Genomic DNA, 72089 nt, shown 5'->3' with positions numbered 1-72089 from the left:
TCTTCCATCATGTACAACATATCTATCATATTTCCAAGGTCTATTCAACAAAATATGACAACAATCCATGGGCATAATATCACACAAAACTTCATCAAAGTAATGTCCAATTTTAAACTTCACAAGGCATTGCTCACTTACCAATATCTTATGCTCATCTTTGATCCATGAAGCATGATAGGGTTTGGGATGTTTCAACCTTTGCGATTGCAACTTTGTAACTAGCTCTTCTAATGCCAAATTTGTAGAACTTCCACTATCAATGATCACTTTGCAGCATTTTCCACCCATCTTACATCTTGTCTTGAATAAACTTCTTCTTAAAACAGGTTCCTCATCACTTCCTTCATTACATAAGGTTCTTCTCACCATTAGATTTTCTCTAGCCTCAGGTCCACTTGGTGAACCCTCATCATCATCTTGAATCACAAAATTTGTGTTACCTTGCCTACTTTTAGAGGACCTACATTCAAAAGATCCATGTCCCTCTTTACCACATCTAAAACAATTACCATGAAATCCACCTCTAGAATAAAAATTACTTCTTCATCAGTAAGAAGTAGTGCCTCCTCGGTAAGAATTACCACTTTTCCATTTGGTCTTGCCTTTTTCATCATTATTCCATTTAGATTTACCTTTATCTTGCACAAAACTTTCAGATCTGTCACCTTCACCATAAGATCTACCTCTGCCTCTCTAGAATCTGCCACCTCTACCTATTTGTCTTTGTTCATGCTTCTTTGTCAAGATCTCCTCAGCCTTCAAGGCATATTGGTATGATTCTTCCACACTCTCCAACTTCACAAAAATTATTTCATCTTGTATTCTAGATCTCAATCCATTTATGTACCTTGCAATTTTCTCAACATCATCATCCACATGTCCAGATCTGATGTCCAGTCTATAGAATTCCTCAGTATACTCTTTCCCAGTCATATCTTTTTGCTTCAAATTTTGCATCTTTCTCAACAAGCTAACTTGGTAATCAACAGGAAGGAATTTTTCTTTACCTTGTTCACCATCTTTGGCCAAGTTCTTATCTTCTACTTTCCTCTCCTTTTTCTATTAGTTTGCAAGTGTTCCCACCATAGTGATGCATGACCTTTCAACCTAGTGATTGCAATCTTCACCTTTCTATTATCAGGAGTGTTTTCATACTCAAAGAACTTCTCCATATTAGAGATCCAATCCAACATAGCATTGGTATCCAATTTTCCATCATAGGGAACAACTTCTATAGTAGGCTTTAGTTTTCCCTAATCAACACTAGCAACAATCTTTCCTCATCTTGATCTTCTTTAGGTTCTGGATTATGGTTTGGTGTTGTTGCTTCATCATCACTCACATCTTCCAAATGTGCTCCTCTCCTCTGGGCTATCTCTATAGCATCTAATCTAGTTGCAATTTGTCTCAACTGATCCAATATAGCATTATCAACATTATTTCCTCTACCACAAACCATCTTTGCAAATCAGGTTCCTACAAGATCGTAACCCTCTGCAAGTTATAGGTCAAATCCATAGATCTACCACCCTACAACCAAATCTAAATTAGGGTTCTACATGATCTAGTATCCACAAGGATGAACCTAGCTCTAATACCAACTGACATAGGAAATAGATGAATAACTAGGGCCAAAGGCTCACCCAACTATCCAAACCACCCTGCAAGAGTTAACACAACAGAAGCAAACACAAGGAACAACAACCAAAGGAGGATGAAGAGAATACTTTTATTGATTCATCAAAATATCTTCATACATGCCCATCTGTAAGGTCTTCTGGGTTATGGTCAGTTACAATACATGTAAGGCCTTTCGTTCTATTCTAAAATCATCTTCACTAAAACTTACCTAACTCTAAGCCAAAACACTTAATATATATTTGCCAAAATGGCTTACAAATCATTCTAGAATCATTACATAAGAGGAAGGCTAACCCAAAAATGGTCTGGACTCATCCCAAAGATCTTAACATAAATGTCGCGAATGAAATAAATCCTGCAAGTCATCTTGTAGAATCACATTCAAATACTGACGCTTAGCATACACTGGGTAATTTGGCACATGAAGAAACACTTTGCATACACTAAGTAATTCAACACATGAAGAAACACTTGGCATACTCTAAGTAACTCGGCACATGAAGAGTCACTCGGCATACACTTGGTAACTTGGCACATGAATGAATTGCTAAAATAACTAGGCACATGAAGGAATTGCTATAGTAACTCAGCACATGAAGGAATCAGAATTGCTAGGCACATGAAGGAAATTGCACTACTAGGCACATGAAGGAAACTACACTGCTAGACACATGAAGTAAAGTAGATTGCTAGGCACATGAAGGAAATTAGATTGCTAGGCACATGAAGGAACTACTAGGGACATGAAGGAACTACTAGGCATATGAAGGAACTACTAGGCACATGACGGACTGCTAGGCACATGAAGGAGCTGCTAGGTGCATGAAGGAACTACTAGGCACATGAAGGACTGCTAAGCACATGAATGAACTACTAGGCACATGAAGGACTACTAGGCACATGAAGGAACTACTAGGCACATGAAGGAACGACTAGGCACATGAAGGACTGCAAAATGAACAAAATGAGTAGGATAACAAGGCAACCTAGGATGCTCCTACATTAGGAATTCTAGTCTATGAGCTCAGGATAGGTGAGTGAAAGAGATGTGGTAGGTTTGATTACATTCATAGTATAATCATTAAATGCTTGGACAAGAAATTTGATACCTAGAGTGGCTTCATCCACAAGTGTGTTTGAATGCCTTTGAGCACTAACATCATTAATCAAAAACTCGAGGACACTAGTTGGATAGGACTCATCCTACCCAACCCCAAATGATTCACCTACTTTGAGGAGGTTTTCATAGACATGAACTTAATCTATGACTTTGTCTGTAGTTTCATCTGAGAGAGAGTTGAATTCATACTCTTGAGAATCTATACTACATGGAGACAAACTGTAGAATTCCCCAACAATGATGGGAACAAACTCTCCTTCATCATCTAGATTTTTACAAAGGTACTCAATGCATAAAGCATACCTTGACTCTCCTTTTTCTTGTTGGGTATGATGTGAATTAGTACTATCTTCAAAAGAATCACTATCACCATCCATGGTACTGACATGTGGTACAAAGTCCTCTAGTTCCACAAAGAATTTAGCCAAATCATCAGAAATTGGATAAAGATAAGGATCCTCATCGTCATCATTGTCTTCATAGTCATCAAACTCAGCTTGTGACTCATGTTCAAATGAACTCTCAGGTTCTAGTATGAATTTGTTAATCCTTAGATGGATGGGAATCTTCTTGAAGCCTAGACCAGATGTATCTCAATTTCTTCTAGCTATCACTTTAACAAGATCAATCAGACCATTCTTGTTGCATCTGATAGGACCAGTTCCCTTGTAGCCAAAGTGTTTCATGAGTTTAAGACCTAGACCATACTTATTAGGAGTAATTTCATGAGACTATTTTGTGAGGTTAACTTGAATTTCCTCTTTTTAGATCCATGTAGCAATATCTCTTTTTTTAGCTTCCTCCTCAAAAGGTATAGTAGCTTTCACAAAGGTACCATCGTACTTAGTTTGAGCTGTCAATACAAATGGTCTCTTCACTTTCGATGGTCTCCCATAATGATGGGGAGACCTAGGAAGAGATGTCAAAGATAGAACTAGTTCTATGTGATATTCACCCATTACAATTTCGTTGAACTTAAGTGGTTGCTCAATTTGCTTTAGCTTGTTATCATGATAGTATGTAGATTCCCTATTAGCAGGTACAAAGTTTTTAGTAGATTTAAGGATGTTACAGGTATAGCTAGTACTTGTAGGAATGGTGACTTTAGAGCCATGAAATGAGAATTTTATGCATTGATGGTAAGTGGAAGGCATAGCTTGCATCTCATGTATCCATGGTCATCCAAGAAAATTATTGTAAGCTAATGGAATGTCAATGACCTAACAAGTGGCATCTCTTTCTATAGGACCAATGTGGAGAGGCAACACCACAAGATGTAAATATTTTCACTCAACTTCGTCATATGCTTTGATAGTTATCTTGCAATGAGGTTCAATGGACTCTTCAGAATAGTCTAGTTGTCTAAGCAAAGCAACAGAGACAATGTCTAAAATAGCTCCATTATCAATAAGCACCCGACAAACATGTTTCTAGTGTATCATGACCTCAATGTGTAGAGGTTGATTATGTGGATGACTCAATAAATTGTCATCCTCCTTAGAGAAGGAAATATAGTAAGATGAGGTCAGATGACCTACCATAGATTAGAACCTCTCAAGATCAAGATCTTGAGGTACATTTGCCTCGGTGAGGGCTTTGTCAAGAATCTTCCTATGAGTAGGCAAGATTTTGAGTAATTCAAAGATCATGATTTGAGCATTAGTTCACTGTAACTGATTGAGGATATTATAGCTAGTAGTCATAGAAGTTGTTACAAGTTTTATTCCTTTGCTAGATGGACCAACAAGAGGTTTGTCTTTGTGTTGTTCTAGATTAGGAGTAGAAAGTGTAGGGCCTTTGAGTACCAACTTAGCATGAGAACATGTAATAGCATTGGCACAAGATTGTGATGGTTCATTGCCAAATGTATTAGAAGTAGGGCCCCTTAAGATAACTGGTGTCTTACGTTTAGTTTTGTCTTGTTTTCCCTTGATGGTGATAATGTCACAATACTCAACATCCATGGGTTCAACCATGTGGACTATCTCATCATCATCATTAGAGTATGTATAGTTGATCTTGTTATGAGATTTCTATTTTGATTTTTCTCCTTTTTCATAATATTGGAATGGCTCCTTGCAAGCCTTGTGATATATGTTCTTGTTATACCCATCCAAAATAGTGTCACCATCGTCAATCAGGTCTTGGACTTTGTGACACAAGTTGATGCAATTATTGGTTTTTTGACCTTTGTTCTAGTGATATTCACAAAATGTGGTTTTGTTCCACCATGGTGGTTGTGGTTGTGGATCATAATGATGAGAGTTATCCAATGGAGAAATGAGCTTGTTTTGTAGCAAGGTCTTGTAGACCACATCCAAAGGTTTGCCAAGAGGTGTATATTCTCATTTTGGGTATGTAAACCAAGATGAGTTCTTAGGTTTGTTTCCAAATTTCTTGTTGTTAGAAGAAGGTTTCTCAACATTCTTGGATGCCTTCAGATTGTCTGTAAGATTGAAGGTTGCCTTGGTAGGTTTAGGAGTAATATTGTCAACAACTCCATCATGCACAACCTCTCAGTTTTTGTTCACATGCTTGGATTTGTCATTATTTTAGGTGGATCCTTGTTTAGTGTCCTTTTGAAGGGTTAGTTCACCCCTTTTGACCATACATTCCCATATCCAAAAGCTTGTGTAACCATGTCTTTGAAGGTGCATGGACCTTGAAGTTGGACTCTATACCCAAATTTTGGTAAAAGATTATCAGTAAAGATGTCAAGCTTTTCCACTTCAAGAATATTTCATGAATATTTGGTGTAAAGTTGTTTCCATCTCTGAAGAAATGCAAGGAAAGGTTCCCCAACTTTTTGTTTAAGGTCACACAAGTCTTGAATGTTAGCTTGGTGTTGTATGTTGTGGGAGTACTTTTGGACAAACAAGTTAGCAATCTCATCGAATGTTTTGATGCTAGTAAGCAAGCATGAAAACTGCTCCATAGCCTAACCACCTAGACTTCTTGGGAATAGATGCACGAGATATGTTTGGTTATGCATAAATTCCATAGAAAAGGCACCAAATTCTTGCAAATGATCTTGGGGATTAGTAGTTCCAAATTATTTATCATACTTAGGTAACTCAACTCTTGGAAAAGGAGGCATTTCTATACTCTTGTCAAATGAAAATGGACAAAGAGTGTCTAGGGTGTATGTTTTTGTAGGTTTGTCTTTATTATGCATCATTTGGGCTAATTGTTCTTGCATGATCTTCAATTTTTTTTGCAACTTAGATGTTTCATTTTCCTCTTCATGTGTAATGATAGTTTCAACATTAAAGTGATGAGGTAGCTTAGCTCCGTCTTGGGCAAGTTTGAGAAAGTATTTCTCTTTCTCTTCATTAAGTAGGATTTGCATGACTTTTTGGAATTGTTTGTCCTTAGAAGATTTTTTGATATGTTCAGGAAGTATTTCTACTTCTTCCTCATTCTCATCAGTAAAAGGTTCCTTATGTCATTCATTCCTATGTTGATCTTGGTCTCTACTGTGTTCCCCATGTTCTAGTGTATGTTGGTTGAAAGGTTGCCTGAATAAGAACTCAACTATGTTGTTTGGAGATGTATGACCTTTGCTAGTTTTAAGATCCTCTTGGTACAAGGGGTTCCTAGTTTGTTGTAAGTTTATGGAGAATGTTCTTCAAACATGAGGTGATCTGACAGATGAAGGAGATCGTGAAGACTCTTCACTAGATGAACTAGAGATAGACTGTGTATAGACTGGGAAGCAACCTCTGCTATGATTATGACCCCTAGCTCTACCTCATCTAATTCTAGGGGGATAAAACACATTTTTTCTTCTTGTTTCCATAGTCATAGACAAGGACAAAAAGGAAAAACCTAGACAAGGACCACACTAGAACATAGTCTCAAAAAGAAAGATAAGGGTATTGTATACTAAGGTATAAGTCATCTGAGCAATGGCTAGAACAACCAAGGATTATGACTATTGTGACATGAAGTATGAAAAACACAAAAAGACAAGGACAATATAGACAAGTAATGAGACTAGTTTGTGTGTAGGTCACAAGTTGTTAGCTAAGCAAGAAGCTACTATTTCACATTATTTGCAGACAAAAAAGTGGTAAAATATTGTAGATACAAACTAGACTTAGAGCACAGATAGCTTTGATAGAATAATTCAATAGTTTTAGGACAAGACCCCATGTGAAGATTCTCAAGAAACCACGCAAGGAAACCCAAAGGACACAAAGATTTAGAACAACAAATTTTGACCAAGTTTCTCGTGCAAGGACTTGTACAGAGTCATATGAGGATTTGACAAACTAATAAAAGGACAAGATTTCGACATAAAATATGGTATTTGCAAGATCTTGTGTGGAGATTTGCAAGGAGTCATGCAAAGAATTGCATAGAGCTACGCGAGGAAATGCTGATAAAAAAAGATCTCACATGAAATTTTGCAAAAATTGGGTATGAGAAAGGGAACTAGACTGATAACTAAGACTCAATTTGAAGAGATTTTTGCAAGTTTTCAGATAGTTCTAGATAGTTGATTGATTGTGTTTATAGATTTTCAAATAGGTAGCAAGATATTTTTCAAGTTTTTGGACAACGTTGTAGTTTTTCAAAAAGACTATTTTTAAAAAGACACGGGAAGCAAGTTGTAGTCGCAAACAATCCAACCAAGGACAAAGAAACTCGGGGGGATGGGGGAAGTTTTGACCTTTTGTTTTTTTGATAGGTTTGGACAAGTTTAAGACTTGAAAAAGACATGCTCTATCTATAAAACCAAAAATGGTAGAGAAGGAAAAACCTTTTTCTCACAACTTATGTGCATGTGTTCACCTCACACAACCATGTCACCCCACAAGAGGGCACCTATATTTTTGGTGTATTCTATGGGCTCAATAACATATACACTGAATGAACACCCTTGTAGTAGGGGTCAAGCACATATACCACCTTCCAACACCAAGGTACATGTCTATGGTGAGTATCTACATAAGAGATTATTTCCCCTCCTTGCACAAAGATTATGCCCCCTTTTGGAGGTGAACCAGGTAGCAACTAACTAAAAGGTTTTTACTTGGCTTCCATTTACATTAACCCCCATTGGCTTCACAAGAGAAGTTGAGGCCAACAGCCCACACTAGCATCTATAAGTGCACATACTTGACTAGCAAGACTGGGGTCGATGCCGACCAGTGCAAGATAAAGAGCCTCTTCTTGATATGTGATATCAGAATGAAGAAAAGGAAATTAATATGGCTTTGGAGTCTTTCACTCTACAAATCTTCTTTACTATAGTGAGTTGGAATCTTAGGCGAAAGGAGTGTGCTCACTTGGGTCATTCCCAGAAGTTGGAACGCTCTGGCAAGCCCTCTAAGGGTTGACTTGGACTGGAGTTTCAGATCTAAGGGTTTGAGTTTCTAATTTCCCTCAAGTTAAAGAGCATACTCCTCTACCTAATCACCTTGCCCAAACACACAAGACATGTTAATCACTAAGTTAGCTTAATCAATCCAAACTTGCCCTTTCTCAAGATTTTGATTCCCTAAAAGGAAATCATCATCCCTTCATAAAAAAGATGCATACTTTAGAACCACTAACTTGCTTGCCTCCCTTGGATGTTTTCTTTCAGAGGCTTCTAAGTTTCTAATTTACTCTTGGGCATCACTTCCAAGTAGTAAAGAGCATACTCCCCTATTCCCCTATCTTGCATCGTACGAAGTTCACAAGCCCTAATTATACTATGTATGGAAAGCAATAAAAGAAGACATGATGTTTAAGTGGGCTTAAAATGAGTCTTCGACATGTATATCTTTGACAAGCATCTTGCAATCACACAGTCAATACATGTTTAAAGTGTTTTGATAAAGGTGTCTTCAACGAGCATCCTGCAAACCACTGTCAAGCTACCTAAAAAATAGAAATCAGAATGAAAATTCTTTAGAGAACACTATTACTCAAAAAAATAATGATAAAAACTAAATCTTGAAAACTACTTTTTTCACGTGTTGATGCAAAATTTCATGGAAATCGTGCACAAGACCACGCGAGAAAATGATGTGCACCATGTGAGAAATTGTACATTTATGCACTTTTTTGCATGAGGAAGTGCAATGAAAGGGGTGAAATCTTCAATTCTTCATGGGAAAATGAGATTTCTCGTGCAAAAATCTGGAAAATTGTATAGATGTTAGTGACAGAGTAACAATGTAGAAAATAGAGTAGGTGAGACCAGAAAATTAGATTTCTCAGCCCCATAGTGGACACCAAAAATGTATATGTGAAATGTGGGCCTCAGATCCTCACATACACTTCAAAATGGTCATTGTATATGAATTCATCCCATAATGAACATTGAGTTGTTCATCTGAAATAGCTTAGAAAATCAACCTATTGCCTTCTAACTAGATGGATTTTGCCTTTGCTCTCAAAATAGAAGCAGGCAACCAGACCCCTAGTACAAAGGATTTATGAAGCTATATGAGAGTGAAATTACTCTAAATGAAATGCATTTGAATCTACTAACAAAGAAAAACAAATTACGCTAGCATTTTAAATTCTAGATGATATTAATACTAGGCAGTTATGAAAGCTATGAAAGTATTAAGCGAGTAACTATTTTGACATTAATTTTATGCAATTCCATTCAACCTCCTTGATGAGGAATTTAAGGCCTCTTAAATAGAATTCTCGAAATCAATCAATGGTTGAGATAAATTGGAATGAACAGTCAAGATTGAAGATGGTATTTTGTCAGGATGGAAGATTCCCTATGTAGGTGAGGTTAACTAACTCAAATCCTAAGTGTGATGTAGAGTTATCTGGGTTTCACCTAAGTGTGAGAAAAGTTGATTAGGTCAATTCCAATTTGAGAGATAGATCACTTAGAATTCCCATGGGTGAAAGAACAAACCTATGTCACGGTTTGTGATATCCAACAGGGTTATGGCCAATAGGGTTCTGGCCATAACCGTTTCAATCGAAACATGTACGGCCCTCCAAGTGTGGAACTCTTCTATGCTGATGTGGTAGGGGGGATTACAACTAAAACCCTTTCAGCTAAAAGGGTGTAAGGTCAAGTTGTGATTTCAAAGTGTGAAATGTAAGAGATGATGATGTGATTGAAGATCTAATGATGAGTAGAGGAAGTGAATTTGAAGGATAAGCAGAATATCCTTGTCGAGCAACAAAGATATATTCAATCAAGAAGGATCAAGGACAAGCTAGAACAAATATTTGTAATTAGAAAATTAGTTGCATTCAAATCAGGTCATCTCATTGTTACTCTCTAACCATTGTAGCAATGATCTAAATCTCCTGACAAAGTTGGCTTAACAGCTATTTGTAAATCCTCTAACAAGGTGGAAATTCCATTGAATTGTTCTCAAGACCTCTAACAAGGCCACTCCTAATAGGGTGATTAAATCCTTTAACAGGATCACACCTAACAATGTGCTTTGTAACCTTTAATAGGGTTGGCTCCTAACAGGGCTCACTTTAGAAGAGTGAAAAATAGTAACTAGTTGCAATTGGTAATTTTTTTCAAATTGGCTTTCCATGTTAAATCCTGGTGTCAAATGTGTTCAAGCTATTTTATTTTATGTGTTTGCAACTAAGTTGAAGTAATGGTAATCATAGATAACATCTAAAGGTTTATTTATTAATCATTTCCAAGAAAATCTAGTTATTTGTTATTTAGCATTATTTAGTTATTTGTTTGCATTTTGTACTAACATCTAAGGGATCTAAGATTTAATTTTTTAGTAACTAATTTACCCCTCCCCTCTCAGTTACTTCTCTTATATTTCCAACAATTGGTATCAAAGTTTTTGGTGCTTGCAAAGAAGGTTTCAAGGACCTAGGCTAAAGATCAGGACGTCTTACAAAAGAGAGATTCACAAGCTGAACAGAGATAATTTTGCAGCATGGCAAGGATTTATGAGGTTACATCTAGCTACCATTAGTGATTTAGGTTGCAAGTATCTTGATGCTGAACACAAGACTCCCACTAGAACTTTATCAGTTGAAGACATTGTTGAAATAAAGAACCATAATATCATGATGATTGATATTACATCTACTCTCAGTTACGTTGAATTTGATGAGGTAAAGGATTGCAAAACTGCTTTTGAAATGTGGAACAATCTGAAAGATATCTATGGAGGAAATCCTTAGAGGAAAATTTGATCAAATAAGAATGAGAGAAGATGAAAACATTGCAAAATATGTGGAAAGGATCAAGGCTAGTGTAAGTGCAACCAAAGCATCTAGAGGAGACATTAAGGAGGAAACTATTGTAAGTAAAGTGCTCAGAACTCTTCTTCCTATTTATACAATTAGAGTATCTACTATTCAAGAAAAGAGATGTGATCCAAATTTAAAAATATGCTTGGATGCTCTAGTTGGAAGATTGACAACTTTTGAATTAGACAATTATGATAACTATGTTCCTACTTCAAAGGATATTTAACTTGCATTTAAAGCTAAACTCTCACTCAAAGAAAAGGGAAAAAGGTAAAAATCCATTCAATCAAGAAGTGAAGAAGATGGAACATCAAAAGAAAGTTCAAACAGTGATCTTGAAGTTGTTGAGGCCCTACTTGCAAGGAAGTATTCCAAAGGCAGAGAAAAATACAAAGGTAAAGTTACTATGATCTGCTTTTCTCATAAAGAACTTGGTCACATTGCTACTAGGTGTCCAAACAAGGAAATCAAGGATGAGAAGAAAAGAAACAAGAACAAAGGCAAGGAGGACTCCAAGAACTACAAGAACTTCAAAGACAAAGGTAAGAAATCTTGTTTTATAGCTAAAGATTCTAATAACAGTGAAGATGAAATGATATATATTGATGTGAAAGATGAATCTGATGATGAAGGAGATAAGATGGAACTTATCTCTCATGTTAGCAAAAATGATATATGAATTATTAATAGTGGCTGCTCACATCATATGACTAGTGACAAAAAAAAAATTGAGCATATGGAATATTATGATGGAGGTAGTGTAAGATTTGGAAATAATGAACCTTCTAACATAAAAGGAAAAGGATGTATCTTGTTGACTAAAGAACTTGTATGTGACAATACTTATTGGGTTGAAGGACTAAAGCATAATCTACTAAGTGTGGCACAACTAAATAACATTGTATTTAAGGTGGAATTCATGAATGGACAGGCCAAACTGTTGGATGGAAAAGGAAATCTGGTTGGATCTGGCAAGCAAACAAAAGGTAATCTATTTTATCTTGATCTCAGTGATTTTTCATGTTTTATTGCTCAAGTAGAGGAAAGCTAGCTATGGCACAAAAGGCTATCTCATGTGAATTTTGATAATCTGGTCAAGATAAGAAAACATAGAAGAGTAAGAGGTATTCCTAGTTTGAAGAAACCTGACATGGGTCTATGCAAGAATTGCCAAATTGGTAAGATGGGAAAGACAAGATTCAAAACAAAAGACTATTAGTTAGAAGAAGTCTTGGAAATTGTTCATAAAAATTATGTGGACCTATTGGAATAGAAAGCTATGGTGGACAAAAAAAAAATCATTCTTTTTGTTGATGACTATTCTAGAATGATGACAGTAATGTATCTAAAAGATAAATCAAAAGCCTTTCAAAAATTCAAGTGGTATCTGGCAAGAGTAGAAAAATAAACTGGAAAGAAGTTGAAATGCTTAAGATTAGATAGAGGTGGTGAATTCATCTCCCATGAATTCAATAATTTCAACATTGAAAGAGGAATCAAAAGACAAGTATCAACCCTTGGTACACCACAACAAAATGGTATAGCAGAAAGAAGAAACAGATCTATCATAGATTGTGCAAGAACCCTAATGATTGAAAAGAATGTTGCTCTCAAACACTAGAAGGAAGCTATTAGCACTGTAGTTCATACCTTGAATAGAGTTCAATTGAAGAAAGATTCAAATAAGACACCTTATCATCTATGGTATGGCTACAAACCTAATGTAAGTTACTTGAAAGTATTTGGTAGCAAATGTTATATATTGAAAGAATCTAGAAAAGGAAAATTTGATGTAAAAGCTGATGAAGGCATATTTCTAAGATACTCCTATAGAAGTAAAGCATACAGATGTTTGAATTTTTCTACTCACAAAATTATAAAAAGTGCACATGTCAGAATTGATGAATTTGCAAAAAAGAGTGAAGAAGAAAGCAAAAAGAAACTTGAAGATTACAGAAGACTTGTTTGCAATGAACTTGATACCTTGCCAAATCTATCTAAGAGAAGAGAAGCTTCATCTCTTAAGTCCCTAGAAATTCCTATAGTTATCGAGTTGCAGATATTGCAAATTGAGCTACAAGAACCAGAGTTGCAATCAGAGGCTATTGAGCTAATTCAAACTGAGCCTGATGGACCCGATTCAGAGACATAAAAACCCAAGCGCCAAATTGAAATTCAAGAAGAAAATGTTGGAACTCATTCAAAGACCAAAGAGCCTATATTGGCAAGATATGTCAAAAGACATCATGCACTTGATTAGATCATTAGAGATAAATTAGATGGAACAATGACAAGAAGAAAATTAAAAGGTACATGTTTACTTGCTAAATTTGAACCTAGAAGTGTTAAAGATGCTCTAGAAAATTAAATTTGTATTGAAGCAATGAATGTAAAAATAGAACAAATAGAAAAGAAAAAAACTTGGACTCTTGTTCCTAGACCCAAGGACAAAAATGTAATTGGTACAAAGTGGGTATTTAGAAATAAGTTGAATGAAGATGGAAAAGTTTCAAGAAACAAAGCAAGATTGGTGTGCAAAGGTTATTCTCAAGAAGAAGTATTGACTATGGTGAAACTTTTTCTCCTGTGGCAAGATTAGAAGGTGTTAGAACTTTACTAGCATATACAGCACATAGAGGATTTAAAGTATATCAAATGGATGTCAAATCTACATTCTTGAATGGAATTCTTGATGAGGAAGTCTACATTGAGCATCTAGAAGGTTTTGTGGATCCTAGCAAAAGAGACATGGTTTGCAAACTACACAAAGTATTATATGGTCTCAAACAAGCCCCCAGAGCTTGGTATGAAAGACTACATAATTACTTGGTACAAATTGGTTTTCAAAGAATAAATGATAATAGTAGTATGTATATCAAAGAAGGACCAGATAAAAAGATTGTGTTGGTAGAGATATTTGTTGATGATACTCTATTTATAGGAAATGATGACTTATTGCAAAGCATTCTTAAAAGAAATGAGTAAAGAATTTGAGATGTCCATGTTTGGTGAAATAAAATTCTTTGTTGGATTGCAAATATAGTAGAACAAGAATGGTATCTACATCACTCAATCTAAGTATATCAAGGAGATACTAAAGAAATTTTGAATAGAAGATTCAAGACCAGTTGAAACAACTATGTCTACTAGACATAAGCTTTCCAAAAATGTTTATTCGAAAGAAGTAGATAAGACCACTTATAGATCAATGATTGGAAAATTGTAGTATGTAGTACACACAAGGCCTGATATTGCATTAGCAATTGGAATAGTGGCAAGATTCTTAGCAAATCCCAAGGAAAATCACATGATGGCAATCAAAAGAATCATGAGGTATCTAAAAGGTACTGAAGACTATGGTTTATGGTACAAACTTGGAGGCAATTTGGACTTGAAATTATTTACTAATGCTGATTGGGTAGGAAGTCTTGATGACATAAAGAGCACTAGTGGTGGAGCATTCTTTCTTGGTAAAAGACTAGTATCTTGGACAAGCAAGAAGCAAAATTGTACATCTCAATCTATAGCAAAGGTAGAATATGTAGCAGCAGTAGTCAATTGTTCTAATATTGTTTGGTTAAAACAATCAATGATCCAATTGTCATATATTGTGATAACACCAATGCAATCAACATATCAAAGAATCCAGTAATGCATTCCAAAACAAAGCATATTGTTATAAAATATCACTTCTTGAGAGAGTTAGTGCAAGATAAAGAAGTCAGATTGGAATATGTGAATACAAAAGAATAGATTGCAGACATATTCACAAATCCATTACCTAAGGATGCATTTTTGTATCTAAGAGGTAAGCTAGGGGTCATTCCCCTATCTGAAATTCACTAAATGAAGTATATTGAATGCATCAACTAGAACCTATTGAATATCAATTAGTTAGTGCATAATTAGCAAGGGCATATTGCAAATGAATCAATACTTAAGGTACATTGGTATTTACAAAATTATTGTGTTTGGCATGTGTTGTCAAAGAGGGAGAAGTTTACTATCATATCTCTGAGAAATTTTTAGAACCAAAATAAAATAAGGAACCAGAGAGGGAGAAGTTTTCAAAGAATAAGTTTGCTGAAAGAGGGAGAATGTTCTGAATGAACTTGGTAACAGCTATTGCAAACAAAATCCAGTGAAAGGAAGAGCTCATATTGACAACTCGACAGATCTCAAATCTAAAATCCAAAATTTCATTGTGCTATGACATGTTGTGTTGCCATCAATACCAAAGAGGGAGATTTTTGGATACAATTTATTAATTGTGTGTTGGCTTTGATGTTACATAGATGTCATATCATTACCAATTAGTATATACCGAGCCCACTTGGGTAGTGAAGATAGTTTTGTGTCTGCCGAGCATTCCTGTGTTTGCCTTGTTTAGAAAGCAGTGTCTACCGAGTTCACTTGGGTGTCAAAGGAAAAGTTGCAAAAAGTGAGTGTTAACCAAGATCACTCGGGTAATGAAGGAAAGTTGGATGGAACCAGTGCTAACTGAGCTCACTCGGTTGTCAAAGGATTTTTCATAAGTTTGCAGTGTTAATTGAGCTTCCATTGGTTAACAAAGGAAATCATTTTTGAGCCAATTTCTATTGAGCTGGAATAGCTAACAAAGAATTTTCTTATTTTATTGTATTAAGCTTAATTGATTTATCTATTGATTCCAGCTGACTAACATGATGAATATTGATTATTCTAAGTTGTATTTGAGTCGACTTGACAAAGTGGAAGATATAAGTATAAGGTCAAGTTTTGATTTCAAAGTGTGAAATGTAAGAGATGATGATGTGATTGAAGATCTAATGATGAGTAGAGGAAGCGAATTTGAAGGATGAGCAAAATATCCTTGTGGAGCAGTAAAGATATATTTGATCAGGAGGGATCAAGTACAAGCTAGAATAGAGATCTATAATCAGCAAATTAGTTGTAGTCAAATCAGGTCATCTCATTGTTACTTTCTAATCATTATAGAAGTGATCTAAATCTCCTAACAGAATTGGCTTAACAACTATTTGCAAATCCTCTAACAAGGTGGAAATTCCATTGAATTGTTCTTAAGACCTCTAACATGGCCACTCCTAATAGGGTGATTAAATCCTTTAATAGGGTCACACCTAATAGTGTGTTTTGTAACCTTTAATAGGGTTGGCTCCTAACAGGGCTCACTTTAGAAGAGTGAAAAACAGTAACTAGTTGCAATTGGTGGTTTTTCCCAAATTGGGTTTCCACATTAAATCTTGTGTCAAATGTGTTCATGCTATTTTATTTTATGTGTTTGCAACTAAGTTGAAGTAATGGTAATCACAAATAACATCTAAAGGTTTATTTGTTAATTATTTATTGAGCAAATCTATTTATTACCATGTTACAGCATTTTGTGTATTTACCAAGCTTCAATAGTATTCAGTTATTTGTCTGCAATCTGTACTAACATCTAAGAGATCTAGGATTTATTTTTGTAGTAACCAATTCACCCCTCCCCTCTCAGTTACTCTTATATTTCCAACAACCGCATGTTAGGTTGGTCAAACCCAGGTTAACCCAAATGCAAATTTAGAGGAAAAATTCTAAAGTTCAAAAAAATAAATTTGTATTCCTTTTCTGGGTTTGAACATGAAAAGTCATTTAAATCAATTGAGATTATATAATAAATAAAGTTTTGATTTTAGGCCAAGTTAAATTTTTGCAAAAAATGCAAACCTGAGAGTCAGTTTAAGAATCTGGTTTTCAAATAGATACCTCAGGAATTCCCTTGAGGCTAGCATAGGACTATCATATACCAACAGAAAGGTCTCAAAATGAGCTTTCCAGATTTTTTGTTTATTTTTTAATAGGAATTATTATATGTGAGATATTCTAAGTTTTCTTAGAGGTTCCTATTTTTCAACTACATTTTGGTATGGCAATTCAAACTTGTTTTCTGGTGAAATGATGAATTGGGTGTATGCCAAAGTTAGTGGAGATGCAGTTGATGATGTATTTTTATCTCCAAATTAATTGATTAAGGATTTATCATCATTTTAGATGCATATCTGGTGTTTTTTTATTAGAGTAAAGGTTTCTCATCTCTTAGAGGAGATATTTTGAGTTTGTTGAAGCTCAATAATGAGATTACATTTAGATTTTGGTTGTAGAGAGAAGAGAGAAGCTTTGTAATAGTAGGGGATGGAGATTCAATTGGATGTATGTCACTTCTTGATTAGTTCTAGGATTTCTTTCCTCTCCTATATCTTTCTTCTTTATTTCTTTCTCTAGGGTCGATGGTTGATTGTTTTTCCAAACTATTGAGTAGAGCTCTAGTTGTGATCACACCATTCATGCCCAACATTTTCTCTTTGTATATGAACACTACCTAATGGATTTTTATGTACAGTTCTGATCTATTGAGTTGTTTCTTATTTATTTACATGCATCTTAACTATATTGTTTCAAAGAAATGAATACAAGGAAAAACAAACTTGTTAGTTTCATTCTGATTCTTGTCTCTTATCTCTGTTGTCTACAAAGTTTTGTAGTTTAGGAACAAAGGGCTTAAACCCATTTGCAAGTCCTTAAAGTTGTATGTCTCAATATACTTTGCTATTGGAATAAAGAGCAAGTAAATTCTTGATATATTTGATAGGGTTGCAAGTTTCATGAGAAGGATATTCCATGAGTATGAAGGTTTTTATGAACACTGATGTCTAATTCACAAAGTGATAGGATAGATCTAATATCTTGATGTATGGGATATATCACTGATGTCATGGATGTATTTTTGTAATTTATGGAATTACCCAAAGATATGGCATTGATCAGTTATAGGATCAACATGTTCTTGCTATGGCATATTTTGGTTTTGCTGATATCAGACTTAAATCAATTATCCATTTCCCTTTACATTTAAGAGATGAAAGGATTCCCTCACTCAGCTTGTAGATTTCATAGGATTTGCAATTTTCTACTACATATCTTTTTTATTGCATGAGTATAGGAGAAATAAGGGTTTTATCTACTTTGCATAGATTCAGATTGTATGCTTTTGGAGCTAGTACCATATGAATAAATCTAAGGTTCACCTGCCTAGGTCTTGTAGAGCCTGAAGAAGAAGAAGGAATATAGCCTTATACTTGGCCCCAATGTCTGAATAGGTATGTTAAACATGGGAATTAGCTACCCCTATATGTATTTGTTCCTATCATTGGGTTATTGAAAAGTTGTTAATTTAGGAGCCAACAAAATGGTGACTCTACTAGATAAGTATTGAATCTCTCTAATAGACAAACCTTGAGAATCTGAATAGAGGTTCAATACAACAGAAAGAAGTGCATGAAAATTTTTGTAGTACTAAGTTTTCTGATGTGATTTCTAGTTTCTTACTCAAATAATCATTCATCCTAGTGGTTACCTTATTCAGGACAACATTAGCTTTGAGGGTTGAGTGTAAATTGCATTGTTATTAAGAGAGTTAATCAATAATCAATTCAATTAGGTAATATTTCAAAGTATTGTTGCAAAGTTCAAAGTCAAGAATAATGAAAGTGTTTGTTCTCTTTTTCAAGTTTGTAAATTTCCAAAAGTGGTTTGATGGTCTACAAGTTCCTCCAAGTTGAAAGTCTGGTTCAGATTTGTCAAGTGACAAATTTTGCTTCAAATATTTCCTCACAAGTGTGAGTAGTGACTTTAAAATATCTACACCAATTCCTAGTTGTTTTGATATTGAATATTTAAAGGATTTTCAGTTTGTGTGAGCAAAATTAAAGCTTTTGATAGTAGTTCTTGGAAAAGAAGTTATAGTTTCTTGATTAGAAAATTATAGTGTTGTATGCATCTATTGTTGTAAGAAATTGAAGTGTTAAAAATTAAATCACAACAGTGATTTCTCTATCCTCATTCAAGGAGGTGGTGGATCTACATGGTTTTTATAAATCGTGTGAAGAAGTTCATGTTCACACCTGTGTCAAATCAACCAATCATTTTTTAGCATCAACACTTAAGGTATTTTTCTTTTCATGAGTTTTCCTTGAGTTGTAAATCTAATCTTGAGTTTTTCCTATATGTTGATGAGTCCAGTGATGATGAGTTTAATAGATTTGAAGTTCATTCCAATGAGTTTTTGGATAGAGACAATGACAGTTTTCAACAAGTTGTTTATGAGCACTTTCATGATAAGTTCTATAACTTGGTAACTAATCCATTCTTTAAAGAATGTGAAGGATTTTAAGAATATATTGAATTTGATCAGATCTCAAACAAGATTGCAAATGAGGAGAAATCAGACTTCATGTCCCCTTCATATCCAGTTACACAAGGTGAGTTTAAAATCTGTGACATATGTGACTCCTTGAATCAAGAAGATTATGAGTCCTTTGTGTTTCCATTGGATAGCATGCATAATTTACTTAGTACAAATGAATTTCAATCTAATTATGAAATCCAAGAGCATGTTGATCTAAACTTTCATAATGACAAATTTTTAAACAATGATTCTAGTTATTATATGCATTATGAAAATGAAGATATAGAATTGGTTTTGCCACGTGAATTTATACAGAATGCTAATCTGATAGGTGAAACTAATGGAAGTGATATTCTTAGGTTACCTCATGAAAATGGAAATGAAAATCAGGTCTATGACAAAGGTAAGAAGTTTTGTTGAAGTTCGGTGGCCTGACACCATCGTTTGTACAATTTAGGAGTAGTTTTCTTACTATCAATAAAGTTGTTTGAGAGAAAATTTTGGAGTGGTTTGCTTCCTCCAGAGATTTTAATCCTTTCCATGCCCACAAGAGGCATGCATCCCTAGATAGAGCCACTGTTGGGACTCAAAATTGAAGCCCTAATTTAGAGTACCATCTTGAAAATTGAGCCCTATAAGCACTTTTAATGCATGTGTACCTAGTCATCATTTTGAGGTCGATGAAGTGTTTCATGTTTCTAACACCTTGCATTCAGTATGTGCATTCATCCTATGGTGATAAATTTCCATTCCAAATCATTCCGTGAAGTTTCATTTTGAGCATTGTTCAAATTTGTATTTTTGTCAAACTGTCAAACAATGACTAGAAGCCTAGTTTGCAATTGAATATCTTGCACCCAATAAAGCTTCATGAATTTTAGGTTTGGGAATATTTAGTATGTATATTAGAGAACCTATGTTTTATATTTCAAGCCATTTTAAGATGTTTTGAGTAGGTTTTGTATCCCTCAAATTTGGTTGTTTATTGTTGTCATGCTAATGCATATTTCTCAAAATTCTAGGAAGCCCTGTTTGACTAGTTATAACTTTGACCCAATTGAAAAAAATGATAAAATTCATTTTGCATTGTATTCTAGGGGTCATAAATTTACTATGTTCCATATTTGAGCCTATGAAAAATCCGTGTGACTACTTTTCAAACGTGATACCAAATGCAATTTATAAAGTTTTACTAGTGTCTAAAAGTGCAGATTGATCAATAGCCTTGTTTAGGATGTCATAACTCTAAAACCATGATAGATGAGACCAAATGGATTATACCACTATGTTCTACTCTAAAAATACTTTAAATGTGCCAATTTTCAAGTCTAGATGAATCTGTCTGCACACTTTTCCAGGTCCATTTTGTTTGTGAAAATCACTATTCTGGTAGTGTTCCCAGTTTTGTAAATCCAAGTACCCAACTTTGAATATCTGATAAATTTTCCCAATTATTCATCATGAGCCCTAATCACATATTTATACTCTCCTCGTGATAGTAAACTAATGCCTCAGTTCTCATGCCCCCAAGTGTCTATTTGACCTATTTTCTAAGCCAAAACTGAATGCACTTTATGGTTTTCTGACATGTTTGTTTGCAGGCAATTTCAAGTGAAAAAATTTGACAATCATTAACTTTTGACCCCCAAATCATCAAGACACAAAATCTAGCAGGGTGAGAGAATGTGGAACACATAATCAATATGTTTATTTTTAGGGTCACATTATTTGATTTAGTTAGCTTTTGAAGCCAGCTCATAGGCCTTATTGTCAAAAAATAACAATTTGCAAAAACAAGGTGAAATGAGTTTTAAATGATGATTCAGTGGTCAAATTTTATTTTAATCAATACTAGATGATTAACTGATTAGTCTAAAGGGTCGAATGTTTCAATTTGAAAAAAAAAATTAGTTGGACCCACTTTGAGGCCTAACCAACTTCAACAGATTGACAAGACACTATGGATTTAAGTCTTTTTTAAGGAGATGTTATAATTACTGTAATAATTATAATTACTCAATATGCATATACTATTGTCTGAGATCAAATAGGTATGTGTTTTCATTGAAGAAAGAGTTCCAACATATGAGGGATATTGAGGAGCATTACCAGTGTGCATGGTTTTGAAAGGATTAAAATGTAGAGGGTGATGAGACCATTATATAGAAATGTTTTATATTTAGAAGAGGCATTTGAACTAACCTTTTCCAATCGAACCTGTGGGCCACTATCCAACAATTTTGGGGAGAGGGCCCACTAGAAAGAGATCAAGAGGGCCTTGTCCATGAAATTTTAAAGTGAGGCCCTATCTATAGTAGTAGTAAGTCGAAGCCTAGAATTTATATCAAAGAATGGGTGGGGGCTTAGATACCTAAGAAGTGATATCTGCATCAAAGGCTTCTTCTATCGTTAATGAAGGGGGCAATTGTGGAAGATGCTAATGCTTGTCATGGACTCCATGATCATTCTTATGAGGGTTTCTTAAATCTAATATTTATTATTTTCTTCCATTGACAATGAATGGTATAAGTCAATGAAGCTTGGATATTGAGAACAATAGAATGCCCACCCCTGTGATGTCCTCCCAAATGTAGACTAATTTGAGCATGATGAATGGTGATTGGTCCATGCCAAATAGAAATGTTTCTACTAACTTTCCTCCCTTCCAAAGTGGTGTAAACAAATAGTGTAATCATATGAACAGACCATCGCTAGGAGACATGTATGATTGATTCATTGTGAGAGGTATTAAAGATGAGTTTAAATTGCATGAGGAAGAGATTTGAATGGGCACTCCAACCATGAAGAATGCCATGAAGTACATGATGTTGACTATGGTGGAGATTTTTCTCATCCTTCCTAATGCCACCTACAACCAAGGACCAACACCAATGTAGATATATTCTAAAAGAGAAAACGATACCATATGAGATTAAATTGGGGGTACCTTACGATGCTAAAAAAATGATAGGGCCCTCTCTATCATGTCTATTTCCAATTCTTTTTGCTAGAGATGGGATTGAAAAATGAAAGAAGGCAAATTTTGCAGTAGGATGTCATCATTTTCCCACATCATTGTTGACTAATGCACACGTTTCCCCTGTTTGCAACTGAGATCCTTGTCATCCATGTAGAGATGTCAAGAAGCAATAGTTTCCATGGTAACAACTCTATTATTAGTTTGGAAATCAAATAGATGAGAAGGTCTTTTTAGAATTCGTGTTAGGCCTTTTGTCCCACATTTTTTGTGTGTGGATCTTTTCGAGTGTTTTTATATTGGAATGCACAATAAAGAAATATCTTTAAGAGACTAGCCTTTTGAAGTATCAAGCTCATATGTGGGGGTCCTACTTGGTCATCTTGGTGAAGTGGAAGAAATTTTGAAGGACCTAGTAGATGATTGGATGATGACAAGGATCAAAAGACCAACTAGATGATGACATGTGGCACTCAGGCAGTGAATGGTAGTGTGACATGTGGTAGCTATCTCTAAGATTGGTGTGCTTCCTGAGGTGATGAGTTGGTGGAATAGGACACGTGGCATGATGTCATTATGTTACTACTGACATGGTGATAGCTGACTAGGATAGTGACATAGCGATAGAGTAACACGTGGTAGATGGGCTAAGGTGTCACATTTCTGATTGGATGCATAGGATTTCACCACGTGGCACAAGATTGATGATTGTCACTATGTTTCTTTGAGAAGATGCAATGAAGTTAACCAAAGTGACATAGTGATGTGCTAACACGTGGTAGTGGGCCTGGGTGGCAATGTGATAGTTTTGATGAATCAAGTGATGCCATGTGGCAATGACATGGCAAGGTGCCTAGTAAGATGAACGATGTGGCAAGATGACTATGCATGGGAGATCCAATGGGAGGTTTCCATGTGGTGATGTGTCACATGACATGTGATAGTTTTTGGATCAATTAGAGGGTGCCACATGGCACCTAGGTGGTGATGACAGAGTAGAGAATGACAAATCAGGTGATGCCACATGTCAGGTTGACCCAGATGCAAATTTGGAGGGAAAATTCTAAAGTTCAGAAAAAATATTGTTTTATTCCTTTTTTGGGTTTGAATGTGGAAGATCATTTAAATCAATTGATATTATATAATAAAGTTTTGACTTTAGGCCAAATTATATTTTTGCAAAAATGCAGACATAGGAGTCAGTTCAGGAACTTGGTTTTCAAACAGATACCTTGGGCATTTCCTTGAGGCTAGCATTAGACTATCATATACTGAAAAAAAGGTCTAGATTACCATATTTGTCATTTATTTTTTCATAGGGAGTAGTATGTGTGAGATATTTTGGATTTTGTTCGAAGTGCATGTTTTCAACTACGTTCTAGTATGGCAGTTTAGACTTGTTTTCTAGTGAAATGATGAATTGGGCGTACGCCAAAGTTAGTGGAGATGTAGTTGGTGATGTCTTTTTACCTCCAAATTAGTTGATTAAGGATTTATTGGCATTTTAGATGCATACCTAATGTTTTTTTTATCAAAATAAGGGTTTCTCATTGCTTGGAGGAGATATTTTGAGTTTGTTGAAGCTCAATGATAAGATTCCATTCATATTTCATTCGTAGAGAGAAGAGAGAAGCTTTGCAGCAGCAGGGGATGGAGATTCAAGTGGACATTTGTCTTTACATAATAGTTAAGAATGAGCTTTGGATATTGAAAAGAACTGTAGCAACTAGAAAATGGGCTAAATGCATAACATACTATGAGTAAATCACAAACTCAATCAACATACGTTAGCACCCACTAGTCTACCATGAAAGCCAAACTAATCAAAAGAATCGAACACAAGGTTAGAAACCCCCTCTTTCATTTATAGCTCCCATGTCCTTCTTTCTTCTCCAAATGATGTAGCTCCAACTTGCGTATAGTGCACACAATATTGAAGCAAAGTCTATGATAGGGACAATGCCATGAGAATACTAGAAGTGTGATTTTAGTGTGAGAGCAAGAATGCAAAATGCAAAGAAGCTATGGACTCAAAGACTCAAGAAGTAGGATATAAGGACTCAAGAGTTAGGACCTGAAATGAGAGGAAGAATGCTCATTTTATAATGGGCATGGAGGGTGAGAGCATTCGATTTGTCACCCTTAGATATGCAATGTGGCAAGAGATTCCTTTGAGAATCCATTACGCATATGAAAAAAGATGCCAAATCTAGGATTCTATGACACATGAAAGTCAAACTTGGCTAAATGTGGAAGAGAATCTATGACACGTCATAAGACACCTCAACCCACTTAAAGCCAAGAATCTATGACAAATAAGCCAAATATGGACATGCGTAAGAGAATAAGAATATTTGATTATGAAAAATCTTAGTCAAGTGTCAAAGGAGAATCCATGAGGTGTCATATCCAAGTGTCACTGTGATGCAATATTTTATGGAATATCTGAATTAAAAATCTCTTTATTCCACAAAATAAGAATTAGTAGAAAATGGAATTAATGGTGGAAAATGGAACTTAGGAAATTAAGAATTTCCATGGTTTGTGGATAATGAATCAATTAATTGAGGACAATAATTAGGAAGAATAATTAGTAAGCATAATAAAATTAAATTATGGGTTATTTAATCCTTTAGAGAAAATTAGTAAATGATTGGCCAAAATTGATTAAATAAATGCAACAATATCCTTTAATGAAAATGTAATGATAATGGATATCAAATAAGATGATGACAAGTAGACCAAAGCCATGGTCAAATTGATTGATTAAAATTGATAACATGCCAAGGACACATGACATGAATTGATTGATATGTAACATTTAACTAACATTGTAAACGCTACATGATCAAAATTGATTGAAAAGGTTTGATCATAATAACATCAACATACACTATCAATATTATTAAAATGGTTGATAATTCCATGATCTAAAATTGAAAGCCTCAACAACATCAAAGATCAGATGACATGAATGATAGTTTGACCTAGCACTGAGAGCCACGATAGTACTAAGGTCAAATTGATAAGATTGATAGGTTTCCAAGGCACTAAAAGCCACAACAATACCTAGGATCAAATAAATGATGATTGATTTGGGATGTTTGATATGTTTTGGGTTGATTTGGGCTGATTCTGAGTTGATTTGGGGTGATTTTGTGTTGATATGAAATGGTTTTGAGTTGATATGAAATTGATGTGAAAAAAGGATACAAATGATGAAATATGATCAATTTAGACAAAAGATCAAAGTTAGTAGAATGAGAAAATGGGATGAATTAGTATGAAGAAGTGATGAAACCATAGATGTGAACCATTTTTTAGCATCTACAAGAACATTAATGTATTTCTACTACACTTGATTAGGAGGATAAGTTTGTACCTAGACAAAGTAGACTAAGTAACCTTTCAATGTTTTCATCATCCCAAGATCGCCAGTTAGACTCTCATGTGAGTATCTTTGTTTGTCTTTAAAGATTTGATAATGTTATGGGTTCCTATTTTGAAATGGATACATTTTAACTCTTTGTTGATTGATGTTGCACTTACAGTTAAACTTGATAGCTGAAGAGGAAGTTGAAATAGAATATGAATTAGATGGTTGGTTCTATGTGAGTAAACATATTTAATAAAAAAAAATGCATTGCATCTCTAGACCAGCCTATTGTACTGGCTAACCTTTTATATATCTAAATTATTGTAGGTAAGGAAAAAATGACCTAGAATGGTCGGATTGGTCCATGTGCTTTATGTGAGCCCTTCCTAGAGTAGTTTTATGTAGCAAAGAAATAGATATGTAGCCTTATGTCCCAATCTTATCTAAAATTAGTCATGATCTAACCTTGTCCTATGTGCATTATTGCTTGAGTTTTGGTAGTTTTTTTTGAAAGTAGATGTGCATTTAAAAAATAATGGCTTTATGTAGATCCATTGGTTTTTAATTCTTTTATATTTTATCATCAAGTCATCTATCTTCATGTTGTGTTTTGCAAGCTGATGTGGTTTCATGCAAGTGTGAAGTAATAGTTGCTTCTAGTAAGGCATTCTCCCACTTTATATGTGGATTTTTTTGGTCTAATTGAAGGATATTGACTTGATTGTGGATATAATCCTATATTCTATTTTAATATATTCATTACTTTTTCCATCTCAATCTTTGCAAAATATTTTCCAAAAGTAGTCACACTAATGTTGTAGTTTTCATAGCTACTGAATAGAAAGAAAATGGAAATCCTCTTTACAATCCTAATTTTCAAAAGGAATGATCCAAATTGATTAAACACAAGAAGGTGTTCAATGTAGAAATGGATCAAGTGATGAAAAATAGGGAGAAAGAGGAGGGGGATGGAAATGTGTGTAGATTAAGATTCACTTGACTAACCTTGAATCTGGAAAATGTTGATTTTTGATGCCTATATGAAGTTTCTGGAAAATTTGCAACCGGTTCAGTTTTGGACTGGAAATGTTGAGACAAAGAAAACCCATAAATATTTTTTCTTTATGAAGAGAGGTTGACCTTGACCCTATTGATGGGGCACAATCTTACCCTGAGGCACAATTATACCCCAAAAAGTTGACCTTGACCTACACTGCTCTAACAAAATTTATGTTCATAGATCTTGCAAGTTCGACAAAAAAGGGTATCTAAATCTCCTCTCCAATTCGTTGTTCCACACCTATATATGCAAGAAAAATGGTTTTGTTTATTGGATGGGGAGTTTGCCTTAGTTGAACCCTGATTTGGAATTAACCTTGAAATATAATTGAAACAATATATATGCATAAACAAAGTAAATGGAACTATTCACCTTGCTTATGTAAAAGTCCTTGTGCAGGATTCGAATCCTTGAATCTACAAGTACAAATGCTCCAAATGTATGTAGAATGTATGTAGGATGTCTCAAATCAATGTCATTAGATCTTCAACATCAATCTTGAATGTATCTTTGCATAGAAGAAGGCTTGGATGAATGTGGATGAAATATTCAACAAGAGGGCTCCATAGAGATTGAATCCTTTAATGGCTAATAATGGATCTGCTTGATGAATTGGATGCTTGAACACTTGAATGCTTGATAGAACTTCACTTCATGGAATAATGGATGTAGAAAGGTAATATTTCACCCAATATCACAATGCATCTTCTTACTTAGAGGAAAATGAGAGGAGGAGGCTTCCTTATATAGAGATCTAGGGCACTAACTCCTAGAGAAGGCTGACATAGAAACATTAAATCCCATTTAACCTTAACCCTTAGGAATAGACCTAGATTAAATGTACTTTAAGAGCCTACCACTCTAAAACTTGAAACATCTGACCCAGAAGTAGGAAAAGAAACTTTTGCAAAGCCCGAGATCCCAAAACTTCCAAAAAATTGAAAATAGGACCTTGGGTTAGGGATGAGGTCGACCCTGCCCTAGGTCAAGATCGAGGTCATCCTTGATCTAGGTTAGGGTCGGGGTTGACCTTGACCTAGACGGTCATCCTTGACCCAGAGGCCAAAGTCCTTAGTTTTACAGAATAGTTTATCAGAAATAGGCTAGAGAGAGAGAGAGAGAGAGAGAGAGAGAGAAGCAGAGAAGGGGAAAAATAATCAAATTCATGCAAAGACCCATTCAAGGCACTTGACATGACCCTAGACCACTTACTTAGAGGGTTAAACTCTCTTAACATGGAAATACTTCCATTTTAAGATGATACAATTACAAAATGAAGTGACAATGTAAACAAAATTGAAAATGGTGATAAGTCATTGTTGCAGGACAGTGGTATCACATGAAATTCAAAGCTAAATGAGAAAATGATTTCAAATAAATGCATGTAAGTGATTCAAAGGAATCCTTGTTACACTGAGAGAACTCAAAAAACAATGGAAAAGACATTTTATTCAATACATTAAAAATAGTGAATGTGTATGATCAAACCCACAAACTATTTTCTCAAAATCTAACAAGAACTTACCTATCATAACTGATGTCACTGCATGTTTTTGTTGAACCAATGGAATAAATGATTTCACATTGCATAATATGTTGCTTGGTTTCCAACTTATCCTTGGTGAAATTGGGCTTGCACTTCTACTAATTCTTAAATTAGGTGTTTTTTAAGCCTTCTTTCTGACTGATGAACCATATCTATTTTGCAACTCACTTAGATTTTCCTTTACAGAAGCCTTCCCTCCAAGATTTTTAGAATTGAATTCGGGACTCGCCAAAACTTTCTTTTTTAACAGATTTTTTTTTCTAGAGAGTTGGTGATAGTCCTTTTAAAGAAACTTCCAGTTGGAGGAGTACATAGCTATGGGTGAATTATGTTTTGCTGAGTCTATCAAAATATTCTTGATACTGAGAACATTTTTCTTAGTCAATGAGCTAAATCATTTTCAAGTTGTATTCATTGTAGTATGATAATCCATATTCTCCTCCTCAATCAAGATTTCCTCTTCAATAGGAAAACATCCAGTATGCTCTTGAACATGATTTGTAAACAAGTTGGAGTCTATGCCCATGAAATTTGTGACAATTTTGTCAAATAATATTCCACTTGCAAGGGTCAATGAATCTAAATAATCAATCTCTGATGGATATCCCTTCCTCAACATTTGATGGAGTTTTCTAAGTGATAACTAGAGTCTGAGGAAAGATAAGCCAATCATGCATCTGATGGTGTGTAATTTCTACACTTCAACATTTGATTTACTGGAGTGAATGAGCGAAGAGCATTGTGAAAATGTGTAGCTTCATTATCCCTATTCACAAGGTCATCCATTTCTTGGCACTCTATAGGCTTTCTTACTATTGTGTAAGTCTTCCCCATTTTGAATCCCTATGATATTTCTATTTCAACATTTGATTTACTAGAGTGAATGAGAGAAGAGCATTGTGAAAATATATAGCTTCCTCATCCCTATTCACAAGCCTAAATCTAGGTTTTCTATATTAGACAAGTCCCCAAAGCTTTCTAATAAGCAAGCAAGCTTTGAACATCCTCTCAGCTTAAGGCAATGCGGGTAGTTAAGCTTGCCAAAGTTGTGTGGAAGATTTTCCATGTCACACCAGTAGAATTTCAGCTCCTCCAACATAGCGAGATTCCCAAAGCTCTTTCAAGCAACTTCATGATATTTTTGCAACCAATTATTGTGAGATAGCATAAAGATTGAAGTTGGCCAAATTGAGTGGGAAGTTGGTTGAAGGTCAAACAATCTAAAATCTTTGAACTTCTCTATTAAAGATAGGTTGGTCAAGCTTCCCGGGAGTTTAAATGAGATATTTAGCTTCATTAGATGCACAGACGGTGGCAACTGCAAATATGCTTAACATTTCAGATTAGACCATTAACAAACTATAATTTAAAAACAATAATAAACTTAAGCTTTATTGAATTTCCCAGCATGTTGTGCTTTTGTGTATAAATAGTTTTGCATGGAAACAGAAAACTTGAGATTCTTCACGAATGAAAATTTGAATGACGAGAGATGAATGTCCACTTGCCTCAAAATCATTATCTTCATCTGATAAGTTACCATGGAAAAATGCCAATCGTTTATACTTGTTGCCATCGAATGGTAAAAATGAATCATCCTTGTTGAAGAGCTAGAGAAGCCTTAATTCATCAAAAATTTCCTTACATTGTCCTTCCACTATTGAACTTTTCTGCAAGCACAAAACTCTTAAAGACTCACTCATGACGCCCAAATCCCCTATTGCAATTTGAGTTTTTTTTTTTTTTTCGAAAAATAATTTGAGTTTTTGATACGTTATCTGAAAGACATATATCTTTGACATGTTGAAGCCTCTACATAAACATTTCTTGTTACACATTCAACATGTTACAAGAAGAAGGCAAACGATTGCAGTAAAGATGACTTATAAAACACAAATACCTGCTTATCTCGGAAGACATAAGCATCTTGCTCATGCTCCAATAATATCATGCACGGTCAATTTACCTTCCTCAGAGTTTGTAACAAGTGCAGCATCTTGCAAAGCTTTTAGTTGTAGCTCTCTAATAATGTAGCCAACCCCTTACGTTTTCCAATTCGTAAAGAAGTGAGCAATGTCTCTTTATAATAAGTATCCTACAAACTATCATAAACACAGTTGACTACCCTCTCACTCAATTCTCCTTCTCCATATTGTAATGTCTCATTCAGAAAGTTGAGCCAATATGACACATTACTACCATCTATTAGTAATTCAACTCGACCATTTCTAATACGAGTGGAATACCACCACAATATTTCTCCACCTTGTCAATAGATGAGTGTTTCTCTAATCTTGCATTTGCAACCCCTAAAACTTACTTACACAGAAGCTTTTTGGCATATGGGCTTGACAAAATATCTATCCTATATTCACAACATTGAATAGATGACTCTGAGACATAGAAATATTTTATTTTTTAATAATTCGACTAGCCATCGCAATTACGATGGCATGCCCCAATGGATGAATGTCGCTTCTACAACATAGTTGTCATGTCAATGTCACAATTGCAATGACTAACTGAAAGCTTAAATTGTCATAATTGTGACGGGGTACTATCGCAATTGCGACATTGTGAACATGAACTCTTCTCCCTTCCTTCTTCCAAGTTATGACAATATCAGTCATTGTGATTACAATAGATCCCCTAACCATTGCAATTCGCAATAGAAAAAGTCTAACGGTCGTTCGACGAGAGTCAATTTGTGGTTCTGTCACTAGGGCAACAACTAGACGTCGCAATTGCAATGGCCTGCCACTGCAATTTAGGTCCAAATATAGTAGTGAATTATTTGTTGGAAATACAACTCCTAAATTGAACTAAAATATAAACTAATGCATGAAATCCTAAACTAGAGATCAATGGCGCATGATGGAAATTAAATCTAATGTGAGCTGAAATTTTGAAGAGTTTGATAGCTATGGCATCAATTTTCACTACCACCCCAAGAACATAGAACAAAAGATGTCTTATTTAACTTCTTTTTCTTTGCCTCTAATAGATCAAATAGTTACCAACTTAATTTGTCTGACTTCAAAAAACTATTTGCACAAAGTATAAGAGAATTGTTAGTTCCAAAAGAGTAACAAACTTGGAAGAAGCTTTAATAACTTCTTGATTGTCTGTAAAAAGTGGTGGAAAATTATCTTTGGAGATGTAGTTAACACCACTTCATAGAATTCCTACGATCATGGAAGTAAGGGTTTGTTTGGTTCATGGAATTTAAAAAACCAGGATTTATACAAACCTTTGTTTAGCCAAATCAAGGTTTTGCAAATCTCCATTCCAATTTTTGAGATTTTACTTAAACCGTTTGTTTCATTTGAAAGATGTGCGTGAAGACTCATTTTTATGCGTAAGCTTGGAGTTAAGGGAAAATTTCAAAATGTATTCAAATCTATTGTTTTTACACTCCTTCAAAAATATAACCAGGTTTTCATTATCAATTCCTACTTGCTAGTAGGAAGTTGGAAAACCTAGTTTTGAGGCAAAATTGGAAGTTTGGTATGCTCATTCCATTTTTCCAATTTTAAAACAAACACAAAAAATTTCAAATCTTGATTTTGAAAAAGCTAATTCCTATCATCTTCCAAGAACCAAACAGACCCTAAAGGACACAACTACTATTGAGAATTTTGTTTCTTTTGGGTGTTCTACCTCAGGTTCATTGCCTACCATCATACTACAACAAAATTACAAACTCAAAAGTTAGTATCTAAATTAATGCTATCTGTATAATATCAATCTTTCAAAAGAATGAAATAGGCTAATGGGGTTGGGAAGCATATGCTAGAAAATTAAAAATAGTGCAACGATAAGTCAATAGGAGTGATATGTTTGATGTGGATTAAAAGTGGAGTATTATGCACGAATGCAACATAGATTAGTACCTAGTGTCAAAGACTAGTTCAGTTAGATAGAGTTAGGACTATAATTCGGTTAGGACTAGAAGTGGTTAATTATATGAGGGTTGATGTTTAATCAAGATTAGTCTTTCATCAAGGTTACATTTTTACCTAGGATTGAAATATGATCATAGTTTAATTATGTTTAGATTATGTAAGATTTAGTTATATTTAGGGTTATCTTTGAAATTGGATTAGATTAGCTTTAGGATTATGATATATACTTAAAATTAATAATATAGTATAAAATTGGGTTAATTTGCTTAGATTGTATATAGATTAAGATTCAATTTTGTTTAGCGTAATTTTTTGGGTTAGGTATAAGGATTCATTTATTAAGTGATCCTAATGGGAGTAGATTTTGGAAGGTGCTAAAAGCTCAATTGTTGTTTACTAAATAATAAGAAATAAAAGATTTCAAATAGAATTAATATTAAAATTGGGGTTGGATTTAAGATTATCATTATACTTTTGTACACTTTATTTACTGAAAGTTAATCTAACATTAATTTTAATACCTATCATATTTAATAGTAAATATATTAGATATATGTAACAATAATTAAATATATTCTACTTACTAAAATTAAATAATTAATTAATATATTTTTAAATTAAAACCTAAACTTATATTGTTTAGAGATTAGTAGAAAATAGAAGAAAAAAAAATTAATCTATAAATAAACAACACTTCTAATCTATATTTTCATTTTCACATATAGATTGTTTAAATTATAAAATTAGACTAAATTATATAAGTCTTTTTTAAATTTAAATATATAAACACTTAATTTTATAATAAAATTATTTATATTTATAGTAAATTTTATAATAAAAAATTCAAAATTTAAATTTAAATGAATTTTAAAGATTTCTCTAAATATATGAACAATCATTAAAAAATACATTTCAAAAATGTCAAATGTAAAACAGGAATTATCCACAAAATAAATATAAAAGTTAAAAATTAGTGAATAATATATTCCAAAAAATAAAAGTTTCTCAAAATATTATTTGATCAAGAATATTTAGTTCTTGCCTTTGGCAGGAAACTAATTATGTAAATCTGAAAAATTTGAAGATATACTAATGTTTGCAAAAGGTATATTAATTTGCATTTTTTTTAAAATTGAAAAATACAATTTTTTATAATTGTATTGGCCCATGATAAAAAAGGCAATGAAAAAATCCAATTTTCTTCAACAAAAATACAAAATATTTTCCAACAACTCTATTAATGAATGCATTAATTACAACTTTATCTTTTCTACATTTGTGGCAAGTGGATTAACTTTTTTTTTTTTAATCATTTTTTAACTTCCACCTTACAAATAAATGTCTAATCAATATTAATTACCCCTATCTATTTTTCTTACAAGTTCAAATATATAGAGTTAAATGTTTTATATTTTTTATTTTAAATATATTTATTATTAGTTTTACATTGATATTTAGTTTTTGTAATTTGTAAAATATTATTGAAATATAGATATTTTAATCAAATATAGAGTTAAATGTTTCATATTTCTTATTTTAAATACATTTATTGTTTAAGATAGTTTATGAAGAAGAAGTCATATGAATTTATTGAGTTAAATGTTTTAAAAGTTATATAATTTAAATATTTTAATCAATGAATGTCTAATCAATATTAATTATCACAATTTCAAATATAAAGTTAAATATTTTATATTTCTTATTTAATATATTTATTAGTTTTACATTAATCAACAATTTATTTTTTTTAATTAAATATTTCAACTTATAATTAAATTGGTAAAAAATAGTGGTTCATTCATATAATATAATTTCTATTGTTATTTATATCCCTATCTATTTTTCTTACCAAGTTCAAATATACAGTTAAATGTTTTATATTCTTATTTTAAATATATTTATTATTAATTTTACATTGATGTTTTTTTTTTTAATTTGTAAAATATTATTCAAATATAGATATTTTAATAAAATATAGAGTTAAATGTTGTATATTTCTTATTTTAAATATATATATATATATATATATATATTTATTTATTTATTTATTTATTATTAATTTTACATTGATGTTTATTTTTGACAAAATTGAAAAATGTTATTTTTTAAAAGTTTACACTATGTTTTACTAGCTATTATTTTACAATTTTGCTCATATTTTTTTAATACCATTAATACTATCCCTCAAACTTAATACATATTTTGGTACTTTGATTTAAGTAATCAACAATTTTTTATAATTAAATATTTCAACTTATAATTGAATTTGTAGAAATGAGTAGTTCGTTCATATAATATAATTTTTATTATTATTTATATATTTCTTAAAATAATAAAATTATTAATATTTTTCAAATTCTATTTAACTCTCTCTATTAGTCTACTTTTACTTGTCCTTATAATAACATATCATTCTCTCTTTTAGCTCGCTTCTTATATAACATTACATCCCATGGCCCATAGGCATCCTTGATATCAACACTAGCTTAGTTGTATATATACAAAAAAATGTTATGAACGTTTCCATTTTAAAAGACACTTCAACATTTTCTATAGTGCCTCACTAAACACAAAAAAACTACTGTTGAGCTATAAGTTTCCATCAGCAAAACACATGACAAGATAGAGATCATTATAAAAAGCTACTTCAGACAACCATAAAAACATGAACGCACGAACTTTAGCACACTTGCCCCTTGTTTCATATTGATATGTATACTAATGTCCCACACTACCCATGAAACCTGATGGCTGCATTGAATCCCATCGGTATCATAATTTGCCATCCCCGTACTATCACACTGCATAAACAAGAGACCAAAATGTTTAAATTAGAATCTGGGATGCGAATATCCTAATTATTTACCTCTCTGCATTTACATGAGAACTAACTTTATACAGATTGACATTGAATCCGTTGCAACAGTTGGGTTCTTCCGATTTCCCGTAAATACAATGAGTACTGGGAAGTACCAACTCTCTTAGCTGTATATTCAGTCGTCAAATCACAATTTGTGTTATTGGTAGCAACACTTCTAAGAGAAAAGAGAAATAAAACTAATTGATGAAAACGTATGATTGATAGAGTACATTCTTACGTGTCAAGGTACATAGCACGAGACTCGAGTATGATGCATAAAACTGTTTATGATGTCTGAAGTGGATATTGGAAATGAAAGGGGTTGGGGAAGCAACCTACCGCAAAAAAATGGGTTAACATGAGATATCTCTTCCAATTGACCAAATCCCTTGAGTATTGGCTTAGCAAATATGTAAAGGTAAGTACAATTGTTGCGGTTAACGAAATGATCCAAGATCGTTGCGTATACACACCCAGTATGTGAATGTCCCCTGTTTTAATTGCCTGCCCACATAATGTCTCTAATCCACCGCTCATTCCCATCTATAGGAAGAGAGCAAAACGCATAAGAAACAATAGATGTAATAGCTTCAGAAATGACTGCCCAAAACATAAAAACTCGCTTCAACATTTTTCCAACTCGATTAATGACCAAGTCAGTGAAGATTTTTTATTCTAATTTACCATAATTGCCATTGACATACCTCCAAAAACTACATCATTGATGATAACTGGAGTCAATTTTGTGGCTGCCTGCCATCTATTGAGCATCGTAACCTTAAAAACCCCTCGACGGATTCAATGAGTGATTCTCTGAAGTACATCCTGCAACAAAGTCTGTTCAAGCTTAATAAATAATAATAATTAATCACAACACATGATAATTAATCTTGACTCCATGTCTTAGAATACTTATTAGAACACTGCCTAAAAATCTGCATGCTTGAGCTTGTCCCTTATCGATCGCTAGACAAAGCCTATCTAATCAAAAGGATCAACCTAGTAAACACAACCCTTTTGACATAGCAATCATCTCTCCAAGATTTTTTTCTCTCATCGATGCAGAACTCTTTTGCATGCATGCACGTCGAACAAAATCATTGTACATTTTTCATATAGCATATAGATATATGAATTGGAGGTGGAACAACTCAAAGTAATGCTCTTTCTCATAAAAAATGCAATTAACTTGTGCTTTTATACGAGCCAGAAAGTGTCCTGAATTTCTTTTGTTCAGAGGACTTGGCCAGTGGCTTTAAACCAGCTAACTCGCTGACATCATGAACCCTGGCATAATCTTCCAGATCCTCATTGTGCTTTGACACCCTATCTATATAGTGAGTAGTTACCATATGCAGTTAGAGCATTTTAGAAAGCTTTTTCCTCTTGCTGACTCCAGACAGATCCTGAATAAAACAGAGTTGGCCCTTGGGAGGGCAAATCCATATAATATATTACAAAAATATTGAAGCCTTGTATAAAGTGTGAATACTGGTAAGCCTTTTTATCCTTCATTTATATATGGTAATATGATGTTCAAATCTGTCTGTCAACACCAAGCTTTCAAATTCCAAATTTCAGAATTAGTTGAAATTCGAACTATAGAGTGAGTTTGCAATCCAAGTACGAAAGAAAGGAGAAAATTAAAAATGATTGATGATCAGTGCTTTGCAAACAGCTAGGATCAAGTAACGGCTTTAGCCTTACAAAGACAGTGGAACCACTTCTTAAGATTGTCCAATTCTTTGCAAAGCAGAAAAACATACCCTAAACTGGAAACCAGTATTCTGTATTAAGCTTCACCAAAATGACATGAAGCTGAGAATTGAGACTTGAAACAACTATATACTGAAAAATTATGTTTCCCACGGTCTCCAGCTATTAAATAAAAGTACTTCAATTTGGAAAAAGAATATACATATGTTTAACTGCTCACATGAACAACTAACTAAAGATGGCCATCCCAGAGGAATAAGATGTCTTCATGAAAACAAATATCAAATATTAACCCTCAATAACCTGCACAACGAAAGATATTTTCTATTAATTCAAAACAATTACATCATGCCTCAGTATAGAAGTCATATCTTCTGGTCAACACACAAATCAGAGTTTCGGACTTGACAACAACTATGTACTTACATTTTCATGGATAGCTTTTAAAGAGACTAGAACTCTTTAAAATGGTGGTTCAGACTTGTTTTCTAGTGAAATGATGAATTGGGTGTATGCCAAAGTTAGTGGAGATGCAGTTTGTGATGTCTTTTTACCTCCGAATCAGTTGATTAAGGATTTATTAGCATTTTAGATGCATACCTGATTTTTTTTATCAGAGTAAGGGTTTCTTATCGATTGGAAGAGATATTTTGAGTTTGTTGAAGCTCAAGGATGAGATTCCATTCAAATTTTGATTGTAGAGAGAAGAAAGAAGCTTCACAGCAGCAGGGGATGGAGATTCAAGTGGACATGTGTCTTTACATAATAGTTAAGAATGAGCTTTGGACATTGAAAAGAACATTAATGTATTTCTACTACGCTTATAATATGTCACAACTGTCATAACTAATGTCATTGCATGTTTCTATTGAACTAATGGAATAAATGATTTCACATTGGGTGAAATCGGGCTTGCGCTGCTACCAGTTCTTACTTTGGGTGTTTTTTAATCCTTCTTTCTGACTGATGAATTGTATATGTTTTGCAACTCATTTTGATTTTCCTTTACAAAAGGCTTCCCTCCAAGATTTGTAGAATTGAATTCGCGGCTCGCCAAAGCTTTCTTTTTTTAATAGATGTGGGTTTTTTCCTATGGAGTTGGTGATGATCCTTTTAAAGAAACTTTCAGTTGGAGGAGTACGTAGCTATGGGTTACTCATGTTTTGCTGAGTCTATCAGAATATTCTTGGTACTAAGAACATTTTTCTTAGTCAATGAGCTAAATCTTTTTCGAGTTGTATTCATTGGAGTATGATAATCCATATTCTCCTCCTCAATCAGGCTTTCCTCCTCAATAGAAAAATATCTAGTATGCTCTTGAACTTGCTTTGCAAACAAGTTGGAGTCTATGTCCACGGAATTTGTGACAGTTCTATCAAATAACATTCCCCCTGTAGGGGTCAATGGATCTGAATAATCAATCTCTAATGGATATCCCTTCCCTCAGCATTTGATGGAGTTTTTTGAGTGATCACTAGAGTCTGAGGAAAGATAAGCCCATCATGCATCTGATGGTGTGTAATTTCTACACTTTAACATTTGATTTATTGGAGTGAATGAACGAAGAGCATTGTGAAAATGTGTAGCTTCATTATCCCTATTCACAAGGTTATCCATTTCTCGGCACTCTATAGGCTTTCCTGCTATTGTGTAAGTCTTCCCCATTTTGAACTGCTATTGTGTAAGTCTTCCGCATTTTGAATCCCTGTGATATTTCTATTTCAACATTTGATTTACTGGAGTGAATAAGAGAAGAGCATTGTGAAAATCTGTAGCTTCCTTATCCCTATTCACAAGTCTAAATCTAGGTTTTCTAAATTAGACAAGTTCCCAAAGCTTTCTGGCAAGCAAGCAAGCTTTGAACATCCTCTCAGCTTAAGGCAACGCGGGCAGTTAAGCTTGCCAAAGTTGTGTGGAAGATTTTCCATGTCACACCAGTAGATTTTCAGCTTCTCCAACATAGCTAGATTGCCAAAGCTTTCAGGCGACTTCATGATATTTTTGCACCCATTTATTGTGAGATAGCGTAAAGATTGAAGTTGGCCAAATTGAGTGGGAAGTTGGTTGAAGGTCGAACAATCTAAACTCTTTAACTTCTCTAATAATGATAGGTTGGTCAAGCTTCTCGGGAGTTTAAATGAGCTATTCAGCTTCATCAGCCGCACAGATGGTAGCAACTGCAAATATGGTTGACATTTCAGATTAGACCATTAACAAACTATAATTCAAAAACAACAATAAACTTAAGCTTTATTGAATTTTCCAGCATGCTGTGCTTTTGTGTATAAATAATTTTGCATGGAAACAGAAAGCTGGAGATTCTTCACAAATGAAAATTTTAATGATGAGAGATGAATGTCCACTTGCCTCAAAATCATTATCTTCATCTGATGGGTTACCGTGGAAAAACACCAATCATTTATACTTGTTGCCATCGATTGGTAAAAATGAATCATCCTTGCTAGAGAGCTGGAGAAGCCTTAATTCATCAAAATTTGTCTTACATTGTCCTTCCACTGTTGAACTTTTCCCTAAGCACAGAACTCTTAAAGACTCACTGATGAGGTCCAAATCCCCTGCTGCAATTTTAATTTTCTCTTCGTTATCTGAAAGACATATGCCTTTGACATGTTGAAGCCTCTACATAAACATTTGTTGTTACGCATTAAAGATGACTCATAAAACACAACTACATGCTTGTGCTCCAATAATATCATGCATGGTCAATTACATTCCTCGGAGTTCTTAACAAGTGCAGCATCTTGCAAAGCTTTTAGGTGTAGCTCTCCAATAATGTAGCCAACCTCTTGCGTTTTCCAATTCTGAAAGAAGTGAGCAATGTCGAGAAAGGCTTCTTTATAATTATAATTAGTCTCCTACAAACTGTCATAAACACAATTGACTACCCTCTCACTCGATTCTCCTTCTCCATATTGCAATGTCTCATTCAGAAAGTTGATTCAATATGACGGTCAGCCTTAAACATTACACACTAGGAAGAAATTAAGCCTGGAAAAGTAAGTCAAACTTTGACTATTTAACACTTTTGCACTAGGAATCAAGCCTTAGTGTGTGATGTTTAAATCGTTCACAATATGACACGTTACTACCATCTATTAGTAATTAGACCTGACCATTTCTAATACGAATGGAATACCACCACAAAATTTCTCCAGCTTACCAATAGATGACTGTTTCTCTAATCTTGCATTTGCAACCCCTAAAGCTTTTTTACACATAGGCTTTTTGGCATTGGGGCTTGACAAAATATCTACCCTACATTCACAGCGTTGAATAGCTGACTCTGGGATATAGCAACATTTTATTTTTTAATAATTCGACTAGTAGTCGCAATTACGATGGCCTGTCCCGACGGATGAACGTCGCTTCTACAATATAGTTGTTGCATCAACGTTGCAATTTTGATGGCTGATTGGAAGCTTAAACTATCGTAGTTGTGACATCATGAACACGAACTCTTGTCCCTTTCTTCTTCCAAGTTATGACAGTGTCAGTTGTCGCCATTACTGCAGATTCCCTTGTCATCACAATTTGTAATAGCAAAAGTCTGACGGTTATCCAACAGGAGCCAATTCATGGTTCTGTCACTAGGACGACGGCTATTAAGGTCCAAATGTAGTAATGAATTATTTGCTAGAAATACAACTCCTAAATTGAATTGGAATATAAACTAATGCATGAAATCCTAAATTAGAGATCAATGGCGCACGATGGAAGTTAAATCTAATGTGAGCTAAAACTTTGAAGAGTTTGATAGCTATGGCATCAATTTTCAGTGCCACCCCTAGAACATAGAACAAAAGATGTCTTATTTAACTTATTTTTCTTTGCCTCTAATAGATCAAATAGTTACCAACTGAATTTGACTGACCTCAAAAAAACTATTTGCACGGAGTATAAGAGAATTGCTAGTACCAGAAGAGTAGCAAACTTGGAAGAGAAAGTAGGGGAGAATTATCTTTGGAGATGTAGATAACACCACTTCATAGAAGTCCTACGATCATGGAAGTAAAGGACACAACTACTGTTGAGAATTTCGTTTCTTTTGGCTGCCCTGCCCCGAGTTCATTGCCTACCCTCATACCACAACAAAATTACAAACTCAGAAGTTAGTATCTTAATTAATGCTATCTATATAATATCAGTCTTTCAAAAGAATGAAATAGGCTAATGGGGTTGGGAAGCATGTGATAGCAAATTGAAAATAGAAATAATGTAAACAATTTTTTATTAAGAAAGAGTACAAAACGCAGGATACTCCAAATGCTATGCATTTGCACGTTTTCGGTTTGACGTGGATTAAAATGCAACATAGATTAGTACCTAGTGTCAAAGACTATAGTTCAATTAGATAGAGTTAGCACTATAATTCAATTAGGGCTAGAATTATATAATATAGGATTAGGTTAATTTGTTTAGAATTATATAATATAGGATTAGGTTAATTTATTTAGATTGTATAGAGATTAAGATTCAATTTTGTTTAGCATAAGTTTTAGGGTTAGGTATAAATACTCATTTATTAAGTGATCTTAATGCGAGTAGATTTTGGAAGGTGATAAAAGTTCAATTGTTGCTTACTAAAGAATTAGAAATAAAAGATTTCAAATAGAATTTATACTAGAATTGGGGTTGGATTTAGGATTATAATTATAATTATAATTATATTTTTGTACACTTCATTTAGTGAAAGTTAATCTAACATTAGTTTCAATAGATCTATCATATTTAATAGGAAATATATTAGGTAAATGTAACAAAAATTAATATATTCTACTTACTAAAATTAAATAATTAATTAATATACTTTTAATTAAAACCTAAACTTATATTGTTTAGAGATTAGTACAAAATAGAAAAAAAAAATCTATAAATAAACAACACTTTTAATCTATATTTTTCTTTTTTTACATATAGATTGTTTAAATTCTAAAATTGGACTACCTTATATAATCTTTTTTAAATTTATATATATATATGATCTCTTTTTATTCCTTTTATAGTAAAATTATTTATATTTACAATAAATTTTATAAAAAGATCAAAATTTAAATTTAAATGAATTTTAAAGATTTCTCTAAATATGTTCAACAATCATTAAAAAATGCATAATTCAAAAATGTCAAATGTAAAATAGGTATTATTGATAAGATAAATATAAAAATTAAAAATTAGTGAAAAATATATTTAAAAAATAAAGTTTCTAAAAATATTATTTGATCATGAAAATTTTAGTATTGATATCAATTAGGGTTAATCAATGTATACTAATTAAAGAGATCATATTTCCACAATCCATGATAATTATGATGCTTAACTTCTGAATTAGATTTTCTGATGATAAATCACAGTGTGATTCAAAATGTTGATGATAAAAATCTCAACACAATCTAGTCCATAAGTTCAGCACCATAATGTATACTAATGTCCCACACTACCCATGAAACCTGATGGCTGCATTGAATCCCATCGATATCATAATTTGCCATCCCCATTCTATCATACTAAAACAAGAGACCAAAATGTTTAAATTAGAATGTGGGATGTGAATATCCTAATTATTTACCTCATTGCATTTAAATGAGAATTAACTTTACATGAATTGACATTGAGTCCATTGCAACAGCTGGGTTCTTCAGATTTTTCGTTAATACAACGAGTACTGTGAAGTACTAACTCTCTTAGCTGTATATTTAGTCATCAAATCACAAGTTGTGTTATTGGTAGCAATAGTTCTAAGAGAAAAAAGAAATAAAACTATTTGATGAAAACTTAAGATTGATAGAGTACATTCTTATGTGTCAAGGTACATAGCACAACACTCGAGTATGATGCAAATAACTGCTTTATGATGTCTGAAATGGATATTGGAAATGAAAGGAGTTGGGGAAGCATCCAACTGCAAAAAAGTTGGGTAACATGAGATATCTCTTCTAATTGACCAAATGCCTTAAGTATCCGCTTAGCAAATATGTAAAGATAAGTACACTTGTTGTGGTTATAGAAATGATCCAAGATCATTGCATACACATAGTCAGCATTTGAATGTCCCCTATTTCAATTGCCTGCCCACATAATGTCTCCAATCCACTGCTTATTCTCATAGAGAAAAATGCATAAGAAACAATAGATGTAATAGCTTCAACAATGACTATCGTGTTACCCGGATAATTTTTTTATAAGAGAGTTATTTAAGTTAATTTTGAGAAGACGAAGAGATATTATTTTCTACTATTCAAACATTTTCTCTCTCCCCATACTTTAATTTCTAGAGAGAAGTTCGAGTTTGAGTTTGGATTGCTTCCTCTCCCTCAAATTTTTCTCTCGCCCTATACTAACTCTCTCTATGTATCAAAAATTCTAGAGAGAAGTTTGGATTTGGGTTGCCTTCTCTCACTCAATCCTTCTCTCTCCATGTACAAAAATACTCTCACTACATACTCTAACTTGTTAACCTAATCCTAACCCGAACTTTCGAACCCAAACTCCAACTTTTAACAACCACCTATTGGGAATGCATCTTTTAGCAAGGTAAGTGAACAACATTTTGATAGAATGTATTCATTCTCAGCTAAAAGACAAAACATGTGACATAGCATTGGCAAAATATGTAACCCACATGGAAGGATCTTCCTTCACTTCTTCACCCACGACATTTCATGGAACATAAACAAGTTCATCTCTTAAAGGGATAATGTGACTTCATTCTACACACAAAGAACATTCAATAAAATGTGGAGTCATAAGCAACAAGCTCAAATTATTTGTTAAAAATGCAATCTTGGGAAAAGGAAAGCAATGAAGCATTTGCAAATTGTGTGCAAATAGATTTGCAAGGAAGGCTTCAAAATATGGATTTAACAAGAGGAGCTTTAATAAACTTTAGCAACACCAAGGTCAATGGTTGATCTTCATGTGGGTGTCAGCTACCTTGCAAGTGACTACATGTGTGTATACGGTAAGTGTGAAGCTAACTATAGAGAGTGCACATCATTTGTTCAACAAAATGCCTCAAGCCATGTAGGTAGTCCGAACCATAAATCAAGCACATGAATTGTTTGATAGAATGCCAAACCTAAATGTACCCATTTTCATCTAGTCAAGCCGCTGACTTGTTTGATAAAATATCAAAGCAATTTATCACCTCATCAAGTACGATGAATGTTCCTTGAAGGAATGGATATACATGGAAATGCAGCAGTGGAACTCATTGCAGGAAATGAGAATGCCATTTCACAAACAGTGAGAACAACTCCTGATAAAAAAAATATAACCTAACATTTCTAGTCAGAGATGCAAGCAACCAATGCAAAGGGCATCTGGCAATAGCCATGGTGGGGCTAGATTTAGATGCAGATGATGAAGAGCCTAACTATAAGCTTAATAGTCAATAAGTGAAATGAAATTATATTAATTGGATTTCATGATGCTCCACAAAAGTTACAACTATCTTAAAAACTGAGAGAATCAGAAGTTGAAGCAATGTCATCCATTAGACAAAATTTCACAGCTTTGTCAACTACCAAGAGGATTCATTAGCCTAGATTATGGAGGAGAACGGGGATATATAATGATCTACATGGAATTAACTAGATCTTAGATGATGAGTATAGGTGAATTCAGGGCCATTTTGACTGGTCAGTCAGAACTGGACCAGCCATTTAGACATCTTCACAATTTTCCTCAAGGCAAGCGAAATGGCTATAATTTACCTGTTGTGCTGGGAAGAAAATACTTAATTCATGCCTGTTTCTTATATGGTAACTATGATGGTTATAACTCACAAACATAATTTGAATTCTTGATCGATGCTAATTTTTGGGCCACTATTATACTAAACAATAGTACCCATACATATTGCACTAGGATAAACACCATGGCTAGAGGTCCCTCTACTATTGTGTGTTTTGGTTGCAGAACAGATGATGTTCCTTTCATTTTAACATTAGAATTTTGCTTGCTCATGCTTGCTATGTATGAGGTTGTAGGCTATTATCTCTCTATAATTAGCACAGTACACATGGATTATGTAGCTTTGTCAAAATTTCCAATAAGATATCCAAATTTTGAATTTGATAGACTATGGGTGAAGGGAGAAATAAATTATACAAATTATAGGAATAGCATTAATTTCATTACTTAAATAGAGGAGTTCCAAGTACCATCAGCTATTTTAGAAACTGCCTTGGTGAGCCACAACAAGAGTGTTGAAAAAATCAAATGGAATTTGAGTGTTCCAGAGTCTAGTGAATACTTTTTTTGTGATGTGCTTTGCTCAAGTAGAGGAACTCGAAGTTAATGCAATAAGGGATTTTGATATAAGTATTAATGCATATTCATGGTCTATTGCAACATTAGAAAACTACTCGGATGCGATTTTTCTCAAGTATGGACCCATTAAAGTCGATAGCTTGAAAAATGTCAAATTTTCTCTTGATCCTACCAATCAATCGAGCACGGGTACCATTATCAATGCCTTGGATATCTATTAGTATAGGAGCCTACACAATAGAGGTACTAAAGAGAAGGAAATAAATAGCTACTTGCATTATTTTTAGTAGAGTTTTATTGTCGAGGATCTCCACTAAATAAAATTATAAGAAACAAAGTTAGAATCATTTACATTGAAAAGTGACACGTGTCACTTATTGTAACTGGAGATAGGATCTAGAGTTTTTATTGATATGGGTTAGAGTTAGAGTCAGTTTTCAAATGTGTGCCAAATTCCAAACTCTAACTTTTTGAGTGGTTACGAACTCAAAAGGTTAGTTATCCGAGAATAGCTATAAATTCCCAAATCTCAATGTAATAAAGGACTTTTTCGACTTCGACATTGGGAACACTTATGTTTTGATAACAAGCCAATTCTTGGAAAGTATGTACAATTATTATTCTTGTAATCAATCATCTTCTTATGTTCTTGGTGCTAAGAAATAAAGAAAGTACATTTTGTCTTCTCTCTTTCTACATATCTAAAATGTTGAATTATTGATTCTTTCTATGTAATGGGCATTTTTCATGGTATTAAGAAAATTCTCATGAATGATTGAACTAGCATTGTATCAGTGATAGCTCTCAAGCGTAGTTCTTGATTGTTTTCATTAATAGTTCACATTGATTTTATGGAAACATTGAAGTCATGTGGTGCATTTTCTATCAATGGTTTCATTATTCTATGTTCTAATCATTTCTATTGAAAAATTTAAAAAAAAAATCTGACGAGGGAGCTGCCCCTCTAAACACAAAGGAACGCTAGATATCAAAGCCTATCTAACTGTTGTGAACAATTTTCCACATACACTTCGTTGGGCCATTTTTACAGTGGCAAATCTATTTACCAACAGATTTTTGGCAACTCTACTAGGGACTGAAACAAGAAAGATTAATCAATTGCCTATGATGAAACAACATGGTATTGCTACATGAGAATGTGCTTCTAGTTCTACAACCAAATCTTGGCTTCTAGGATACACAGGAAGATATTATTTCAAATTTGAACAATCTAGCCTAGAGGTGTAGATAAACTGCTCAACAATATCATCAAGTGAATCAAATTCTAGAAGAAGAAGAAGAATTTGGTGAAATCTGGCAAAGAGCTTCTATTGGTCAAAACATTGTAGTAGTTGAAAGAATAGTTTCTATTCCAAGAAGAACAGGCAAAATCTTGGTCACATCCAAGACGAAGCGAATAATAATCAGTAACATGGTTGATAGAAGGTACCTTCCCTTAAATGAAGGTTGGCAACTCTATTTTAAAGATTGATTATTGGTGACTTTATTTCAAGGTGGCAATTTAGAATCATGGTTTGGTACAAGGGAAAAGTTGAAAGTGATAGTGATAACGATAGTGATGATGAATACTTTTCATATCCCAAGAAACAAATTCCTGATGAGCCTCTACGAGTTGAATTCTTGAAGAATTTCTATGGTGCAAGGAGGCTAGATCCTAAAATGGTTCATCCCCACTTCAAGTTTTGCAAAAGATTGAAGAAGAAGATGAAAGGGATTAGGGTTTTATTTTTCATGATCAAGAATACTTCATGGAAAAAGATTTAGCATATAAAGATAAAGAAGGCCTTGCTAAAAAATGTGCTTCATCTAAATCAGCATGGAGGAATACTAAAAATGCCTGTCATGCACCTATATCCCAACAAAATCAGATTTTCATTGATCCTAAGTAGAATAACTTCTTGAAGAGTTTCTATGGTGGATAGAAACTAGATCAAGAAAAGATCCATCCATCTTTGCTCCAAACCTTGCAAAAGATAGATGAAGAAGATGGTAAGGATAATCATTTTTTCTCTCACAAACCAAAATCATTTTCCAAAAGAAATTTCACCTGCTATTATAAGGAAGACCTTGATCATAAAAATGATTCATGTGAATCAGGGATGGATAATGGTGGTCAAAAAAATAGCCCAATGCCTGCACCTATTGCTCATCAAAATCATACTTCCATTGATCTTAATCAGGTTAAGTTTCTAAAAAGCTTCTACAACAATGCACATCTAGATCTTGACAAAGTACATCCTTCTTTACTTCAAACACTACAAGAACTTGAGAAAGAAGACCCCTGCAAGAATTATTTTCTTGATAAGAGAACATCACCAGATCCAAATGTCTCATCTAAATCTTCATGCATCAAAGAAGACAAAGATTCTATGTCTAATCAAGGGGATGGTCAAGAAATGGTGCCTATAGAAGAACAAGAGACTAGTAATGTATCAAGGCATCATTGTGAAAATTTTCAAACCCAGGAGAAAGTATTCAATCATCTCGATCCTAATGGAAAAGAAAAAGAAAAATCAAAATCTCAAGGAACTACACAACATATGATTGAAGATGAGGGAAATGTGGATCAAAGTAAATTCCATAATACTTTTATTCCTACTTGGTGCCTCGATGCTTTAGATGATGACTTCCTATGCAAAGAAGATCTTGTTGTTCATCCTTCTATGATCACTCAAGGTGGTGAATCTATTGACGACATTAATACTTCAAATGTTCCGTCACAATCTAAAACCACTACCACTGACAGAGACAGAAGCACTAATGAACCTCTACAAATATCTACCTCCCCTATGTAAATGGAGACATTTGCATTTGATGACATTGATGAAATTGTGACTAAAAGACCAGCTCATGAAAAAGCTAAAAACCAACATCAAGGAGAAGAAGATGAATCATTTAGCCTTTATTCTTTATCATGCTAGCCAATTTTCACATTTCACTAAAGATGTCTTGGAAAAAAATCGATGATTCAAAAGGACATAGATGTCATTGAACATATTGAAAATCAAAGTTTTATGAATATGGCAACAAGTTGCTATGATCCAATGGAAGTGTAATTCAAATCCTATGGATCATTCAAAGGTCAAAGAAATCCTCTTTCTGAGCCTTCTCATCAAATAGAAAATCCTATGTCAAAGATCTTTTATGAGAAGAATAACCATGATAAAAGAAGTAATGATTTAGCAGGAAATCTTATGGAGGAATTTGATAAAGGAAGGTTTTATGATGTATTTACTCCAAGATTGTGCTCAAAATCCTTGGATAGTAATTTCCTCTATGAAGAAAATGTTTACTTTAATCCTTTATTCTTAGAGGGAGGCATTCCTATTGATGATTCTCAAGTTGGTATTCAAAGAAAAGTTTCAATGACTATAGCTCCATAGGTTGCTTTACATCATAGATTGTATGAAGGAAATCCCATATGAAGTTTGGTATCTCCTAGCCTTAACCATTAGAAGATCCTTCTGATAGAGAATTTAGATATTAATGGGATGGAAATTGAAGTTATGGCCTGTAATGTTAAAGATGGTATCAATGTAACTCAAAAGTGCTTAAAAATTCAAGATGATATTTCACAAGATGAAAAAGAAGAAAAGGATCATAAGAAGATTCAATCTAGGATAGATATGCATCAAGGTTGGAATAATTTTATAGAAGATTCAACCGTAATCATGCTCATGGAAAAGAAAGAGTGCCTATTGTCATAAATGAGTGCGAGACTTCATGATGACAAATCACTAGAAATTCAACTAGAGGGCTTGCCAAGTAGAGGAGAAGATCAGAGGTGCATTCAGAAACTTGAGATTCTAATTATACAATTCTTTGAAAATGAAATCATCAATGACATGCCACAGGAAGCAGAGTTGCTTTTGAAGTCTGAGATTTTTTATGAAGCCTGATTATTTGTATGCGTCCCTTTCTCTAGAGAGGTGGAACATGCTAGAAATCTCAGAATTGGAATCCAAGGAACCATCTTATATTTGAGTCCATATGAATCAGAAAGTTTCTACATGTTAGCATGCCATGGTATTTATTTTCCCCAACCAATGAATGGATTTGTATGATTATATCTTGAGTCACTAGAGGTAGTGAGACCTGCCTTATACATAGTCTAGTTAGGAGTTTTTGTCGTGTCTTCCTTTCTTTTCTATTTGGTTGTGTTCCCAATTTTGTTGAGCTTAGTCCCTTTTTCCTGGATTTATCTTCTTTTTGGGTGACTCTATAGGCCTTATGATAAAGCACTGCTCTTTCTTAACTCTAGGTTCATTCAATGTCCTACACAATCCTTGTCCCCAGATAGAGCCAGCTGTTACTTGAATTTTTTTATGAGTTAATTAATTTTAAAGTTAATTTCAAGAAGACGGAGAGAGAGAGAGAGAGAGAGAGAGAGAGAGATTATTTTCTACTATTCAAGCATTTTCTCTCTCCTCGTACTTTAACTTCTAGAGAGAAAGTTGAGTTTGAGTTTGGATTGCTTCCTCTCCCTCAAAATTTTCTCTCTCCATGTACTACCTCTCTCTACGTACCAAAACTTCTAGACAAAAGTTCAGGTTTGGGTTTCCTTCTCTCACTCAATACTTATCTCTCCACATACTAAAATACTCTCTCACTACATACTCTAACTTGTTAACCTAATCCTAACCTGAACTTCCCAACCCAAACTCCAACTTTTAACAACCACCTATTGGGAATGAGAAGTAATAAAAGAGATAGAGAGAGACTGGTAAAACTCAGCCAAGCATGTAACCCATTCATTGCATCTCTTAGCAAGGTAAGTCAACAATAGTTTGACAAAATGTATTCATTCTCAACTAAAAGACAAAACATGTGACATAGCATTGGCAAAAAATGTAACCCACATGGAAGGATCTTCCTTCACTTCTTCAGCCATGACATTTCATGGAACATAAACAAATTTATCTCTTAAAGGGACAATGTGACTTCATTCCACACACAAGGAACATTCAGTAAAATGTGGAGTCATAAGCAATGAGCTCAAATTATTTGTTAGAAATGTAATCTTGGGAAAAGGAAAGCAATGAAGCATTTACAAATTGTGTGCAAATAGATTTGCAAGGAAGGCTTCAAAATATGGATTTAACAAGAGGAGCTTTAAATAAACTTTAGCAATACCAAGGTTGATGGTTGATCTTCATGCGGGTGCTAGCTACCTTGCAAGTGACTACATGTGTGTGTATGGTAAGTGTGAAGCTAACTATAGAGAGCGCGTGTTGTTTGTTCAAAAAAATGCCTCAAGCCATGTGGGTAGTCTGAAATATAAATCAAGCATGTGAATTGTTTGACAGAATGCCACATTTTCATCTAGTAGAGCTGTCGACTTGTTTGATAAAATATCAAGGCAATTTATCACCTCATCAAGTATAATGAATGTTCGTCGAAGGAATCGATATACATGGAAATGCAATAGTGGAACTCATTGCAAGAAAGGAGAATGTCATTTCACAAACAGTGAAAATAACTCCTGGTAAAAAAAAAAAAACCTAACATTTCTTGTTGGAGATGCAGGCAACCAATGCAAAGGGCATCTGGCAATAGCCATGGTGGGGGTAGATTTAGATGCATATGATGAAGAGCCTAACTATAAGCTTAATCATTAATAAGTGAAATGAAATTGTATTAATTTGATTTCATGGTGCTCCACAAAAGTTACAACTATCTTAGAAACTAAGAGGATCAAAAGTTGAAGCAATGTCATCCATGAGACAAAATTTCATAGCGTTGTCAACTACCAAGAGGATTCATCAGCCTAGATTATGGATGAGAAGGGGGATATAATGATTCGCATGGCATTAGCTAGATCTCAAATGATGAGTATAGGTGAATTGAGGGCCATTTTGACTAGTCAGTCAGAAGTGGACCAGCCATTCAGACATCTTCACAGTTTTTTTCAAGATAAGCGAAATGGCTATAATTTACCCATTGTGTTGGAAAGAAAATACTTAATTCGTGTGTACTTCTTATATGGTAACTATGATGGTTCTAACTTGCAACCATAATTTGAGTTGTTGATTGATGCTAATTTTTGGGCCACTATTATACTAAACAATAGTACCCATACATATTGCACGAGGATAAACACCATGGCCAAAGGTCCCTCTATTATTGTCTATTTTGGTCACAATACATATGATGTTCCTTTTATTTCAACATTAGAATTTTGCCTACTCATGCCTGCTATGTATGAGGTTGTAGGCTATTATCTCTTAGTAATCAGCATAGTACATGTGGATTATGGAGCTTTGTCAAAATTTCCCATAAGATATCCAAATTTTGAATTTGATAGACTATGGGTAAAGGAAGAAATAAATGATATAGATTATAGGAATAGCATTAATTTCATTACTTCAATAGAGGATTTCCAAATATCATCAGCTATTTTAGAAACCTCCTTGGTGAGCCACAACAAGAGCGTGGGAAAAATCAGATCGAATTTGAGTGTTCCAGAGTCTAGTGAATACTTTTTTTGTGATGTGCTTCGCTGAAGTAGAGGAACTTGAAGTTAATGCAATAAGGGAGTTTGATATAAGTATTAGTGCATATTCATGGTCTACTACAACATTAAAAAACTACCTGGATGTGATTTTTCTCAAGTATGGACCCATTAAAGTTGATAGCTTGAAAAATGTGAAATTTTCTCTTGATCGATCCTACCAATCAATCAAGCATGAGTTCCATTATCAATGCCTTGGATATCTATTAGTATAGGAGGCTACACAACAGAGGTACTAAAGTGAAGGAAATAAATAGCTACTTGCATTGTTTTTAGCAGAGTTTGATTGTCAAGGATCTCCACTAAATAAAATTCTAAAAAACAAAGTTAGAATTATCTTACATTGAAAAGTGACACGTGTCACTTATTGTAACTAGAGTTAGGATCTAGAGATTTTATTGATATGGGTTAGAGTTAGAGTTAGTTTTCAAATGTGTGTCAAATTCCAAACTCTAACTTTTTGAGTGGTTACGAACCCAAAAGGTCAGTTATCCTAGAATAGCTATAAATTCCCAAATCTTAATGTAATAAAGGACTTTTTGGATTTGGAGATTGGGAACACTTATGTCTTGATAACAAGGCAATTTTTGGAAAGTGTGTACAAATATTGTTCTTGTAATCAGTCATTTTCTTATGTTCTTGGTGCTAAGAAATAAAGAAAGTACATTTTGTCTTCTCTCTTTCTACATATCTGAAATGTTGAATTATTGATTCTTTCTATGTAATGGGCATTTTTCATGGTATTTTGCAAATTCTCATGAATGATTGAATTAGCATTGTGTCAGTGATAGCTCTCAAGCGTAGTTCTTGATTGTTTTCATTAACAGTTCACATTGATTTTATGGAAACATTGAAGTCGTGTGGTACATTCGCTATCAATGGTTTCCTTTTTATATTCTAAGCTCTAATCATTTCTATTGAAAAATCAAAAAATTTATCTAACGAGGGAGCTGCCCCTCTAAATGCAGAGGAAGGATAGATATCAAAGGCCTATCCAACTATTGTGAATAGTTTGCCACATACACTTTGTTGGGAAAATTTTACAGTGGCAGATTTGTTTACCAATAGGTTTTTGGCGACTCTACTAGGGACCGAAACAAGAAAGATTAATTAGTTGCATATGATGAAACAACATGGTATTGCCCCATGAGAATGTGCTTCCAGTTCTACAACCAAATCTTGGCTTCCAGGATACACAAGAAGATATTATTTCAAATTTGAATAGTCTAGCCTAGAGGTGTAGATGAACTGCTCAACAATATCATCAAGTGAATCAAATTCTAGGAGAAGAAGAAGAATTTGGCAAAATCTGGCGAAGAGCTTCTATTGGTCAAAACATTGTAGTAGTTGAAAGAATAGTTTCTATTCCAAGAAGAATAGGCAAAATCTTGGTCACATCCAAGACGAAGCAAAAAATAATCAGTAACATGGTTGATAGGAGGTATCGTCCCTTGAATGAAGGTTGGCAACACTCTATTTTAAAGATTGATTATCGGCGACTCTATTTCAAGGTGGCAATTTAGAATCATGGTTTGGTACAAGGGAAAAGTTGAAAGTGATAGTGATAATGACAGTGATGATGAATACTTTTCATATCCCAAGAAAAAAATTCCTGATGAGCCTCTACAAGTTGAATTCTTGAAGAATTTCTATAGTGGTAGGAGGCTAGATCTTAAAATGGTTCATCCCCACTTACTTCAGGTTTTGCGAAGGATTGAAGAAGGAGATGGAAAGGATTATGGTTTTACTTTTCATGATCAAGAATACTTCGTGGAAAAAGATTCACCATATAAAGATAAAGAAGGCCTTGCTAAAAAATGTGCTTCATCTAAATCAACAATGAGGAATACTAAAAATGTCTGGCATGCACTTGTATCTCAACAAAATCAGATTTTTATTGATCCTAAGTAGAATAGCTTCTTGAAGAGTTTCTGTGGTAGATAGAAACTAGATCAAGAAAAGATCCATCCATCTTCACTCCAAACCTTGCAAAAGATAGATGAGGAAGATGGTAGGGATAATCAATTTTTCTCTCACATACCAAAATCATTTTCCGAAAGAAATTTCACCTGCTATTATAAGGAAAACCTTGATCATAAAAATGATTCATGTGAATCGAGGATGGATAATGGTGGTTAGAAAAATATCCCAATGCTTGCACCTATTGCTCATAAAAATCATGCTTCCATTGATCGTAATCAGGTTAAGTTTTTAAAAAGCTTCTACAACAATGCACATCTAGATCTTGACAAAGTACATCCTTCTTTACTTCAAATGCTGCAAGAACTTGAGAAAGATAACCCCTACAAGAATTATTTTCTTGATAAGAGAACATCACCAAATCCAAATGTCTCATCTAAATCTTAATGCTTGAAAGAAGACAAAGATTCTATGTCTAATCAAGGAGATGGTTGAGAAATAGTGCCTATAGAAGAACAAGAGTCTAGTAATGTATCAAGGCATCATTGTCAAAATTTTCAAACCCAAGAGAAAGTATTCAATCATCTTGATCCTAATGGAAAAGAAAAAGAAATATCAAAATCTCAAGGAACTACACAACATATGATTGAAGATGAGGGAAATGTGGATCAAAGTGAATTTTGTAATACTTTTATTCCTACTTGGTGCCTCGATGATTCAGATGATGACTTCCTATGTAGAGAAGATCTTCCTACTCATCCTTCTATGATCATTCAAGGTGATGAATCTATTGACGACATCAATACTTCAGATTTTTTGTCACAATCAAAAACCACTACCATTGACAGAGACAAAAGCACCAATGAACCTCTACAAATATCTACCTCCCCTATGGAAATGGAGACATTTACATTTGATGACATTGATGAACTTGTGATTAAAAGACCAGTTGATGAAAAAGCTAAAAACCAACATCAAGGAGAAGAAGATGAACCATTTAGCCAATTTTCACATTTCATGAAAGATGTCTTCGAAAAGAATCGATGATTCAAAATGACATAGATGTCATTAAACATATTGAAAATCAAAATTTTATGAATATGGCAACAAGTTCCTCTGATCCAATGGAAGTGCAATTCAAATCCTATGGATCATTCAAAGGTCAAAGAAATCCTCTTTTTGAGCCTTCTCATCAAATAGAAAATCCTATGTCAAAGATCTTTTATGAGAAGAATAACCATGATAAAAGAAGTAATGATTTAGCATGGAATCTTATGGAGGAATTTGATAAAGGAAGCTTGTATGATGTATTTACTCCAAGATTGTGCTCAAAATCCTTGGACAGTAATTTCCTCTATGAAGAAAATGTTTACTTTAATCCTTTATTCTTAGAGGGAGGCATTCCTATTGATGATTCTCAAGTTGGTATTCAAAGAAAAGTTTCAATGACTATAGCTCCACAAGTTGCTTTGCATCATAGATTGTATGAAGGAAATCCCATATGAAGTTTGGTATCTCCTAGCCTTAACGATCAGAAGACCCTTTTGATAGAGAATTCAGATATTAATGGGATGGAAATTGAAGTTATGGCCTATAATGTTAGAGATGGTATCAATGTAACGTAGGAGTGCCTAAAAATTCAAGATAATATTTCGCAAGATGAAAAAGAAGAAAAGGATCATAAGAAGATTCAATCTAACACAAATATGCATCGAGGTTGGAATAATTTTATAGAAGATTTGGCCGTAATCATGCTCATGGAAAAGAAATAGTGCCTATTGTCAGAAATGAGTGCAAGACTTCATGATGACCAATGACTAGAAATTCAACTAGAGGGCTTGCTGATTAGAGGAGAAGATCAAAGGTGCATTCAAAAACTTGAGATTCTAATTATACAATTCTTTGAAAATGAAGTCATCAATGACATGCCACAAGAAGCAGAGTTGCTTTTGAAGTCTAAGATTTTTTATGAAGCCTGATTATTTGTATGTGTCCCTTTCTCTAGAGAGGTGGAACATGCTAGAAATCTCAGAATTGGAATCCTAGGAACCATCTTATATTTGAGTCCACATGAATTAAAAAGTTTCTACATGTTAGCACGCCATGGTATTTATTTTCCCCAACCAATGAATGGATTTGTATGATTATATCTTGAGTCACTAGAAGTAGTGAGACCTGCCTTGTACATAGTCTAGTTAGGAGTTTTTGTCGTGTCTTCCTTTCTTTTTTGTTTGGTCGTGTTCCCAATTTTGTTGTGCTTAGTTCCTTTTTCTTAGATTTATCTCATTTTTGGGTGACTCTATAGCCCTTGTGATAAAACATTGTTCTTTCTTAACTTTGGGTTCATTCAATGTCCTACACAGTCCTTGTCCCCAGATAGAGCCAACTGTTACCCGAATAATTTTTTTATGAGAGAGTTAATTAAGTTAATTTATTTTTTTATGAGAGAGTTAATTAAGTTAATTTCGAGAAGGAGAGAGAGAGAGAGATTATTCTATACTATTCAAACATTTTCTCTCTCCCCACACTTTAACTTTTAGAGAGAAGTTTGAGTTTGAGTTTGGATTGCTTCCTCTCCCTCAAAATTTTCTATCCCTGTACTACCTCTCTCTATGTACCAAAACTTCTAGAGAGAAGTTCAAGTTCGGGTTGCCTTTTCTCACTCAATCTTTCTCTCTCCACTTACTAAAATACTCTCTCACTACGTACTCTAACTTGTTAGCCTAATCCTAACCCGAACTTCCCAACCCAAACTCCAACTTTTAACAACCACCTATTGGGAATGAGAAGTAATAAAAGAGATAGAGAGAGACTGGTAAAACTCATCCAAGCATGTAACTCCTTCATTGCATCTCTTAGCAAGGTAAGTGAACAACAATTTGACATAATGTATTCATTCTTAGCTAAAAGACAAAACATGTGAATATCATTGGCAAAATATGTAACCCACATGGAAGGATCTTCGTTCACTTCTTCAGCCACGACATTTCATGGAACATAAACAAGTTCATCTCTTAAAGGGACAATGTGACTTCATTCCGCACACAAGGAACATTTATTAAAATGTTGAGTCATAAGCAACGAGCTCAAATTATTTGTTAGAAATGCAATCTTGGGAAAAGGAAAGCAATGAAGCATTTGCAGATTGTGTGCAAATAGATTTCCAAGGCTTCAAAATATGGATTTAACAAGAGGAGCTTTAGATAAACTTTAGCAATACCAAGGTCGATGGTTGATCTTCATGCGGGTTTCAACGACCTTGCAAGTGATTGCATGTGTGTGTATAGTAAGTGTGAAGCTAATTATAGAGAGTGCACGTCGTTTGTTCAACAAAATGCCTTAAGCGATGCGGGCAGTCCGAAACATAAATCAAGCATGTCAATTGTTTGATAGAATGCCAAACCTAAATGTACCCATTTTCATCTAGTGGAGCCGCTGACTTGTTTGATAAAATATCAAGGCAATTTGTCACCTCATAAAATACGATGAATGTTCCTCGAAGGCATGGATATAGATGGAAATGCAGCGGTGGAACTCATTGCAGGAAAGGAGGATGCCATTTCACAAACGATGAGAACAACCCTTGGTAAAAAAAAAAATACAGCCCGACATTTTTGGTTGGAGATGCAGGCAACCAATGCAAAGGGCATTTGGCAATAGCCATGGTGGGGCTAGATTTAGATGCAGATGATGAAGAGCCTAACTATAAGCTTAATTGTTAATGAGTGAAATGAAATTATCTTAATTGGGTTTCATGGTGCTCCACAAAAGTTACAGTTGTCTTAGAAACTAAGAGGATCAGAAGTTGAAGCAGTGTCATCCATGAGACAAAATTTCACAGCTTTGTCAACTACCAAGAGGATTCATCAGCTTGGATTGTGGAGGAGAAGGGTGATATAATGATCTGTGTGGCATTAATTGGATCTCAAATGATGAGTACAGGTGAATTAAGGGCCATTTTGACTACTCAGTCAGAAGTGGACCAGCCATTTAGACATCTTCGCAATTTTCCTCAAGGTAAGAAAAACTGCTATAATTTACCTGCTATGTTGGGAAGAAAATACTTAATTCATGCCTGTTTCTTATATGGTAACTACGATGGCTGTAACTCGCAACCATAATTTGAATTGCTGATTGATGCTAATTTTTGGGCCACTGTTATACTAAATAATAGTGCCCATACATATTGCATTGGGATAAACACCATGGCCAGAGGTCCCTCTATTATTGTGTGTTTTGGTCGCAGTACAGATGATGTTCCTTTCATTTCAACGTTAGAATTTTGCCTGCTCATGCCTATTATGTATGAGGTTGTAGGCTATTATCTCTCTGTAATAAGCACAGTACACGTGGATTAGGGAGCTTTGTCAAAATTTCCAATAAGATGTCCAAATGTTGAATTTGATAGACTATGGGTAAAGGGAGAAATAAATGATACAGATTCTAGGAGTAGCATTAATTTCATTACTTCAACAAAGGAGTTCCAAATACCATCAGCTGTTTTAGGAACTGCCTTGGTGAGCCGCAACAAGAGCGTGGGAAAAATCAGATGGAATATGAGTGTTCCAGAGTCTAGTGAATACTTTTTTTGTGATGTGCTTTGCTGAAGTAGAGGAACTCGAAGTTAATGCAATAAGGGAGTTTGATATAAGTATCAATGCATATTCATGGTCTACTGCAACATTAGAAAACTACCTGGATGTGATTTTTCTCAAGTATGGACCCATTAAAGTTGATAGCTAGAAAAATGTCAAATTTTCTCTTGATCCTACCAATCAATCGAGCACGGTTGCCATTATCAATGCCTTGGATATCTATCAGTATGGGAGGCTACACAACAAAGGCACTAAAGTGAAGGAAATAAATAGCTACTTGCATTGTTTTCAATAGAGTTTGATTGTCGAGGATCTCCTCTAAATAAAATTCTGAGAAACGAAGTTAGAATTATTTTACATTGAAAAATGACACGTGTCACTTATTGTAACTGGAGTTAGGATCTAGAATTTTTATTGATATGGGTTAGAGTTAGAGTCAATTTTCAAATGTGTGCCAAATTCCAAACTTTTTGAGTGGTTATGAACCCGAAAGGTTAGTTATCTTAGAATAGCTATAAATTCCCAAATCTTAATGTAATAAAGGAATTTTTGGACTTGGAGATTGGGAACACTTATATTTTGATAACAAGGCAATTTTCGAAAAGTGCGTAAAATTATTGTTCTTGTAATCAGTCATTTTCTTATGTTCTTAGTGCTAAGAAATAAAGAAAGTACATTTTGCATTCTCTCTTTCTACATATCTGACACGTTGAAATATTGATTCTTTCTTTGTAATGGGCATTTTTCATGGCATTGTGCAAATTCTCATGAATGATTGAATTAGCATTGTGTTAGTGATAACTCTCAAGCGTAGTTCTTGATTGTTTTCATTAACAGTTTACATTGATTTTATGGAAACATTGAAGTCGTGTGGTGCATTCGCTATCAATGATTTCCTTTTTATATTCTAAGTTCTAATCATTTCTATTGAAAAATCAAAAAATCATCTTACGAGAGAGCTGCCCCTCTAAACATAGAAGAAGGCCAAATATCAAAGGCCTATCCAACTGTTGTGAATGGTTTGCCACATACACTCCATTGGGCCATTTTTATAGTGGCAAATCTGTTTACCAACATGCTGAAAACATAAAAATTCGTTTCAACATTTTTTCAACTTGATTATTGACCAAGTCAGTGAAATTTTTTTATAGTAATTTACCATGATTCCCATTGCGATGCCTCCAAAAACTACATCATTGATGATAACTGGAATGCCTGCCATCCATTGAGCATCGTAATCCAAAAAACCCTTCGACAGACTCAATAAGAAGAATCACTTGGTGGGCGAATAATCTGAAGCACACCCTGCAACAAAATCTACTCAAGCTTAATAAATAATAATAATAATTAATCAGAACACATGATAATTAATCTTGACTCCATGTCTTTAAATACTTATTAGAACACTGTCTAAAAATCTGCATGCTTGAGCTTGTCCCTTATCCATGGCTGGACAAAGCCTATCTAATCAAAAGGATCGACCTAGTAAACACAGCCCCTGTGACATAGCAATCATCTCTCCAAAAATAAATTCCTCTCATCGATGCATAACTCTTTTACATGCATGTACATTCAACAAAATCATTGTAAATTTTTCATGTAGCATATAGATATATGAATTGGAGGTGGAACAACTCAAAGGAATGCTCTTTCTCATAAAAAAATGCAATTTACTTGTGCTTTTATACAAGCCAGAAAGTGTCCTGCTTTTCTCTTGTTCAGAGGACTTGGCTAGTAGCTTTAAACCAGCTAACTCGCTGACTTCATTAACCCTGGCATAATCTTCCAGATCCTCAGTGTGCTTTGACAACCTATCTATATGGTGAGTAGTTACCATATGCAGTTAGAGCATTTTAGAATGCTTTTTCCTCTTGCTGACTCCAGACAGATCCTGAATAAAACAGAGTTGGCCCCTGGGAGGGCAAATCCATATAACATATTACAAAAATATTGAAGCCTTGTATTAAGTGTGAATACTGGTAAGCCAGTTGCAAGTAAAAATGGATTATCCTTCATTTATATATGGTAATATGATGTTCAAATCTGTCAACACCAAGCTTTCAAATTCCAAATTTCAGAATTAGTTGAAATTCAAACTATAAAGTGAGTATGCAATCCAAGTACGAAATAAAGAAGAAAATTAAAACTGATTGATGATCAGTGCTTTGCAAACAGCTTGGATCAAGTAACGGCTTTAGCCTTGCAGAGACAGTGGAACCACTTCTTAAGATTGTCCAATTCTTTGCAAAGCAGAAAAACATACCCTAAATTGGAAACCAGTGTTCTGCATTAAGCTTCGGCAAAATGACATGAAGCTGAGAATTGAGACTTGAAACAACTATACACTGAAAATTTATGTTTCGCAAGGCCTCCAGCTATTAAATATAAGTACTTAAATTTGGAAAAAGAATATACATATGTTTAACTGCTCACAATGAACAACTAACTAAAGATGGCCACCCAGAGGAATAAGATGTCTTCATGAAAACAAATATCAAATATTAACCCTCAATAACCTGCACAAAGAAAGATGACCCTCTCCTAGAAAAACATTAAATCTGTGGTCTTTTAAATATAAGCAAATAAACATCAAACAGAGAATTTGCAACAGCAAATACAATTTGATTTTATACACAAATAAACATTTTTTCTATTAATTCAAAACAATTACATCATGCCTCAATAGAGAAGTCATATCTTCTGGTCAACACACAAATCAGAATTTCAGACATGACAACAACTATGTACTTACATTTTCATGGATAGCTTTTAAAGAGACTAAAACTCTTAAAAATGTAGAAATTACTATCTATGAATATTTAAAAAGAAAAACTTAATAAAATAATTTCCAATGTCTATCTAAAAACTCCAACCGCGTGCTTGACAATACCAAGTTCATTTCCAGTTGTACACTTGACATCATTATCCAACAAAATCTAAGTCCTCAAATCACATTGGGGATGGCAAAAGTCCATCAGAGCCTCCAATCAGAAATATAATCTAACTGGACGATTCCCGTGATCTAAGCCAAATAAAATACTTCTGATCAAGGCTGGCAACTTGTTATATCATGTATGGTGGCTCTTCTCTTATCTTTATTCCCTGAACTAAGACGGATAAAATACTTTTGAGCATGGAAGGCAATTTGTGTTGGTGTTCTTGTTACCACATAGTTTCTTTAAATACTTCTCCAGTCAGCTTACCATATTTATTAAGTCCTATTATAAATAGCCTGCATTATATGACAAAAGGAACAAAAGATCTAGTCTAGCCGAGTTGGGTTAATATCATGATATAAAATATCTCAAACAGAAAATAGACTAAATGAATATGTCCAATATGTGTGAACTTTGATCTACATGATACGAATTGAGAGTACTGAAATCAGAGCTCATTAGTTCTTCATATTATGTTCATCGATGGGGAACTCTAACAAGCAGTTATGATCAACAAATTCATTGTAATTCTTTGATGCAGCTGAAAAAGAAGAAAAATTGGAGGGAAATAACTCAGAAGTATTCACTTTTCCTCTTGAAAAAATGTAGGGAAGTATACCTATGTTCTTCTTCAGTCCAGGGAATTCCCTTCTTCCTTTCTCGTTCAGAGGAAGGGGCAGAGGAATGGGCAGTTGTCCCCATTTGTCAATTGGCACATAAATTGAAGCCTTGTACAAAGTGTCAAAACCAGTAAGCCATTTGCAGTTAAAGAACGACCAGCTCTCATCTATATGTAGGCATATAACGAGCAAATCTGTCAACATCACGCTTCTGAAAGCTATCACATTTCAAATTTGAGAGAAAATTCAACTACAAAAGGAATAGAAAATCGAAATGTAGAAAAAAGGAGAAAAATTAAAGATTACAGACGATTAGGGTTTTGAAAACTGTGTCCAGGACGAAGTTATGGCTTTTGTCTCGTATAGACAGCAAAATCGCTTCTTAAGCCCAAAAAGGCTATACAAGAGAAATGAAAGATTGCCCAACTCTTAGAAGATCATTAAAAAAGCATACCCAGATTCCGAAAGAGACTTTCTGAATCGAAATTGACCAAAAAATGGTGAAATTGAGAGTCAAGACTGGAATAATAAATGAAAAACAACTATTACCTACATTCTACAGAATGGATGTTCTCCAGATCCAGAGCCTCTATGTATAAGTACTGAAGTTGTGAACATGAAAGTATAACTGCTTGACATGATCAATTATCTAAAGATCACCATCTCAGACAGGTAAAATGTCTTTTAGAAACAAATATCAAGTCGTACCCCAGAAATAATCAGGAACCCTAATTTCTCAGATCACTCTAATAGGCAGCAACACTAGGGAAAAATGGAAATATCCTTGTCATCAAAAACCTGCTTTAAAAAAAAGATGATTCCCTCCTAGAGATATGTTAAATTCAAGTCCTCATATCACGCTTGAGATGAGGCAAAATCCATTAGACCCTCCAACCAGAAATTATCATCAAAACTGAGGGGTTTCCCATTTTAGGGCAATTCAAAACAGGGTTGAGGCAAAGCCAGTTTGATATATTATCCATAAAGCCATTAAATTCGAAAGTCATGAAACTGGAGCAACATTCATCGAAATAGCAATCTTTGTTCGCCAAAAATACATGAATACAATATACTTCCAGCTAAAATCTGCCATTTTGAATATGCTTAAGCTTACAATAGAGGCATTCGTAGTCCCAGGCCTAAAGCAGTTGTAGTATGTACTAAGTATACTAAACCTACCACAGACAAGAATAATCTTGTGAGAAATGGCAGTACTGATATGTATATCCACAAATTCAACTGAAGAAAACCCTCAGTGATTAAGATTAATTTAAAAACACTGCATTGTACGATGGAAGGGTTAAATGCCTCAGAAAGCCTAGACCACTACAAATTCAACCACGAAAAGAAGAATTTCCTAAGACTCAAATGGGTAAGAAGAACTTAGCAAATGCTGTTGGAATGAGTAATTTCCCCTTCAAATGAAATGTAAAATTGTAATAGAGGATTTTAGAAATTCCATGACGAATAGGGTTAGGTAAAGTTCTCGAAGTCATAGATAATTCTAGAAAAGTCTGTGTTCTATGTTGGTCAATTTAGATGTTTTCAAAAATGATCTAAGACTTTTATAAATAGAGGCATTGTGTAATGTAATTGATATGGACAAAAAGGTTAATGAAATATATTAATGTCATAGCACATTGAGTATTTTTCTATTTTAGTTTATTTTGTCCATCTACCTTTCACAAGGTGTATTGGAGTTGTCCTGGGTTTTTTGTAATGTCCCCGTCTCTTTAGCCTCTCAATAGATTTCTTAGCCTTTCGACCTTTGAAGGCTAGCTGGAAATAATTAAATTGATTTCTTATAAAGTCATTAAATAATTTAAAATTAAAAAGATGACTTTATATTTAATTAATTTAATATTAGGGAATCGTCGAGAAGCACGGCTCATCTATTGTTGAAAAGGAGGAAGCTTCCAAAATAGTGCGATAAGATAACACTTATGATTCTTCTAGAAGGGGGCGCAGGAATAATATAAATAGAGGAGAGAGCCTCATGGGAGGGCATTCGGATTTGTTATTAACATTTGCATGTGTAATTGTGGAGCCAAGGGCTTGTAGATAATCAATTTGTCTTTGGGAACGAAAACTCCCAATGAAAGCAATTTTGAGGGTGTGAAACATCACCTGAATTATTGCCAATTGGAGGTGGTATTGCAGTCACTTCATTGTGCCAAATTTGTGGCCAAGGGCCAAGTGTGAAGAGGAAGAATAAGTAGGGCATTTGCTACAGGAGCTTGTTGCAGGATCATTGCATTACCTTGTCATTAGGACATAATACCTAGAGATATTGATTGCATTGTCAATGGAGACTCAAAGCAACTTCAAGAACCAGGTTTCTCCTATTTATTCATGCATATTATATGCTACTGTTGTAGGTGTTAGTCTTTATCAGAATTAAACATTTATTTATATATATGATACTAGAGTTTTGGCTTTAATATTAGTTTGTATTCAGATCTTGTAAAAATGTCTTGGTTGTGGATGCATCATATTCTTTTAGTGCATTAACAGATGAAAGAAAGAATTAAATTCATTGTGGATCTTGCAACCATTTATTACAAGTAGAAAATTAGGGTAATTTGTGACTAGTTTGAGCAAGGCTCATTATAGTGGTATTAGAGCCCTTTGTCCTGCCATCCTGTGATCAGTCAAACAGCAGATGAGTGAGAGAGAAATTAGATGTTATAATAGGGAACAATGGAAACAACAATATTAGAATCCACGAGTGGAAGGGAATACATCCTCAAAAGCATTAAGAGAAAGAGATACCAGCAAAACAGTTCAAAATATGGCAGAAGAAGAAAATAGGGATGCAAGAGCTGAAAGGAAATTTGATACCATGCTTGATATGTTGTCATGCTTATTAGCAAAAATGGATCAGCAAGCCGCTCAAAATCAAAACATAGCTGAACATAGTGGAGATAATGAGGGAAGGTCTATACATCGTGCTAAAGACACTAGAGGAACAACCTCTAGGCCTCTTTTTCCCACCTTTATACCAAGAGAAGAACAACCACATGCTGCTCCAGCTATTTCGTTTGGAGATGAAGCTAGACAGGCCTACTTGGAGTATACCACTCTTCCTCCTAATATGAGAGAAATATAGACATTTGATCAATTCATGAATCAAAGGAATAGGAGAGGAGGAAGGAATGATCACTATGCTCCAAGAAATGACTATCAACAAACACTTGGTAAGATTTCTATGCCTTACTATGATGGAAGTAACAAATGCACAGCTAGGTCTTGGGTTCAAAAGCTTGATAATTATCTTTCTTTGAGACTAATGCCTAAAGAGGATGCCATAAGATTTGCCACACTACATCTTGAAGGAGTTGCTCATGAGTGGTGGTATCATGGGTTAGTCACTCTTGGACACAACCTTATCAATACATATGAGGAGTTTACTAACAGGCCGATTGAATGGTTTGATGTCAAAGATCCTGGGGTGAGTTTTCATGAATTGGCACAACTAAAACAGAATGGTTCCCTTGACGCTTAACTGAATGACTTCCAACAGTTATCGGTCATGGTTCCTAACATCAGTAAAAGAAGATCAGTGGTCTTATTCATGGAAGGATTGGCGAAGCCATTGAAGGGTTGGTTGAAAGCTTTTGATCCTCCTCACGACAAGAAGCAATGAAGAAGGCACGAAGCATGGAGTTTTATGCTCCTACCAACAAGTTTACATCAAAGGGAACATTTTCTAATCATGACAACAAGCAGTTTCCTAAGAAGGAGGACAAAGCTAAAGATAAGTCTACTTTTCCACTTGACCATGAGACTCTTAGTGATTTGAGGAAGAAGAAACTATGCTTCTATTGTAAGGGACCTTATGATATTAACCATGAATGAGCTATGAAACCTAAGGGGAAGTCAAATCGTGCAATGTGGGCACTAATTGAAGATTTTGATTTAGACCAGCAATCTGAAATTAATGATTTAGAATCAGAAAAATCAAAACATGATGAAGAATCAGAGGAAGAAGTGAAGCTTAAAGAGGCTTGTCTCACAAGTATTCAATGAGAAGGGTCTTTTAGGATGTGAGGGGTTCTTGCTGGTCAAAAGATTATTACTCTTCTTCATATAGGTGCAATACACAATTTCATTGATACTAGGCTTGTTGAGAGGCATGGTTTACAGATTGAGAAGTTTGAGGGAATTCAAGTTAAGGTTGCTGATGGTTTCACTCTTAGGTGTGACAAAATGATTTCAAAATTGCCCATGCACTTGAATAACTATGAGTTCAAGAAAAAAATTTATGTAGTGAACATGGGAGACACAGATATGGTTTTAGGAATGAAATGGTTACATGACATAGGAATATTCACCCTCAACCTCCGTGAGATGGAAATGAGATTTGAGATGGATGGAAAAACTCGTGTTGAAAGCACTTAGAGACACCAATCGCAAGACTATTTCTCTTAGGAAAATGGAACATCTCTTGCATCATGACATGGTTGCATGGGCAACAGGTTGTGTTTTGAAGCCAACACATGAAGAGTAGCAAAAATCTGTTTATCATCCTGATATACAAGAGTTGAGGATCAAGCATGATAAGGTCTTTAACAAGATTCCACCTGGTAGACCTCTAGATAGAGGGATAGAACACATCATCGAATTGGAGGAGGGTGCTAAGCCTGTTATAGTCACTCCCTATAGGCACCCTAAGAGGCTTAAATATGAGATAGAAAAAACTATCAAGGAGTTGCTAGCTATGGGGCATATTAGACTGAGTAAGTCACCTTTTGCTTCATCAGTAGTATTGGTTAAAAAGAAGGATAATACTCTAAGGATGTCTATTGATTATAGAATGCTTAACAAGAGAACAATCAAGAACCGTTACCCCATTCCAAGGATTGATGAATTGATTGATGAATTGCATGGTGCCAAGTACTTCTCCAAAATTAATTATCTAAGATCAAGTTACCACCAAATTCGTGTGTGAGAAGAAGATATTAAGAAGACAACTTTTCATTGCCATTGTGAACATTTTGAGTTTGTGGTTATGTCATTTGGGCTAACCAATTCCCTTGCTACATTCCAGTCTACTATGGATAGGGTATTTCATTCACAGTTGAGGTGATTTATGTTATTGGTCTTCTTTGATGATATCTTGGTTTATAGCCAAACATGGGAAGAGCATCTTGCACATCTTGACATAGTTTTGGGTATTCTTGGTAAGGAATCTCTATATGCCAAGGAATCAAAATGTGACTTGGCCATGACAGAATTATTGTATTTAGGTCACATCATTAGTGTAGAAGAAGTTCGGATGGATCTAGATAAGGTCAAGGCAATTATTGAGTGGCCTACTCCGACGAATCTGACACAATTTAGAGGATTTTTGGGTTTATGTGGATTCTATCACAGATTTGTCAATGGGTATTCTTGCCATGCAGCACCACTTACAGATTTGACTAAGAAAGGGGCTTTTTTTTGAACTCATGAGGCACAGGAATGCTTTGAGATGTTCAAACGACTTATGACTACTTTCCCAGTGCTTGCATTGCCCAATTTCACTAAACCCTTTGAGTTGTAGTGTGACGCTTCAGGTGAGGGGATTGGAGTTGTCCTTATGCAAGAACACACATCCAATTGCATATGAAAGAACGAAGTCGAGGGGCCTTGAGAGGAGCTACAATATATATGACAAGGAAATGTTGGCCATTATGCATGCATTGGCCAAGTTTAGGCAATACTTAGTGGGCAGTAAGTTCATTGTTAAAATAGACCATAACAACTTGAGACATTTCCTTGGGCAGCGAGATCTTAATGACCGTCAGCAAAAGTGGGTAAGCAAGTTGCAATCTTATGATTTTGACATTTCTTTTGTCAAAGGTTCACAGAATATTGTCATTGATGCCTTGTCTTTCCGGCCACATTTGAGCTCTATGGCTAAGGTTTCAGAGGATTGGAGTCATTTGATTGTGGCAGAATATGCTAAGGATTCTTGGACTTTAAGTATTATTGATGGGTCACTACAAGATAATAGGTACATGGTGGTGAATGAACTTATCATTTACAAGGGGAGGATTTTCTTGACTCTAGGATCCAAAGTGAAGAACATAGTATTTAGGTCTTTTCATGATTCACCATTGGCAGGCCATCCTGGGTATTTCAAAACCTATCGATAGATTCAGGAGAGGTTCACTTGGAAGGGTCTAAAATCTTATGTTCTATGATATGTTAGAGAATGTGTTGTTTGTCAACAGAACAAATAGAACCATACATATCTTGTTGGTTTATTATAGTCACTTCCAATTCCAAAAAAGAAGTGAGAATGTATATCTATGGACTTCATCACAGGGTTGCCAAAGGTGCAAGGCAAGGATTGTGTTTATGTGGTGGTTGATCGCTTGACCAAGTTTGCATTTTTTTTTGGTCACTATTTCATATTCAGCCACATAGGTTGTCAAACTATTTTTTTGTGAGGTGTTTAGATTGCATGGATTACCACAAAACATTGTTAGTGACCAAGACTGTCAGTTTATGAGCAATTTTTGGAAGGAGCTTTTCAGATTGTGTGGGACCGAGCTTTCTCCAAGTACTAGTTACAACCCTCAAACAAATGGACAGACGGAGATAGTCAAAAACTGGGTGGAAGGGTACCTCAGAAATTATATCGCTAGGCAGCAAAAAGGATAGGTTAAGTGGATATACTTTTGTGAGTACTGCTACAACACCACTTATCATATTTCTATTCAAATGACATCATTCATGGCCTTGTATGGTTACGAGGCTCCTTGCTTTCTTGATTTGTTGATAAGTGATAGTAGAGTGCCTAGTGCTGGAGACATGTTACAGGAAAATCAGGATATCATGAGGGCTCTTCGTGAAAACATCTAGAAGGCACAAAACCAACAAAAACAATATGTAGATAAGAAGAGAGTGGAACTCTCTTTTGAGGTTGGAAACATGGTGTATTTGATGTTGCAGCTCTACAGACAGTCTACTCTCAAGAAGAGTGGTGCAGAGAAGCTCAAGCCATGCTACTATGGACCCTTCTGAGTCATTAAGCATGTGGGTGAAGTGGCCTACGAGCTAGAGTTGCTAGCGGATAGCAAAGTGCACAATATTTTCCATGTATCATGCCTCAAGAAGGCATCGGGACATCATGTGGCTGTTTTCTGCGGTTCTACCACCCTTAGATGATGAGGGTAAGTTAATTTTGATACTAGAGGCTATACTAGATTTTAGAGAGAAGAAATTGAGAAGTCATGTCATTAGAGAATATTCGATTAAATGGAAGAACCTACCTATTGAGGATGCTACATGGGAGAGTGAAGAGATTCTACAACATCTAGAGTTGAGATTTCTTGGAGACAAGCAATTTCCAGAGGGGCGGACTGTAATGTCCCCGTCTCTTTAGCCTCTCAATAGATTTCTTAGCCTTTCGACCTTTGAAGGCTAACTGGAAATAATTAAATTGATTTCTTATAAAGTCATTAAATAATTTAAAATTAAAAGATGACTTTATATTTAATTAATTTAATATTAGGGAATCGTTGAGAAGCACAACTCATCTATTGTTGAAAAGGAGGAAGCTTCTAGAATAGTGAGATAAGATAACACTTATGATTCTTCTAGAAGGGGGAGCAAGCATAATATAAATAGAGGAGAGAGCCTCATAGGAGGGAATTCAGATTTGTTATTAACATTTGCATGTGTAATTGTGGAGCCAAGGGCCTGCGGATAATCAATTTGTCTTTGGGAATGAAAACTCCCAATGATAGCAATTTTGAGGGTGTGAAACATCACTTGAATTATCGCCAATTGGAGGTGGTATTGTAGTCACTTCATTGTGCCAAATTTTTGGCCAAGGGCCAGCTGTGAAGAGGAAGAATAAGTAGGGCATTTGCTATAGGAGCTTGTTGCAGGAACATTATATTACCTTGTCATTAGGGCATAATACTTTGAGATATTGATTGCATTGTCAGTGAAGACTCAAAGCAACTTCAAGAACCAGGTTTCTCCTATTTATTCATGCATATTATATGCTACTACTATAGGTGTTAGTCTTTATCATAATTAAGCATTTATTTATATATATGATACCAGAGTTTTGGCTTTAATATTAGTTTGTATTCAGATCTTGTAAAAATGTCTTGGTTGTGGATGCATCATATTCTTTTAGTGCATTAATAGATGAAAGAAAGAATTACATTCATTGTGGATCTCGCAATCATTTATTACAAGTAGAAAATTAGGGTAATTTGTGACCAATTTGAGCAAGGCTAATTACATTTTTACAAGTGGTATCAAAGCAAGGTTAAGAAAATCTTGTCATCATTTGTGACAAATGAATTAGAGTCAAATTAATTGGGAGAATCCTATCATCATTTTTCAACAGAAGCAACTAATCAATTGATAGATGAAGAAGGAAATAATTTGTTTGTCACCATTTGTGATAGAAAAGAGATTTTTTCATTTTGTAGAGCAAGGTTATTTGGAGAACCCTATCACCATTTATGACAGATGAGGCTATCAAGGGGTAGCTAAAAGAACACATGAATTTGATCAAGGTTATTAGTGAATCGTGTCACTAGCATTTGTGACAGATGAGACAAGATTATCAGTGGATCCTATAAAAAGAGGAAATCATTGGCAGCCAATTAAAGGTCACAGCCTTGGAAGTCACTATTCGCATCAGGTAAAAGAAAGGATTTGGATTCATAAGCAACAACATTTGAGGTTGAAATTAGGGGGGAGTGATGGAATGAGTAATTTCCCCCTCAAATGAAATGTAAAATTATAATAGAGGATTCTAGAAATTCCTAGATAGATGAAAAGGGTTAGGTAAAGTTCTGGAAGTCATAGATAATTCTAGAAAAGTCTATTTGTTCTATGTCAGTCAATTTAGATGTTTCTAAAAATGATCTAAGACCTCTATAAATAGAGGCATTGTGTAATGTAATTGATATGGACAAAAAGGTTATTTAAATATATTAATGTCGTAGCACATTGAGTATTTTTCTATTTTAGTTTATTTTTTCTATCCACCTTTCACAAGGTGTATCAGAGTTGTCCTGGGTTTTTACAAATGCAAGTGCACTTTTCTTTCCCGGTCTCAAATACATGGAAAGGAATGAAAGGAACAAAATTCAAATCTAACCTTCTACGACCTATAGAATTATTTTTGCTTTAGCTAATACTCACGGTTTTGAAGATTGGGAAAAAAGGTATTCTTATAAGTTGATTTAGTGCTAATCTCATTCACAAGGAATCCACTTGCCATATCTGTGCTAATCCTAGTCAACTTTCACTACCAATGAAAATGTGTATCCCCCACGAAATAGAGATGTGTATATATTTTAATAGAATTTGACCTATTTATCCATCAAAAGAAAATTTAAATCTCTCATGCAAGTGTGTATATACACACTAAGGACTAGGAGTGGGCATATATTCAACCGATAGGCTATTATAGGTGGACATCTCAGTCAAAACCTGTCCCCAACTTGAAATCCAGGCGGTAACTAATTTGGTTGTTTGGGGCAAGATATTTGGCATTATTTAACTATTCAATAAATGTCTCAAACTTTGTTTGTGTGTGCAATCTTATATGGCATTACCATGAGAATTGATATTTGCAATGTTACAAGCAGATATATCTCTACAATCTTAGAAAGGTGGATAGATCTCTCCAATCATTGGATAATTGTTGTAATCTTCCTATTGATGGTGTTTAAGCATACATTTTTCAAATCTCTTCCAAGCTTGTTCAAATATTTCAAAAAAGCATAGCAATTTTTTTGCTCAATCGGTGCATTATTTGCATACCTCTCTTCGACTGTCATAAAAATTTCACAAAGTTCTAATAACTCTTATAAATATAGGAGAAGTTGAATCCTCTATCTAGCCACTATTGGAGCTAACACAAAAGCTTTGAGTTTGAAAGCTGAGTTAATAATCTCTTGTGCTAAGATAAGTGCTTTGTCAACAATTATTTGGGGTTTAACCCCAAACTTGTCCAACAACAATAAATTGCTCCAAAAAAAAATCATATTTTTTGAGATAGTCTGACAAGTTGCATTTTAGGATCAAAATGGGATCTTCAAAATAATATTTAAGTAAGATATTAAAATTAAATTTCACATCAAATCGAATATAATATCTTCAAAATATTAAGTGGGATCTTTGAAATAAATCATATCTTACCTTAGATCAAATCTAGAGCTGTACAAATCATATCAACCATAAATGTGAGACCAAGGAAGGGGAAATAGATGTTGAAGCAACTTGTCTCTGGAAAGAGCTTGCATAGGCATTTGTTGAGCAGTAGTAGGGGAGTCCACACAATTTCTAAGTTTTTTAATTTTTGGAGTATATATAGACCTTTATTTATTATTCTAGAGGCATATATGCCTAACATTTCTAAATTATGAGATCTTCATGTCTTATAGATGTATAATTTATTTGCAAATGAAAATAATTTTCTTTGAATTGATATCATAACATCAACTTCAAGTTTTAGGAAAATTCACCTAGTAGTCACCTTACAATGCTCCATGTCATTGTTATCATAAATTATGTATTCAAAACTACGGTGATTTCA

The 72089-nt window shown here is 34.3% G+C and overlaps 1 long non-coding RNA gene across 6 annotated transcripts; it reads right to left on the bottom strand.

The window, feature by feature from the left end:
- Window positions 1-45952: 45952 nt before the first annotated feature.
- Window positions 45953-62939, bottom strand: LOC149544101 (uncharacterized). 6 transcript variants are annotated; one of them, XR_016355737.1, is made up of 3 exons: window positions 61528-62939; window positions 59132-59277; window positions 45953-45984 (listed from the first exon to the last, which is right to left on the bottom strand). It is a non-coding gene; the product is annotated as an uncharacterized LOC149544101 (long non-coding RNA). The 6 variants fall into 6 exon arrangements; XR_016355735.1 differs by lacking the exon at window positions 45953-45984 and adding an exon at window positions 58726-59050; XR_016355736.1 differs by lacking the exon at window positions 45953-45984 and adding an exon at window positions 58726-59035.
- Window positions 62940-72089: the final 9150 nt, after the last annotated feature.

Source organism: Cupressus sempervirens, chromosome 8 (assembly GCF_028749045.1).
Source record: "Cupressus sempervirens isolate cs-2001-9-10 chromosome 8, ASM2874904v1, whole genome shotgun sequence".
NCBI classification, from domain to species: domain Eukaryota; kingdom Viridiplantae; phylum Streptophyta; class Pinopsida; order Cupressales; family Cupressaceae; genus Cupressus; species Cupressus sempervirens.
This window is presented reverse-complemented; position numbering and strand designations above follow the sequence as displayed.